Genomic DNA, 72,089 nt, shown 5'->3' on the forward strand with positions numbered 1-72,089 from the left:
AAATTCACCTCTGCCGCCCAAAGGACGCAAGGTCTCATTGGATGAGAAAATGAATGTGAGCATCCCGCTCTCCGATGAGGACTTGCCTCTCTCTAGATTAGGTTCCATTTCCTCGGCCTCCTGCGGGGCTGGAGGACGGCCTAAGGACACTGAAAAAGAAAACCATCCCACGGATTGGGGCACCAAAAGACACATAAACTACATTTCAAAATTTTTGTATAACACGCTTATTGAAGCGTTTCCTTTATTGAAGATAAATGTCTTTCTTCCTTCAAGTGGAACTGCAGTGGCCTCCTGCCTAACTACGATGATGTGAGCTATCTTTTAGAGGATTACCGGCCCATTGCATGTTGCCTACAGGAAACGCACCTAAAGACCACGCACACTAATATTTTAAAACACTTCCAGGTGTTTCGTAGGAACCGTACACATGCAGCTCACGCAGCTGGAGGTTTGCGGTGGTTGTGCAACGTTCAGGTCCTTCTAACGAGGTAGCCCTGCAGACTTCACTGGAGGCAGTGGCTACACGCATTTTGTTAGATCGAATAATTACAGTCTGTTCTTTGTATTACCTCCCAATTATCAGTTACATATGGAGGAGCTACAAGACCTTGTTCATCAACTTCCTTCACCTTTTTTACTTTTAGGAGATTTTAATGCACACAATCCCCTGTGGGGTAGTGACAAACGGGATTCTAGAGGGGCCCATATTGAACATTTTTTGCTTTCTGCGGGATTGTGCCTGCAAAACACAAATGAATTTACATATTTTAGCTCAGCAACTCACACTTTCACTTCCATTGACCTATCTATTTGTCAACCATCATTATTCCCATTGCTTTCATGGAAGGTCATCCCGAATTCTCACGGAAGTGACCACTTTCCCACCATCTTAGAATTTAACCATCTTCCCATGACAGTCCTCTCCTCGTTGGAAATTCGAAAATGCCAACTGGCCTGCTTTCAAAGAATCATCACTTTTTGCCTGCACATCACTTGACGACCTCGATATCAATAGAGCCAGTGAACATATCACTCAGCACATTTCACAAGCTGCCATTCTCTCCATCCCCATGACGTCCTCGCATCTACCCAGGAGACCAAAGCTCTGGTGGAACAAAGATTGCCGTTTGGCCATAAAAGAACAAAATCGAGCGTGGGGTATATTTAGGCGCTACCCTACAACACGCAATCTTATTGAATTTAAAAGAAAAAGGACCCAGGCAAGGTGGATTCGAAGGCAGGCCAAGAAAAAAACGTTTTAGAGGATATGCTTCTTCAATTAACAACATTATATCTGCGAAGAAAGTCTGGGATCGCGTACATAAAATTGACGGCTCTTACCGGGCATTCACTGTCCCGCTCTTGAGTTGGAATGAGGTTGTCCTGCAAGCCTTGAGGAACAGGCCAACATCCTCGGTGAGCACTTCTAGTATGTCTCCAGTCCGAACATTACACCCAAAACATTCCAGCGACACAAGATCAATGCAGAAAAAAAAGCTGTTAACACATCAGGCGGTACGCACGAACCCTATAATACTCTATTTACATTATACGAACTTCACATGGCACTTCTTTGCTCCAAACAAACTGCCCCTGGACCAGATTGTATTCATTATAAAATGCTCGAACATCTCCATCCATCCACTATGGAGCTAATTTTGTACCTTTTTAATTGAGTTTGGCTCGAGGGCCACTTTCCATCCTCCCGGAAGATCGCTGTGGTTGTACCAGTGCTGAAGCCCGGCAAAGATCCCTCTTGTGCATCTAGCTACAGACAAATAGCTCTAACTGGCTGTCTTTCCAAGATATTAGAAAGGATGATTAACAAGAGACTTATGTTTTTTCTAGAACAAAACAACTGCCTTGATAAGTTCTAGTGTGGCTTTCGTTCAGCGCGGTCCACTGTCGATCATCTCGTCCGCTTTGAGACCTTCGTATGTGAGGCGTTTGTCAACAGGCAACAGTGTCTCTCCATCTTCTTTGATTTGGAAAAGACATACGACACGGTCTTGCGTTACTGCATACTGCAAGATTTATTCGATCTTGGTTTCTGTGGCCGAATGTTGAGTGCTATACAGAGTTACCTGCAGCACCGTACTTTCCGCGTGAGGCTGGGGAAAACTCTTTCTAGGGATTTTTTACACGAGAATCGGGTCCCTCAGGGGGGTGTACTGAGTGTCACTCTTTTTATTGTCAAACTTAATTCCATTGGCCGTGTAATTCCTCCTTCGGTGCAATATTCTTTATACGGTGATGATCTCCAGATCTCCGTTCCATCTTGTATTCCCTCAATTTGTGAACGTCGCGTCCAACTTGCGGTCAATAATTTGGTAAGGTGGGCCGATACGAATGGTTTTAAATTTTCTCCCGAAAAAACAGCTTGTGTCAGCTTTTCCCGTCGACGTGGTGCTCTTCAGGAACCATCTTTGAACATGTATGGTTCTCCTATTGTTGTAAAAAATGAACACAAGTTTTTGGGCCTTGTGTTCGATTCCAAGTTGACTTTCGTTCCACACATTAAGAGCTTAAAACTCAAGTGCCTTAAATCTCTGAACATCCTTAAGGTCTTGTCACATGTATCATGGTGCTCTGACCGACTGTGTCTGTTGCGTATCTATCGCTCAGTCATTCGCTCTCAGCATGATTATGGCTGTATTGTCTATAACTCTGCTCGCGCATCAGTTCTAAAGATGTTAGATCCTATTCATCATCAAGGACTGCGATTGGCTACAGGTGCATTTCGTACCTCCCCAGTGCTTAGCCTTTACGCGGAAGCAAATGAACTGTCCCTTGAGTATAGGAGGTTTTTCCTGGGTTTTATGTACAGTTTCAGGGTGCGCTCGGTCGCGGAGCATCCCGTTCGAGATAGTATTGAGACCATCAAGTTCCAACGCACATTCGAAAACAAACCGTCCATAGTTCCCCCTTTTTTTATGAGGAATAATACTGCAGCACAATCTGTTGGGATGGATGCAAAGCCTCAGTTAGTCCAATACCCACCAGATATAGCTCCATGGAACAACTGCCACATACATTGCGACCTTACACTGACCAAGTATAACAAAAAAGATGTTCCACAGGAAGTCATACGGCAGGACTTCTTTGAGCTTCAGACCAGATATCACGAGTATGCCATTTTTTATACAGACGGAACAAAAAAAGACTCGGTAGCAGGTTGTGCTATGGTGGGACCATCGGCAAATCAGGTGAAGAGAATAAATTCAAAAGCCTCTATACTAGCAGCAGAGCTTTGTGGTTTGATGCTGACTGTTGATTACATAATCAAAAAACGCCTTTCTCACGCTGTAATCTACACCGACTTTTTAAGCTCTCTGAAGGCAGTCGCATCAATGAAACGTGTAAAAACTCTACTGGTTTCCGAGTTAAAATACAAGATTATCCTGGCTGCAAAGAAAAATCTTGACATAGTCTTATGCTGGGTTCCTAGCCATGTTGGCATTCCTGGAAATGAAGCAGCTGATTGTGCAGCCAGCTCTGCTAATGATAGAGAAATTGACACACACCAAATACCCTACAAAGATCACCAGAACTCTCTGAAACGTTGCATCAAGGCAAAGTGGCAGCTGCAGTGGAACAGCGAAACCGGCAACAAACTACACGCAATCAAACCTTTTCTAGGCGAGTGGGAGAGTGCCTGACATCGGGAGCGCTTTTATGAAGTCCTACTCTGTAGGCTCGAATTGGTCATACTCGTCTCACACATGGACACCTCTTGAGCGGGGAGGATGCCCCTGAATGTGAGCACTGTAAGCTACCTCTAAGTATTATGCACATATCATTGAATGCCCTATGTACATGACCAATGCCGGTATAAACACTTCTCACTGCTTTATAAAGAAAACATTCCACTACACATTGCCCTACTACTAGGTGACGAACCGCTCATTCCATACAGTTGTGTTTTTAATTTCCTCACAGATATCGGCGTTCTACACCGACTGTGATTTTACTTTCTATCCTGAATTCATTGTCATAATGTTTACACTTATACACATTCATGTTCATGGTTTTATCATATATTCCGCTACTATAGCTCTTTCCTCCTAAACCCGAATTGCAATAGTCTAAGCTTGGCGCAATATAGCCTTAAATGCTGATGCGCCATAAACCCCCAATCAATCATTCAATCAATTTTCTCCGGTGAGCTTTTCTCCGGGAACATGAATCTGCGTTGCGCTGGCGTCGATGTCAACCTTGCCGAAGGTATCGATTAGTGTCTTTCTGTGGTCCTCGTAGATTGGTCACGCCCAGAAGGCATGCTCTAGGTCCACGGGTTGATTGCACGAGGTCTGATAACCTTTCTTTACCGTATGATGTACATTAGCGACGAAAACCAAGCACGTAAAAGCTCACTGGACTTCGTGAGAAAGCGATTAGGCATGACCGGGGTGAAGACATTTTTAGGAACATGGCGAAGTACGCGAGGTAGATTAAAACAACGCGAAGCAGGATATATCCTTCATAAGAAGTAAATGGTACCGCCAGGAATCTTCTGGGCCCCCCAACGAACAACGCTCCGCATCTGCACAAATAAGAAAACAAGCTTGCACATTAAAAATCCATAACGGTGTCTTAGCTGAAGAAATATGACTGCAAGCCTTCACGCAGAAAGGCCCAACATAACTAAACGGTTTATGCCGCGCCGACCACTTTGCGTCTTTCAAAGTAAATCAAACGAGGTGTGTGCTCGGTGCTAGGAGAAAACCCCTTCTCTGTGCGACGAGCACATCGTTGAGATTAATTTAAATGATTCAAGTCATAGAACGGAGCTGCTTAGTGGTGCATCTGCCGAGCTTCCATAATATAAAACGGCCTTAAAATAATAATAAAACAAAGGCACAATTCAGACCCTTGGAGCACTTTTAGTGAGGACTGTTTATTATCTGAGTTGAGATATATGGTGTGAATAGGAAACTACAATTGAAATACTCCATTTTATGTAGAAATGTGATTTGGGCGCGTGACAGCGTGGTCTTCAGTGCAATATTATAAGTCACGAGACTCTTGTTGATGTGGGACAACGCACCTTCCACTGTGTTACCGGTGGGCTTCTGACTTATCAGCATGGCCGGCGTTTTTTGCAAGCCATTTATAGAAATTTTCCTTGCACTTATCTAATCACGCATTAGCTTATGTTGTCAACTTTGCCGACGCGAACCAGAGAAAAAAAAAGCATATAGAGCTTGTTCCTTTTCTTTTTAGCTCTAGTGCATGCTGACTCATTTTAAATAGTAGCTGGACCTCAAGATTGGTCTCAAATTATAGGACTAAAGAAGGGCAGCAAAAACACCATGAATCCTTCCCAGGGTCTCTCGTTTTCGGGTAAAACCCGATATCTTCGATTTTTGCACCCGCAACGAGTTTTATAAAAACCGGATAAAACCCGACCGCTCCCCGAAAACCCACTTTCCTTCGTGCCGAAAATCAGCGGAAAGTCTGGAATTTCGGATACATTCTAGGATCACTTTTACATGTGTACCCAAGTTGTTAGTTTGAAGATCACCAATATTTTCTTGCTCGCGAGACCGCCGACGCATATTCGCTTCCAAACAAGCTTAAATGGTACCTGGAGGCTCGAAGCAAGTCCATGAAAGCCGGTGTTGGCGGTAACCGGTTACAAGTAACAGCGCCTTTCTTTTTTCGGTAACGCCTTTGTTTTTTCGGTAACGTAGTAACGTACTCGTTACTTTTAGAGCGCAGCTCTTAGGCTCCCGTTTCGGGCTTGAGCGGCGTCGCCGTTGCCGTCTGCGTAACCGCGCGTTGCATTATTGGGCGTTTCCCATAATGAAGTCACACGTGACTTTACGTGTGACGTCACGGTCACTCGTGAAGGTCACGACATTCCCAGTGAGGGTCACGTGAAGGTCACGACCGTCACGAGGCCTTCATGAGTGACGTCACGGGTGACGTCACGAGGGAGGGGGAGGGAGGGAGGTGTAAGAGGAGGGGAGGAGGAAGAAAGGAGGAGGGGAGGAAAATGACAGGAGGAGAAGGGACGAGGAGGGTGGAGAGGGCGTGAGGGAGGAGGAGGAGGAGATGAGGAGAAGGGGAGGAGGAGAGGGTACGTAGGAGGACGAGGCGCATACCCTCCTCTCCGTACCCTCCCGTCCTCCTCCTTAAGAGCTGCGCTGTAATTCAACATTACAGAGAATCGTAAACGTCTTTCAGTTTTTTTTTGTTTTTTTTTCAACACAGTAACGGGTAACGTACCGAGTACTTATTTCAAGTAACGCGTAACGTAGTAAGTTACGCGTTACTTCTTCCCAGGATTAAAAAAATTACACTTCAATTTTTTTCGTGGTTTTGGGGCAGTCATATGAATATTCCTCTTTTATTTCTTTTCTTTGCGTTTTTTTTTTTGTGAGTATTTAGGTGAAGCCGTAAGAAAGATAAAGTAATTACGTTGAATTTCTGCATGAACATCATGTTTAGTAAAATATGGCGGTGATGCATACGTGTACCGTCAAAACCGTAAAACGTTTAAATTCATCATTTGAAAAGTAACGCAAAAGTATCGTGCTTTACTTTTTATCGGCAACGATTACGGTGACGCGTTTCTTTTAATTTGATGTAACGTATGTCGGTTACGCGTTACTTTTATTTGGAAGTAACGAGTAACCTATTTCGTTACTGTTTTTTCGGTAACGCCCACAACACAGACGAAAGCTATATAGTACTGATCCAGTGATCTTTTGGCATGACACTATTGCGCGATACGCTAGCTATCGGATATCGAGCCGACAATGTTTGAAGTTATAAAGGGAGTTGAGCTACTTCGAGAGTAAATTCAATTATTTTTTTGCTAATGTATCTTAATTGCTCTCCCGCCACATTGACCTCAGGTAATTTGTGGGGAAATGAAGGATATGGAGTACGGTGTGGGTAAAATGCTTAAGCGTTGTGCTGCAGCAGGGCCTTAAGGCATCTATATAGACTTTATGTATAAGTAAAAACAAAAATGTGAGAAGCAAGAAATATGATGTGAGCGCGAACACCATGTTTCTGAGTATTATCTGTACATTGTTTGATTCGCATAATGTAAATAAAATAATTACGCACTGAAATTGACGTGCTATTGTAAGTTGTCTTTTGAAATGACTTATTTATTTCTAAATATAACTCGTCGGGACCCGAATCCCGGAATGACTTTTTGAAATATAAATAAGGGAAGGACATAGAAGACGAGGACGGACAAGACATTTCCCAAACGTATTGTCCGACCTCGTCTTCTATGTCCTTCCCTTATTTATATTTTACCCCTACCAGCACGCTCTTCATTTCAAGCGACTTCTTGAAAAATCCGGTTACTCCCGGATTGTCAGACATAAGAATAGCGTCCGATTTTTACTCCTTGATTTTCCAAAAATATAAAACGCGAAAACCAGGACCCTCAACGTACCCTATAGAAATCTCAGCAAGTAACTGCAGGCTGAATTGCGAAAATGGAGAATGAAAAAAAAAAGCATGCAAAATATGACAAACGTTATAATTCTATAGCATTGACGCGCAAAGCCTATTTAGATATTAAACCATTTTTTAATCTGCGGGGCACGGTATATATATATATATATATATATATATATATATATATATATATATATATATATATTTAAACCATTTGTATTAAAGACAACAAATGATGATTTCTGCGCCTTGATGGTTCAAGAGCGCCGCGGTGCAAGTAAGACAGTAAGAACTCGAGTGGGATCGCACCCGAGACAGCGGAATGCAAGCCCTGCTCAATAACCGCTGCGCCTCACTGCAGACAGCGTGGGCAGCCTAAACCTTGCTTATGAACCTTATGTACGGTCGCTCGGTGCGGCTCGTGTAGGTGTGTCGCGCAAAAGGCGTTCAGGAACTTTTCTAAGTGATACTTCCGTGAATCTACCTGTCTGAAGGAGTCTCGCAGAGTCCCGGCCTCCTTAATCAACGCCTACTTTTTTCAGGGGTCTGTCTGGATGAATTTAATACCGCACAGTTCGTCTTTCTGGCAAGATTTCTCATTTCAGCTGAGCAGAATTTCTATCACATTTGGAACCACCTTCAACTCCTTTTCAGGCAATCTTTTTTTTTTTGTCGAGGCGATGTCAACGCTCATCAAGAACCCATGTCTGGAGGCGTATTTTATGTCGACAAAACTAATTTCCCCATTGAAATGTTTACAGGGTCCCGGCGTCTGGACCATGTCTTTGATTGTTGGGAATGTTAAGTGAGGGAGCAACTCAAACTATGGAGAGTGTGTAATGACGGACGCTTCGTGCGGGTAGGTCCTGCCAGCATTAAAGGGGCACTGACACATCAAAATCATATTTTTTTTTATTATCCGAAACGATTGAAAACGATGCCGGGACATTACCCTCAAAATTTGAGATTTGGGAATTCAGTATTCGTGAGGTAAAAAAACAATTTCCAAATGCCGAATTCGAAGTTCCCGCGCGATCGGCGCCGGTGCCTTGACGTCAAAAATTGAGGAGACCTGAGAGTCCACTTTCCTGTCACCACTCCCTGCTGTTGCCATGGCGACCCAAAGCGAGGAGGATAGGAGCGAGCGCCGGCTAGCGCCGGCGTTGCGGCGGACCGGTTTTGAGCGGTGTCGCCTGTTTTCCGTTGGAGGATACAAATCCAGGAGACGGCACCACAACGAACTCCCGATTTTTGGTATTTCAAAAAGAAGGGCCGTAGTGCGTTCGCAATTGCGTTAAAAAACAGGTTTTAAGATTGCCGTAATTAAATGTTATAGAGATGTCGCCTACAAACCTTCTAAATTTCCTGATTTTTGACGTCACCGATCAAAAGAAGCGAGGAGGCGAGAGGCGGGAAAATCAAACGCCAAAAATAAAAAGGCGCGCGCGCGCGCGGGAAAATTTTTTTTTCGCGATGCGGTTTTTTTTGCGTGTCTATGACTACAACTTGCATCGTTTTAGACAATAAAAATAAATACGACCTTTGGGGTGTCAGTGCCCCTTTAAGCTTTTACAGCGCGGACAAGGATAAGCAAGGACCAGGTCACGTTAGAGCTTTTTCGGTGTTTGCGCGGTGAGCGCGTGTAGGTAGAAACATCGACTAGCAGAGTACGCTTTCGTCTGTCATTGACAGAAAATTGCAGATTGGTTTTGGGCGCACACTGCGCCGGAGGACGAAGTGACGTGAGCATCACGGTCGTACTCCTCAACAATCCCACGCGACAGTTTTATGTGCCATTAGTTTTCTTATTCTGCTCTTTTGTGCGCCCCGATGCAATCCGTTAATTTTCCAAAAAGCCGAGGCCTCCATGTGGAGAGTCCAATCCTCCCAGCCTGGCTGACCGCACGAACGAGTCGAGAAACGAGCTGGGCTGTCTTCCATGATTTCCTTTCCCTCGCTCTCTTCGCTAGCGTCTTGTGTCACTGTGCTAAAAGCGCATAGGCCATTGCATCGCCCTTCTTCCACTCTAGCTTTCTCTTTGACGGAACGGGAGAAATCTAACGAGTAATTTCAGTAATTCCTTAGTGAAAAAGCAATGGAATTACATTAAAAAAAAAAACAATTAGATTTTCAGTGAAGTAAAGGATTATTTACTAAATTACAAAAAGATCAGTGGATAATAAGCAGGGGTCCGTGTTTTCGGAGTTTGTTTTTCCTCAGATTGGGGTGTGTGTGTGTGTGTGTGTTTTTTTTTTCGGGGTTAATTTTTTCCCACTTATTCGGTGCTTTTCGATGTCAATCATGGTGTCCGACGAAAAATCAGGGATTATCAAGGTTCATGTCTAAGAAAATAGTGCACGGGCATGAAATTCCCCAACCTTCAAACAACGATGCACGTGGGCCGAATACTGAAAAAACGTCCCAGTACCGTTAAGAAAATAGAACAAAATAACGTGTGTGGTTCCAGAGAAAATAGCAGCTTGGAGGACGGTTCATGGAGGTGCTACATGTGTCGCGGGTGAAGTGGAAACAAAGCTGTGCATACAAATTTCTCCCAGCGAAGCTCGAGTTTTTATCCTTCAAGGACAGCTCGTATTTCGGGTTTATCCATTCTTCCCGATTTTGATAATATCGATATCTTTCGAAAGCACGAAACCCTAGGTATAAGCAATTCTGTTACTTGTAACGGATTACTTCAAAGTGTGCAACGAGTTGGCTAACGAAACTCGTCCGCACATGGCAATGAGAAGACGTTCCAAACTAAATACGGGGATCGCTTTTGCTAAAGCTAATTTAATTCAGGCGACACGCCCGAGCGCGACCTCTCCGCGGAGTCCCCAGGGCTTTATCTAATAACCCGTCACTCACTGACTCCTCTATTCCCCTATTTAGTAAATATTTTGATGGGCCGAAATATACGCTTTTTATTGTCGTTTGACTTAAATACGCAATATTCTTGAACAACCTACGATCAAGAAAATAAAAACAAAAATGGAAGTATTCATTGTTTCCATATACCAATCGCTGGCGAGCCCCAGCGGCTCAAGGTGACGCTGCACGTGCACGTCGCACCGAATCCATTTCTTCGCTGACACGGAGCGCCATTATGTGATTATTGCGTGGGTTGTTGATGTGATCAGTGTGGTACGCAATCGTCAGTTCGAGGAAAACTTAGTCATCAGTGCCTGCGATTCGCCTGGCACCTTCTTATAGTCATATAAAACTTTCTGTAGCAGGGCACAAGCTGTCTCATCCTGACGTCATGTTATCTACTACTATAGTCGGTAACATGTCAAGAAGGAAGTGAAAGCTCCTCCCACCTTTTTCCACTTTAGCAGAGCGAACACTGGAGAGGAGGTCGCCTTCTCTCCAGCGTTCGCTCTGCTATAGTGGAAAGAGGTGGGAGGAGCTTCCACTTCCTTCTTGACATGTCACCGACTATAATCCTGCACCACGTGGCGTATTACGTCACGTCTGCTCATCACGTATGCAAATCGTCGGAACACTCGCGAAGTGTACACTCGAAAAGGGAGCCACCAGAATAATACGTTGAAGATGACGAGGACTTTTTTCTTAGAAGCTTTAACAGTCAACATGGTCGCAACAGACCTGCAGTGGAGTGCAACGGCCGAGATTGAGGGTCAACCATGACTTGCAAGTTGGACACGGGAGCAAACTGTTTCGTCATATTAAGACACGACGTTGCTATACTTCGTTTCAGCTACGGTCCGAGCGCGGCCGATGTTATGAGCCGAAGGGCCAATCAAACAGCGCAAAAAGCGCACCGTCATGGCGTGCTCTCTGCGCTTGATAAGACTAGCCGGCGGAGGAGCGCGCGCAGAGAGACGGCGAATACCGGCTGGTCCTATCAACTGCAGAGAGCACCCCATGACGCTGTGCCTCTTTCGCTGTTTGATTGGCCCTTCGGCTCATAACATCGGCCGCGCTCGGACCGAAGCTGAAACGAAGTATAGTCTTCCGGGAAAGCCCCAGCAAGCCTGTCAGGTCATGCTCGCAGCTTTCTTTGGCCACAAAACCCCTTGAAAAGCCAGGATAAGACTGGTGCTCTTCCCGAATAACAGGACGCATGAAGGAGCCTTTTATGTTGTAGACAACGATGTGCCGATGACGTTGAGTAGAACAGTAGCCGAACATCTTGGGTTTATTTGCCGTGTGCAGAACGTCCACCTCGAGCAATTGTACACGCCAGCACAACCCTTTGTAGAGGTATTCAAGAGACTCAGTCAGCTGAAAGATGTCGAGTATGCAACGAAGCTCAAGCCTCACAGCGTGGGGCTTCTCATGCCGGCAGGGAGAGTAGCCGTGGCTCTCCAAGACAAGGTGCAGGCAGAGCTACGGCTCATTGAAAATCAAGGCGTCAACATTAAGCTTAATTAAGCCCACTCAATGGTCTAGCTACATGGCACGGTTGCAAAAAAGGATAAAATACGCGTGTCGATCATACAGCTCTCAAAAAAGCATTGTTAAGCGAGAACTATCTCATACTAACTCTAGAGGACGTCGCTTCACGGCTCTCTGAGGCTAAGTTCTTTTCCACTCTAGATGCGTCATCAGGATTTCGGCAGATCAGTCTCACAGACGCCAGTTCAAAGCTCTCCACACTGAGCACACCATTCGGACGTTACCGCTTCCTTTGCATGCCATTTGAAATCGCATCTGTGCCCGCAGTCTTTCAAGCAACAATGCTCCGCTTGTTGAAAGGTATGCCTTGTGTTGCTGCTTTAATGGTTGACATACTACTATGGGATAAAACAAAAGAAGAGAACGAATATAACCTGACACTTTTGCTGACGCGGTGCCGAGAGCACGATCTTAGACTGAATATCAAGGAGTGCACATTTTTGCAGCCACATGCAGGCCCGCTATTCGGGACGCGTCTGCACTACGCAGGGCCTGCGCCTCAACCCGGATTGATTACAAGACATCTTAAAAATGTCGCAGCCAGAAATCAGTAAGGAGCTTCAAGTTTTTCTTCGTCCGATGAATTTTGTTCATTGTTTTATTCCCAACATGTCTGACTTGATCGCGCCACATTGAACTTTGCTCTGCAAACACACCGCATGAACCTGGACAAAAAAACAAAAAAAAAAAACAAGAAGGCTTTGAAGCATTAAAACAGGCATTGATAAAAGCGCCAGTTCTATCCTACTTTGACCTAAAGAAGCCAGTCACTCTTTCCGTCGATGCCAGCCAATCGGGAGTCGGCGCCGTTCTTGTCCAAGACGGCCACCCTATCGCCTTGTCGTCCATATCGCTCATCAATTCTCAAGAACGCTACTCACAAATCCAAAAGAAAACACTGCCAATATTGCATGGCTGCACAAACATTTTTGCACTGGCAGAAGTGACTATAGAGACGGATCACCGTCCCTTTTTACCCAATTTTGAAAAACTGCTGTATGTATGCCCACAGCGCATGCAACGCATATGCAATTGATCTTGCAACGCTATCACATCAAGTTGCAATACAAGCCGGGCAAAGAACTGTTCCTAGCAGATACTTCGTCACTGCTCCCTAGTAAAGTCTCAATGCAAAAGAAACCGAGCAGTTTCAGCCTCAGAATGACGCTGGAATGATCTTCTAGTGGTTAGCAAAAAAAGATACCACACTCGTTAAGCTCTGTGACTATACAAAGACGACTCGTCCGGTTGACAAGCAAGGTGTTCCAGAGGAGATTCGGCCATACTGGACGTATCGGAAAGAGGTACACACTCAAGACGGCCTGGTGCTTCGCAGCAACAAGGCAATCGTACCCAGCTCGAAGAAGGTTGAGGTTATGTGTCTTCATGCGGCTCATGCAGGAGCAGAGAAAATGAAAACCCGAGCAAGAACTGTAGTTTTTTTGGCCCAACATGTCTACTGACATAGAGCAGTTATAAAAGTAATGCAAGGTCTGTCAAGCATACCAGCCGCGAAACGCAAAAATGCCCCTTTTGAGCCGTGACGTCCCTGCGCTGCCGTGGGAAGCTGTAGGCCTAGACTTGTTCTCATTTCGCGGTCGCGCGAGTTCTCCATTATTGTGGACTTTTATATTTTCTTCTTTGAAACTCGAGAATTTTTTCACAGCACTATGGACGCAGTGATATCTTCGTGTGCTGAAGTTTCTTACTGTTCATGGCCTACCTTTGAAACTGTGCGGTGACAACAGCCCACCATCCACCAGCAGCGAGTTCAGAAATTTTCTAAAGGAACTCGACATTACCCACACCACCTCAAGTCCATATCATCCGCGCTCTAATGTTATGACAGGAGAAGCAGTTCGGGAGGCAAAAAAGATATTAAAAAAGTGCTTCCTCAAGGTTCTGGACCTTCATATAGCCTTGCTAAAGTGGCGAAATACTCCCCGGGACGCTGTTTTTAAATCCCCTGTGCAGAGATTCATGGAACAGCGGGCGCGAACCGGTTGCCTGTTCCTGCCAGCTACCTCGACCAGAAACTATACCAACCAAAGACGTCCACAACCGCCTTTAGGAGATCAGCCTGGGCAAAAGGTCACGGCGTACAACACCCGCCCGTGAACATGGGTTCTTGCGATTGTTCTGGGACCAACTAAGACACCACGGTCTACATTTCTGGAGACAGAAAATGGCCAGCGAATCCGACGCACTCGAGAGCACCTAGGAGAGGTAGCCTCCACCTCGACGCATGGCCCTCCACACCTGGGACTCCAGAAACCTCTGAAGCTCAAGACGTCGAGCAGCCCGCCTAAGGACTTCGCAGGTGCGCCACAGAACGTCGCGAACCTTGTCAATACCTGTTGCCACAAAGACACGTGTGTAAATAATAACTCCCCCTAAGAAAGGGGAAATGTAGCAGGGTACAAACTGTGTCATCCTGGCGTCATGTTATCTGTTGCTAAGCCTGTAACGCGTGGTGTGTGACGTCACGTCCTGTTCGCGCTTATATAACTTCTTTCTTTCCACAATAAACGAGGTTCATCTCTCGACTGCTGGCCCGCTTACAATTTTAATCGTATTCGGTGTGTCTTTAAGCTATTGTGTGCGATTGGGTATTGGCCTGCAGTGTTTTAAATGTATCTCGTAGGAGTAGGTAGTGGAGGCAGATAGTGTTACTAAATTGGCGCTTCTTGAGTTCGGCATAGTTGTCGAAAGGGACAAAAAACGCCTACGTGTCGTCGAAAAAAAATTATTTTAACAAATTCCGCGCAACGAAATTGACACGACAAAAATACAAATTGTCCGCCGTCGAGAGCAGCCGGGTTTTTATATTCATCGGTCATTTCGTGCACACCGTCTTTGGTATCGAAGGAACGCATTTTCAACAACCATAGTCGTTTTTTATTAAATTAGTCCGATCCTAGTTGCGCCCAATGCAGCGAATGTTGATCCAGAGCTATATTGTGCCACGTATAATGAATGGACTGAGTTTCCAAGCAATTTGCCCTTCTACTCTCCCTTTTGTGGCGTGGGATTGAAGCGACCTTGAAGGAAAAGTCCGCCGTTGAGACCTACTTTGTCTTTCCTCTGTCAAATCCGACTCTTAGCGGCAGATCTGAGAGTCCAGTAAACACCGGGAACGCGCAGCCCCAGTCGCGTAAACAATCGATGAAGCGACGACGAGTCATAGCCGGGTCGTATTGATTCGGCGAACGTGGTTAGTGTTCCCCGTTTTAATTCTTCGACCGACCTTGGTCGGTGTCTGGATACCGGCTGAGTGATTGTAGAGCGGTCGATGTTTCCTCCCCGCGCATTGATTGCGGGGTCCCGGCTAAAGCTTCCCATTTTCTGGCCATCTTCCCGCCTCATCCCGGTCGCATTCACCTTTGTTCACGGAGATGACTTTTCTTGGGCTCCACTCCCCACCTGATCTCCCATCCCCTTTGTTTGACCCCTCTTTGTCGAGATAATCTTCATAAACTCAGGCTGTCTTTCTGTTGTTGTTTTTGTTTGTTTGTTTTTTCAGCCTAATTGCTTGTATTTTGTGCTCTTTCGTTACCTTGGGTCACAAATTAAGAGAAATCGCGCTACAATATAACTATGTTGTTAGATGGCGAAAAAATGTAAAGAAACACCGAATGCGAAAAAAAAAGAGCTACTCTCTATTTCGCGGCTCTCGTTGGTTGGAGAGATGATTGGCATGTGAAATGTTCGTGGTAAAATTGTTTGTTCGTGCCGCGGTCTCGCACATTTTTTTTTTAATGTGTGAGAAGTAAACTGTATATATCGTCATTATTGCTTTAAAAAAAAATATCACGAGATCGACTACTCCGGTTTGGTTTCCAACGAAAACATGCAAACATGGCTGCCTGCGTTTGGGGCGAGCGGTTTCACACACGTTCGATTCGTTTCGCGTTCACCGGGGTGTTTAGCGGAAGGTGTCTTCAACAATGTAGTTTTCCCCAAAACAACTTTCGCAATTACACGCTTTCGGAAGCGCTAACTTCCCACGTCAAATAATTTGCTTGATCGGACTTGACTTGTTCATTTACGCGTTTCGATGCTGAATAAATGTGTCGCTTCCCGTGAAAACTGCACCATTTTTCTGAAAATCGTGAAATTCTCCTGATTGCGACCATGGTTTGTGGGGACTTTGGACACTGAGAACTTTGTCGGCGAAGTGGAGGACGCGTGCGGAGCGAGCGCGGGGCCAAAGCAAGGGCGCAAGGTGCGTGACTGGGAAAACAGTCCCACGCCTCGCGTGACCGTTTTTCCAGACACGCGAGGACTGTGAGAAGCGGGGATGGAAGCGTTATCACTGGAGTTTACTTTGTTTTAAAGCGATAATGCCGGCGGCTCTGTTTGTTCTCCATTTTCCCCCGAGCTATACTCTGTTTCACTTTATGATGTACCGCAGGAAAGGCTATAAGCGCGAGCTCCTTGCTCTAAGGCACATTTTGGCGCCACAAGCTCTCGTGCGTTAAGGGCAGCTGCCAACGCTGTGAGCTCGCGCTTCAAGCCTTCGCTGCGGTACAACATAAGGTGAAACGGAGTATAGTTGTGGTGCAAGCTGGAAGGCTTTTTTAAGTTAAGAGGCATTAGTAATGGTCCTCAGCTAGGGGCAGACCGGTAGGAAAGCAGACAAATCGTTCGTTATTGTCACTTTTTGCGTTAAGTTTATGTCAGTGTTTATTTGAAAACAAATGGGCCTGCTTTGATTTGCTTTATCTCCTTTCACTCAAGTTAATCGGGACGTGAGCTGGAGGACTTTTTAAAGTTAAGCGGAGCTATTGATTACGCTCGGTGGGAGAGAGAGAGCGGTGGGAAAGCAGACAAATACTTTATAATTGGCTACATAAGGATAAAAACTTTTGTGAGGTGTTCTCCCCCGCGAAGTGAGCAGTGCCTGCTGATTTTGTGGAACATAAGCAATCCAGAAAGCCAGGGGGGAGGGGGGAGATGGGGGGATTTTCGACACTGAGAACTGAGGTGCCAAAGCACGGGGCGCAAGACTGGAAGAACAGGACAGTTCAGCCATTGTGGCGTATAAGCTGCCGACCACCGGGCTCGAAGATTAAGAATGTCTCCATCATGAATTGGTCCCTTTCTCCAGGCAAGCGGTGAGCGAAATTACCACAGTTTTAGTACTGAGAGGCATGTAACAATTTGCGAGCCACTTGGCTGGAAGAAATCGGGTGTCCTCCTCGCATCAGGTTTGTCCCGATAGCCACTCTAAGAAAATTGCTTTTGTACTTACAACCCCGGGGTTGTGGCTTCTCCGATATAATACACCAGAAGTGAGTATATGTGCACCCGAAGAAAGGGTGCATGCGTACACCCTCCCTACAGACACTTGAAACATGTGCCAGATTGAGCCGTTATTACCGACCTTCTGTTTATGTGTGACCGAGATTCCGGGCTACTGAAGCGGGCGTTGACGAGCCTCCACAAAGGCTTACGCTGGGGAGAAGGACACAGTAGTACCTAAAATGGCAATAACCTACCTGTTCTGATAATGATGAAGTGAAGCGAACGGAATAAGTGGAAACAAAAACTGGAGGTCGGTTATGGCGGCGCCCATACCAGCTGCCTGAAAGCGTCTATACCCTCGGATGTCTACACCCTTTGCGTGCTCCAAGATTTTGCGTAAACTATTCTAAACAGGGTAGCCAGTTCCGCTTATTATAAGCGGATTTAGGCTTCTTTTTTCACTGAGTCGCTGGTAGATTTTTCCAGTCGCTTGTCGCGTTTTCTGGGCTTATTCGCGTTTTCCCTGCATATATTGTTATTTTAGTGCTCGTCGTGCTCAATGACAGCGCGTTTGTCGTCAAAAACGCGAAAAACAGCATGACCGTTTGGCGCAGCGGTTAGGTGGCGCAAGCTACCGTCCGTCACAAAGTACAAATCTATTACTATCCATTCACCAATGTTCTGGCACCTTGCCCGTCTTGCCAATCGGCAGTTGCGGTCGTCGTGTCTAGTTGCCATTGATTTTGCGCAAAATGGCTTCGAAGTGGTCGAAGTATAGCAAAAGATATTGTACTCGAGTTCAAGCTGGCATGTTACTCAGCATGCCGTGCCACTATCCGCTCTGTGGATAGTGGCATGGCACGCTGAGTATTCGCCTTCGTATTTGAGCCAGTTCTCTTTTTCATTTTATTGTTAATAAACTATTTTCAAGAATGTGTACATTTATTGAACTTCCGCTTGTTTTGGGCTCCTTCACGAAGGTCACGCCGCTTTTTTTGGGCTTAGTTGGGGGCGATTATCTGCTTGTTCGCTCGGCCGCATCTGGCCACCCTGATTCTAAAGCATGCTGCTAGATAGTTTTAGTGTAGCGTGCCTGGCTCTTACGTACGAAAACGCAATAGTATAGCGTACGCTAAACACTACCTCCTCGTACCGATTTCTTTTTTTGCGTTTGACTATGACCGACTGAGACAAGACCGGCTTTTAATCCTCTTGGGATGGCTTAGGACCTGCTGTGTTCCTGCAGAGCCGATCGTAGACCATCACGAAAGGCTTAAAAACGGTTTTTAGCTAACTTGGAGGTAATCCGTTACGAGTAACGGGATCACTTGAAATTAATTACTTTTCTTGTAATTTAGTAATTAATCTGTTACGTTTTTGAGAATGCAATATGTAATGTAATCTCATTACTTCTTCAGTTGCGAGTTACTGAAATTACTCGTTGCGCTTATTTAGTTCCGTCAAAGGGACAGATTGAGTGGAAGAAAGGAGAGGGAATGGCGTTGGCGCTTTTCGCATGGTACCACAACGCGGGGGTTCGCCGGCGAAGCCCCGCGGGGGGCACCTGCTGTAGCAGGTGCTTTGTGAGTGGCGTCACCAGGGACCCCGAGCGCATGTGGGTTGGACCCACGCACGTCCGGCTCTGTGTGGCACCACCGTGTCCGGGGAAAAGGGCATCCTGGTGGTTGAGCTGAGCCCGGGTAGGTTTGGACCCTTCGGGGTTTCCCGGGCGAGGCAATATACCACTTTGGCGCAAGCTTCTCGTAGATGGGTGTCCTGGTAAGGCTCGACCAGGATGATTCAGTCAGTCGGCTCTTTTACCCTCTTCTTCCTTCTTTTACTTTTACAGCGAAGCTGTTTATGGCTGGGGTTACATGAATTTTTGGTGTGCAGTGACTAAAAACTTTACGCTCGCACCGTCGCACGCGCCGCACGCGCATGCAATGACTTCCTTACACACCCCCTAGGGGGGTATACACCCCCCTTGTTTTTCTGAACGCACCCCCTAATTCGCAACGACCCCTCTAATCTCGATGCCCCTCCTCCCCCCCCCCCCCCTAACCCACCCCCTAAAAATTTGAACACCCCCCCTAATTTCACTTCCTGCAGAAACCTCTGCCCGCATGCCTTTCCGTGTAAAATATTCGAAGTAAATAATTAAAACAAAGCGTTGACGAACGCGCGTGCAAGGTGCCAGTTGTTTTAGGCTTTTACTTTAGAACAGTTACTGCCAGGCACGTAACCAGGATTTTGTTTCGGCGGGGGGGGGGGGGGGGGGGGCGCCCATGACAAAACGCTGTGTGAGGGGGAGTGGGGAGAGGAGGCCCCAGCAAAATGGAAGATTTCGGGGGAGGGGGGGGGGGGGCGGGCTTATGCCCCCCCCCCCTGGATACGTGCCTGGTTACTGCTGTAGACACCGGCACGTGTGGCGCGTGGAACACCATTCCCTGCATTCTCCTTGATGCTTGGGTAATTTAGCAATAGGTCTATTCAGTATATTAGTTACCAATAGGCACCATTTTCACTATCAGTAGTCTGTGGTAGATAATAAAGGTTTCTCAAAGATTTGCCGCTGTGCGACCCGTGTCGGTCATGTCTAGGCTCGCACCGCTCCCTCTTTGTCGTCGCTCCAAGCGCTTGCGTGCCTAGTTTCCTTTCCTTCCGCACTCCCGGGGTGGCGGTCCTGTCGCCCCGTGTCTATTTTCCGCCGGGTTGCGGGCCCGTCGCGCGGGTCTAGTCTCCTCCGGTTTTTCGGGGCGGGTCTGCGTCGTGTGCTAAACAGCTTTGCTCGTCATCCACCTTCACAGAGTGGAATGACTCATGATGTTTTTCCTCCCCCCCCCTTTTTTTTTTACTGCACTCTCTTCCTTCCCTTTTCTTCTTCTTAGGCGGCAAGAGCCAACCTTGGGTTGAAACAGGACCTTCCCCTGCATCCACACTTGAGTATCGTGTCCCTGTAGCACTGGTAGTGTGCTGTTGTCAGCAAAGTCATTTTCGTTATGCCACAGTACCTTCCCCCAAGTTGGGCTCCGGGGTTGGTGGTGCGCCAGGGGCACTGAAGCTTCCTCCCATCTATTATGGGTTCTTGTACTAAAACATTCCTCGATTGGTTCCTGAAAATTGGCCGCACCGAAGCTCCAGTCAGAGAAAATACGCCATCTACCCCTGCTAGGTTTCGAAAGCTTTTGGTTCTCAAGGAGAAAAAAATGCCTTCTGACGACCTACTTGTTTAATTCGAACCAAACCAGCAGAGTGCTGCACTCCTTGCTTTGAGTTCCACATAATACCACAAAGTTACAATTCCACCGCACCACTCCCTAAATACCATCCAGGGGGTTATTTCTGAGGATGACCTGCTTGACTCCTCAGACAATGTATGGTTGAGGGACACCAAGGCGTCGTAGCTGTAATACGTATCTCCTTGCATGGCGACAGCCAAGAGCGGAAAACAAAACATACATTTGAGTCTACTACACTGCCTGAGGCTGTGAAGGCTGGGTATCTCCCCTGTAGAGTTCGCCCTTTTGTACAAATCCTCGCAGGTGTTTAAACTGCCAGAGATTTTGTCTTGAATCCCGAAACTGCCACGACAGAGCCACCTGTGCGAAGTGCGGTCAGACTGACCATCAAACAGATACGCGGCCTAGCCACGGCAACTGTGTTGAACTGTAGCAATCCCATCCTGCATTTTTCCGATCTTGTAAGACATGGACAGAAGAAAAATACATTCTTATCTTGAAAGTGAAAGAAAATCTCTCTTACCCAGAGACACGCCGTCGCTTTGCGTTCTTGCAAAAAGGCAACTTTGCGGAGGTGGTGCAGTGGGGGCCTGCACAACTGCAAGTAACAATAATGACCCAGTCGTTTTTTGTTGTTGTTGTTTTTTTCAGACAATGGGAAGCCACTAAAGTCCCCCACGCCCAAGCTGAAATTCAGTCTCTGGGGCATGATCATTACGGTTTTTTGACCACTCCAGCCAGAGTGTTAACTGCCGTGCACATTCAGGGCAGTAGCGTCTCCGCTCTTGTGGGGGAAGTTCACAGGCTGCAACCCCCTTCTCAGGATGGGCCGACAGATGCAGCTGTCGTACCTGTCCGTACTCACCTGTCCCCTTCCAGGCAGAGGAGTCGACACTCTCGTCCGCACTTGTCGGAGAGAGCGCCGTCATCCAAGGAGCGGCATGGCTTTCGTGTCGCTTCTACAGCACCAAAGGGGCAGGAGCGGGTGGACTCGGGCAGTGTGCCCGGCCCAGCACACCAGCTGCCCCTTCTGCTGGGACAGGTCGTGTCGGGGTCTGCAGCCCCGTGGCCCGAGCCTACCCAAAGCCTCACCCGAATTCCCGTGGCGAAGGCAATGGATGAGGGCAGTGAAGTGTCTGCTCCTGTGTCTGATCAGGACGACATGGACTGACAGATGCCTAAACCTAAACAAAAGAAGAAAAAACGAGTAACCCCTCCAAAATGACGTTGTAGATGCCCTATTGTCATGCGCGGCAGAGTCAAGGTTTTTCACATGTTCTTTATCATTTTTAATTCTTTGCTAACCTTTTAACTTCGTGTTAGGATAATGGCTAAATTTCATTTGATGCAGTGGAACTACCGCGGTACTTTACGTAATATTGATGACGTTAGTTCTTTTTATGGAGGAGTTCCGGCCGAGTTCCGTCAGTGGAGTTCCGTGCTCTCGGGTTCCTTCTTGCACACCTCTCGAGGCTGTGGACGTGCGCCTCCTTCTGGACCGCCTCATCAGATTGTAATGCTCACCACCCCTTTTGGGATAGTCTTCCTCAGGACTCAAGGTGTGGGGTCCTTGAGATGTCTTTATTATAATCTTGGCTGTGCCTTATGAACGGGAGAGAGCCCACGTTTTAGTGAAACTCACAACTCATTTACATTTATCGAACTTTCCATCTCATGTCCTTCACTGCTTCTTTTTTTATTGACGTGGAAAGTATTGGATAACCATTTTGGGAGTGATCACTTTCCTGTCATTCTGGATAGTGTGGCTTCTGTTCCAATCCTAATAAAAGGTACTTGTTGTTGGAAACTTGAAAAGGCATACTGGGGTCTTTGTAGCCTAAGTGTAAAGTTTAAAACTTCCATTTTCTTGTCATTAACACATAATGAAGCCACTACATACAATTCACAACAGATCATTAATGCCGCCAAGTGGAAAGTTGGGCCAGTTGGTTCATGGTTTTTTAGATAATTAAAAGTGCCGAAAAAGACAAGGACAAAGAAGTGGAAAGACAATGCCGCTTTTCGCTCCATCCCTCCGACTTCCTCTAGCATCCCCAAAAATCGTAAGCCATTGTGGAATGATGATGGTTCCCCTACTAAGAAAAAACAGAATAAGGCATGGCATATATTTTGCAGATATCCGACGTTCGTGAATTTGATAGTGTGTCAGCGAAATAGGGCCCAAGCTCGTTGTATAAGGAAGCCGGCCAGTAGGACGTCTTGGAGAGGATATATATGTCCTCTATCATCAGCCACGTCACAGCGAAAGAAGTGTGGGACAGACTGCACAAGGTCGAAGGCAAATACTGCTGCTTTAAAGTTCCTCTCTTTCCCTCTGTGGGCTCGCTACATGACCAGGAAAATAAGTTAGGCGCACATTTTGCAGCCGTTTCTCACTCCTCTCATTCTTCTGCAGCGTGTTTGAAGTATAAATCAGATGCCAAAAGAACGAAGGTCAGCTTGGCAGGACGAGTATCTGCACCCTAAAATCAGCCGTTTACAGCGGTTGAGCTTCAAATGGCTCTCAAATTCCGGAAGCGTTCATCTCCCGGTCCTGGTCGAATATATTATGAGATGATCCGGCATTTATCGGTGGAATCATTAACAACCCTGCTCACATATTTCAATGGCCCGTGAAACGAACCACACTTCCCTGCCGAATGGATGCAGGCAGGCGTGCTTCCGTTGCTGAAGACTGGAAAAGACCCTTCATTCCTGCAAGTTACACGCCAGTGGCACTGACGAGTTGCTTGGAGAAAACGTTTGACAGGTTGATTAATAAGAACCTTGAGGCAACAATAGTTTTGTATATAAATCAGTGTGGCTATCGACAGGACATTCAACGATAGACCGTTTAGTTAGGCTGGAGAGTGTTGACCGTGAGTCATTTGTGAATAGTCAGCATAGAGTATCTGTCTTCTTTTTTATATTAGAGAAGCTTACGATATCACGTGGAGACATTGCTTCCTGCATGACCCGTTTATGCATGGAGTACACGGCAGAAGTTTCCCCATTGCATAAAAAAAAAAAGATTTTTAGTGTACGTTTTTAGCGTGTGCGGTTAGCCAGGTCATTATCAAATTGCTTGGTTCAAAATAACTGTGTTCCTCAGGGGGGAGTCATGATCAGAGTGTCAAACCGAAATTGTTATCGGTTCGGTTCGGGTTCGGGTTTACAGATTTCGGCCCAGTTCCGGGGAGCAAAAATAACGCTTTAGCAATTTAGCGGTTTGAAACGCTAAATTGAGAATATGTTTTCCACGTTGTTTTGGCAATAGGCGCTATTTCCATCGTAAAGCGGGCAACTATATAGTATTTTTATCGCTCGTACAATCCTCTTTTATATTGAGGTACCAAAAATAAAAATTACGTTATTTAATTTCCACGCAGCAGTGAAATAAAATCTAGATTAATGGCAACACGCCGTGTTTTGCGACTCAACATCCGTATCTTTAGCTCAATCACATATATTTTACCTGAATCGAAACATTGTCACGAAGTGTGGTAGGTCGCCTAAAATACTCATGATTGGTAGAACTTTGCGTCGTAGCATTAAGTGTTGAATTGTATTTGTGCTCTTGAACTAAGCGATTTATTACAGTGCATAAAATCAGCGCAATGGACGAACACAGAAAGAAGGAAAAGACAGAACAGAGCGCTTATTCTTCTTCCCTCTTCCTGTGTTCGTCCATTGCGCTAATTGTTTGTACTATGATTAACGCAACTATGAGACCAAATTATTTTGGTGCATAAAATCATGAAATGGGCACCTCGATACCATATATATTGTAAAATAAGGTTTACGAATTACCTTTTAAAATATATATGACCAAGACGCAATTCAGCTAAAAGCAATGTTATAAATGTTCAAAATGCCAGGAAGATTTTAGGACAAGCCCTTTCGGTCTACCTTTCATAGAAACACTGAGCGGCGATCACGGGGCTTGTTTTCCTAACCAACATTGTCTACACTCTGCACCGTAACATAGGTGTAAAATCAGGCAGAAAAAGGTGGTCAGAATTGTACACTCTAATATATACGCACTTTTGTATTCAGATCCAATCGGGCCTATACTAGCGCGTACCTAAGTGAGTATTTTCTTATAGGATAAGCGGGCATAGCCTCGCTGTTAAGGTTTGTTCCTGGCAAGATGCCGGTCAATTCAATTTGCGAATAAGCATCAGCCTTGGTAATTGGTTATTGTTTGCTAAATAGAACAACGTAGTACTTTATGCTCCACTCGACATGGCAGTTTCTTCGGTGGCCACTTTCTCACGCGGTCTAGTGCGTAATGGTCATTGTTATGCCACGCGCTGATGTGTACTTTGTATATGTCGAGGCCAGAAACACACTTAATTGCTGTTCATGGCATAAAAGAGGCAATGACAGACTTCTATATGTTTGAGAAGTTTTATCTCTATCAGGAACGCATAGTTATTTTATTGAGCTTAAAATTCGAAAATTTCTTTAAGGCTCTCTCACATCACTTCACGTGCTTATCGACGATAAAAACGCCGGAAATGATTTGCAGATCATATTTCAGATAATTTGGCGGTGCGTTTACTTACGGTGTATATCTTTAAGTTCATCGGCTCTTCATTTATGTTGTCAGATCTTCAGTCAGTAATGAAACATATCTATATTGTCATCAATTTATATGAATCTATGAAATTTTAAATAACCGCTTGACACCGAAACGGAAGGACGAAGGACGACGCCAACCATAGAGCCGATCTGGGGAAACGTGCTTTTTTGTTCGCTGCTTGGCAGTGTTAAACACCAGGTCTTGGGGTATGGAAAAAAGAGGCTTTCTACTCGCATTGTACATCGAAAAAAAAATTCACAAAGTGTGAAAAAAAAAGAGAGACAATAAATGACATCCTTATAAATAGCCCATACACAACGCCTTACTCAAGAAAAGTTATATATGAAGTGTAATGATATTCCTCATTACACATAAATAGCGCGAAGGATACACGAAGATTGTTACTATCCTTAAATAAATCACATTTGTGCATCGACTTGCACGAGCTCGATAATTCGCGATATACCTATATACTGCCTCGGGAGGCTATTGTCATATTCGGGTTTACGTGCACATATTTTGGGGATTCACGTCACAACTCTGTGATTAAGCAGTCATACGCTCTAATATATTATTAGGCTGTAGCATATCATCGTGGTACGGCTAGATATACTGCCCAACTTTGCAATTTGGACATCTGCTTTTGCTAGTGTCGCGAACATCACATTTCACCAAAACACTGAATTGTTTAACATGTTTGCACGTGCCGTTATCGCTCTATATGCTGGTGGTAATTGCGATTTGTTCTTGTTGAAAATATCAAGTCCGGTGGGTCAAAATGCACACTGCAGAAGGTTCGCGCTCAGTGCAAGCCATGTATTTGAGAGACACAAATTATTCCTGTTTGGTGCAGCCTCGTGAGGCATGGGCAAATTTAAGGGGGAGGGACTGCCGCTTCTTCCTTTTTTCTAGGCTTCCGAAGGTCAGCTTATTTTAATGAGAAAAAAAATGATTACACCAGCCAAAAGTTTAGTTTTTGGTGACATAGGAAATATTGGATCAACAAAATAGAACTCGGCAACGTTTCGGCCGTTACGTCATCGTATATTCAATTACTTTTTTGGGGTAACGGGCGCAAGTTTGGTTTTTAGCCTCTCCGGTCCTAAGAAGTCGCAAATCTGTGAACGGGCGTTTAAACGCTGCCGAGTGAACATCTCACGTGATGATTCAATTTGCCAGAGCCGTAGAATTCCGCGTGCTTACAGCATCACCATGACCCTCAAAATAAATGTTGAAAACTAAACGAACGTTTACAATTATTTGATTTCAAATTAAGCCAAGCCAGAGCTGCATCGTCAATCGGGCTTTCCTGCGTGGTACCGAGGCGCTACGAGTGCGTAGCCAAATTCGATCACGGAGCCTCCGTCAATCGCCCGTAGAAGCAACAGCTTTTCCTAATGCTATCGCGGGGGGAAGAGATTCCTACTGATATCCAGTGCACAGCGACAACTTGGGCGATATTTCGAAGAGTCGTTCGTCCGTCGACGATGAACTGCGCGAAGAGGCTTAGTGCTGAGCAGATAGCAGCGTTCACGCGCATTGCAAGCGTGAACATTTTCATTTTGCACTCCTCTGCACGGCGATCTGACTCGACTGCAGTAGGTCTGGGAAAGAATTACCGAGCTGAACACCACGTACTTTTACGTAACAGTGAACCGTCTGAACTTCGCGAACACCACGTCGCCCATGCTGCGCCAGTCGAGGTAACCGCCATCTTGAAACTGGTGCTCTCGCTGTGCCCGAGATCTCTCGAGAGCTTCCCGCAAAGCCCGCAACGCAAAAATCCCCAGCGTGGCGTTCGTACGCAATACGCAAGCCCCGCTAGCCCTTTTACTGCGTTCTGCCCATGCGGACTCTCGAGCAGCAATTTATTTGCGTGCGCAAACCTTCAGCTTACGGTCAACTAAACCTGTTTACTCTTAAACTGTCTTTGGCAGTTTCTTACGCGGGAGTCCCCAACCTTCGTGTTAAAAATCATGTAAATGAAATGAATTAAATACATAAATATTCAAGAAATTATTCAATCCCTCGAAAGAATGCCGACGTGGGATGAAGCACGGTATAGTTTCGTAAAGGTTATAAATAAACCGATGGAGTGAATGTTTATATGGCAAAAACGATTTAGAACGTCAAATACAAGTAGGTGTGGCATTATGAACAAACAAATCGCCCGATGTTGGCGTATTATTATACTTAGCAGCAGAAAAACTGCGAGTCAAACGTTCGTTGCTTACCTCCTCCGCAAGTTCTCTCACATATTCAACAAAAACTGTTTTTGGTCTATGACGATTGAACAAAGCGACACACAGTCTCCTTTTGCAGACTATTCTCCTTCCGACCCTAAATGGGCGATCATAAATATACGTGCTTGTTATCGAGAATGTTCCGCCACTATTAGTAAACGAACCTGAGGAGTAAACAAACTTAAAGAGAGTATACGAGACGAGAGCGTGCGGGGATCTCGAACACCGGGCTCTGATTGGAGCGATTAAAGAATAGACGTAAAGCCAGTTGCCTTTGTCGCCACCACACCCATCGAACGCGTTAGAACCTGAAACGCCGGTGTCCGGCGTTTGGATTTCGCATTCGAGGCCCTTCGACGAGTGCAACGGGGACAAAGGCAACTGGCTTTAGGTGTACCCCCTAATCGCTCCAATCAGAGTTCGGCGTTCTGACGAACCCGCGCGCTCTCGTTTCCTCCTCTCATCTACATAAGAAATGTGGGACAGTGCTAAAGCCGATTTCTGTGCCTTATCCTCGCACGGATTCGATACGCCAACGGCGAAAATGGTCAAATCGTGCTACAAAATTACCTACAGAAGTTGTGCACATTGTGATGTAAGGCAATTAGGTAGCAGATATCGGACTACGCTTTACGGGGTAGGGCAAGAAACCGCAGTGAAACGCAACGAGAAACGTGAATACAACGCATCCGCCAAGGCGCCGGAGGCCATAGAGCGGGACGACGGATTGAAGGAACCTAATGGCGGCCAAGTTACTTGACTTCAAGGTGGCAGCGCCCATGCGTTGGAGGATGGAAAAGTCTATATAGCGTGAAGTCCCGACGTTGTCTAGTGGCCTTATTTTGGTCCAGTTGCGTATACGCTTTCCTTTCGTATGAGCCTCATATTTCCGCACTGTTTTCGCGGATCAGAGAGCCCACTTTTCCATATTTCAAAAGAGTATTATGCACTGACAAACACAGCGAAACAAGATCACTTAAATGAAACATCTGAGGGCATTTGTTTGTACGGGGCCAAAGGAAATTGGATCTTCTTTTGTGTCAACATGGAGTTTTCCCTCGACAAAGTATGAACGTTGCAGCTCTAAAACCAACAGAAAATGTGAAAAATCCCAACCGCTTCGAAACGGCCATGCGTTTCCTCTTCAGTAGCGTGTGGTATAAATATTTCGATACCCCTATAGTGCGCATGGTTAAGATTGTGCACAAATAGAAAGGAACAGGGGAGAGAGAACAGATGAGCGCAAACTCACAACTCGATGTATTGAAGGAAGAAAAAAGAACAGCCCGCAGTACCAGCTTGGGCCGAGGCCACACTGGCAAGGGGGCACCCGAGCACGCGGAGGGCACACCACATCAACCGCACTCATACGATTGCAGAAAGGCGATTTCCTTCTCGGTTAATGCTAGAGAAGGTTGGCTGACACAACGCTCGTCTAGGCGGAATATACGAAAAGCGTCAAAGATTGCCCTAGTGTGTTTTTCGTTGAATCTGCCAATTATCGAGGTTTTTTTGTAAAGAAGGTGTACGCTTACACGCTTGACAATGCAGGGGTAGGTGACCCCCCCCCCCCCCCCCCCCCCCCCCGTGAAATTGAGAGAAAGATTGTGTTCCCTTAACCGGTCATTAACACGCCGTCCTGCTTGTCCTGCTTAGGATCTACCTCATGAAATGGGGGTGTTATAAATCACACTGGTTGAACAGGGCGCATAAGGCTGGACGCGTTTTGTGCTGTACCTGTGTTTTGTAATATTTTCTACTTTTCCTTGAACTTTAGAACACATTTGACCCATTTTTGGGGGGCTGACGTCACTATGGAAACTCCGTACCTATTGGCTACCTGTCTTCAATTGTTGGAAATTTTGTGTATTAACGGAACCGCCACCACTCTTCTTTTGTCGCCAACACGTGCAGGTTTTACACATCCTTTTACTTTTTTTCAGGGTTCCTACTACCTCAGTTATCACCTGCTTTGGAAACCCAGACGATGTAAGCCTGTCAATTTGAGCATTTAAACTGCCTTTGATTGTGTGGAAACATGACTTTTTTAAGGCTGAAGTAAGGCGGGAAAGAGCTATGCCTCTTTTTACGACTTTTGATGCCGAGGACGTATGATACTGCGGGCTGTTCTTTCTTTTTTTTTCTTCCTTCAATACATCGAGTTGTGAGTTTGCGCTCATCTCTTCTCTCTCCTCTGTTTTAACCATGTTCTGTCATTAGCAACTCGCCCAGCTAACCACCTTTCTACCGTAGAGTGCACATCCCCGAAAATACGGGCCATCGTATCCTTGCGCCACCTCTTAGCGGGTTACGGCAGCGCTCCCATAATAAAAGAGCGTTATTTAATAATTAAACAAGAATTGACAATAACCATGAAACATTACGTTTAGAACAATTCGCCGTGCTACCGCACCATTTTATCATATACCACTATCCTTTCGCCACAACTTTAATATGATGACGTGTAAACTGCAGATTCCTCGGTTCAATCATTTGTTTAATGTATTGCTACCATGGATAGCATCCAAGTTAATCCAGTTATGCAACTAGACGAGCAAAAAACCGGGAGTAACGAAGCCGACCAAACGGAAATTACATCAAATCCCTATACTTTGGGGTCTTGTCTCACGTTATCGGCGCGATTAAATGCAATTTGCTAGTGTGGACTTTAGCCCTTATCCTTCCAAGATGCGCCCGCATTCGTTTGTGACACCTCTATCTATTTATTTGTATTTATTATCTGTTTTTGACTAGTATCAACTCTCTCAGGACAGGCTGATAAACTTGTGACGAACAAAATAAACTTAAAAAGGGCACAAATTTGTCTGCAACAATACTTACAAAAAACAAGCTAGCTTGTGGTGATTCATGGTAATAGAACCCGAGACTGAGGAACACAGAAAGGTACGAACAGAACACAACGTCTCAAACACAACTGAGGGCTTATTTGTCAGACACTCGTTTAAAAAGGCGAGCCCCCCGTGCCCCAATTTCCAAGTCTAAATGTATCACTTCTAAAAAGCACACAAACGAGACAAAAGGAAAGAAACAGGTAAGCTTTCAGCTACTTTTTTTATATCTGGGAAACAGGCGTTTTAATGATAATGCAAAATGATGGACGTTAGAGGATTTTTGTAGGCGCTTGATGGCGAAAAGCGTCTAGTTGCAGACTAGAAAAACCCGGGTCGGCCGTGTGCCACTGTCGTGTGCTGAGCTTCCGCGCCCTCGGGCGGCGGACGGCCGAGGAAGACAGCGAGCTGAAAAGCGGTGACGCTGCAACAGAGCGGCAAGCCGCAGAGATTAGTGGAGATCGCTAATTGGATGAGTCCCCGCTGATTGGATTAAGGGTCGGGCTTCCGGACCTTCCCACGGCTTCGCTCGCTCGAGTTGGTCTCTCTAGCGTTGGTATTACTTTTATTAGTAGTCGCGGTTATTCTTACCATTGTCTGCTCCAATGGCGGCTTGAATGCAGATCGCAAGTTCGTCTGCTTCTTGCGGACGGGTTACGATGATCTCAGAACGACGCCGAGCTCTTATTGGCTGATCGAAAAAACAATAGTGGGCAGACCTGAAGGCGTCTAGCATTGAGGCCTACCCACTATTTTTTCTTTCGATTAGCCAATAAGAGCTCGGCGTCGATCTGACGTCACCGCAACTCCTGCACAAGAAGCAGACGACTTGCTCTCCGCATTGTCTCTTTGGGGTCGAATCGGTGTTCCCGACAGTAGAAACATCTTGAGTCCGGTTCACTCGAGGCGGGTTCAGAGATTTACGTTTGACCTAGGGAGCCTTCATGTGCGCTTTGCTAGGGTGATGCCACCCTTTGTAATACCGCTCGCCGACAAACCAGCAGCCATTTTGGTTCTCGGCCATAATCCGTGGGGTTTATAACCCTCCCGGAAGCAAGCACCTTATCTCACAAGTTCGGAGCAGCGTTGTGGAACCCACGGAGGGAGGATTAGCATTTTCCCCCTCGGATGGGAGGACCGATGGAAACAAAGGCCACTTTCCGGCGCACGGGGAAACAATGAGAGTAACAAAATGGCGGTGGAAGAGGGTGTGGGAAAGGGAAACAGGCAGTTGGCATCACTCTATGCGAAGCGCACATGAAGGCACCCTAGTTTGACCGACTGTGTTCCGACTCTGCGTCCCGCTGCGACGGGTTGCCATGGCAACAATGTCGTCGCAAGTTGTCATGAACAGTCATAATGCAGTAGATAACACTCAAACGCAAATGTCTTAACCAGTCTCGACCGAGTGCGTTGTGACCGTTTATGACGGTTACTGTCGAGATGGTTGCTACAGTAACCGAGTCCCGCGCAACGCAGCGAGGTAGAGGGGCTTAGAGCGATAAAGTGGCATCCCGTTCACCAGGCAAAAGTGACCCCCTATTAGCTGCCGCCATGTTGCACAATTTCGACCACTAGAGACGTGACCGTACCAAATCCTGAGGCCTTTACGCAAAGCTGAGCCGAGATTTGTATTGCGATGCCCGTAAAAATACACGATAAACTATTTTTTCGATACTGTTAGCCCCAGAGATCAGTGTCTAGCTCCGATAAAAAGCCAAAATGCAGCACCGTGGCTGACGGCATCTATTCGCGTCTCCAGCTCGACGCTCGCCCTCCCGCGGCGGAAACGGGAAGCACTCTAGTGAGGGTCCCCCGATTCTCCTGCTCAGCGGGCATGGCGGAACTGCTCGCGATCATGGCTCGCGAAATGTCGTTTCCGAATGCAAACAACACTCTTCACAGTCCCAACGTATAGTGCTGCAGCCGGTATGGGATTGTACCTTACTGGAGAGTTTTAGTATTGCGCATAGAAGCAAACGCAAGCGGTGTGCGTTTGCGTTCGAGCTGCGTGCCCCACGTTTTGCGTGCGCCTCATCGCCATGCGCCATCGAAGACCGCAATTTCGGGCTCCGCGCACGCGCAGTCTGGAACACGCAAAGCTAACGCAAACGCTAACGGAGGGTTTCCGTCTCAACGACTATGAAACTAAAGCACTGCATGTCACAGTGGGTGTAATTGATCCTATTACAGCGACAGGCTTCACCCGGCTCGTTGATGTGTTCTCGTAAACTTACGTGACAAAAAAAAAAAAAAAAAACACAAAAACAATGTTTAATGTTGAATATTGCCACGCGCGTCTCCGAGCAAGCGCGCCCGTAACCCAATGAAGGAAAAAAAAAGCGTCCGTGGCCGTACGGTTATCGTCCTTGCCATTCGCGTAAAGGGCCGAGGTTCGATTCCTGGGAGCGTACGTACCTTTTTTGTTATTTCTGTAGATGTCGCGTTCTGGTAAATTTGAAAACCCTGTCGCTTGTTCGAGGTCTGAATGTTCTACGCCGATTGTTCCTGAAGCCCAGGCGTGTTCATAAGGGCCTCCGCGTGTTCGGCCGAGATCAGTGTTTCGCCTGCGCTTGATCCTGCCGCGACTCCGTCATCAACGCCTGCAACGCCTCTTATTCGCCGTTCATTCTTTTCTGGCCTTGGCGCGAGTTCGCCACATTAAACGTTTAGTTTCTCCAGTTATTCGCAGCCCCATCATTTGTCATTCGTGACAGTTTGGTGGAGGTATTAACGTGCAGGCGCCATTAAACGCTATAAAGAAGAAAGGGTGAGTTTTCCCCCCTCTACATTTTTCTCGGGGCTATTGTTTTGTCAGTTGCATTTTATATGCACGAAATACATCTAAAGCTAAAAAATTAATCAAGAAATTGAATTAAAAAGACCACTTTAGAGACATCAATTGCGTAACTATCAGGCACGTAGCCAGGGGGGGGGGGGGGCATGGGGCCCGGCCACCCCCCCCCCCCCCGAAATCTTCCATTTTTCTGGGACATCCTCTCCCCCCTCCCCCTCATACAGCATTTTGTCATGGGCGCCCCCCCCCCCCCCCCCCCCCCCCCCCGAAACAAAATCCTGGCTACGTGCCTGGTAGCTATACTACCTGCGAAAAAGTAACGAATTAAATTATTCATTACCGTCGAGAGTGGCTACACTTTCCTAACTACATTGAAGTAGCTTCGTTACTGCCACCCCCGCAAACATTCGCGATTAATATAAGCCCTCTGAGATATTTATATTCGAGAGCTAGCGGGCAAGGAATTGTGCCCGAACTCCATGTAACCTAAACGAAAACCTCACTGTCCTCGTATTTTAAGCAATTAGTAAGAGGAGATACTTAGAGGACGACACAGACGGGACAAAGAAAGTCCGGTCTGTGTCGCCTCCTATGTGTCTTCTCTTTCTAATTGTTTAAAAGCCATCAACACGCCCAAATAGTACGAGTCCCGTATTAGAGTTAATGAGCACATTTTTTTTTCATTTTTAATTTAGATTGTTTATTTATAGTTTCTAAAGAACTAAATCAACACGAAGTCTATCTGCCATGAAAGTTATTACAACCGCATTCACTTTTCACTCGAGACGACCAACCAACCACGCTGACTGCAGAGTCGTTTTCGCTTCTTTCTTATTTGCGCGGCATGTGACGGTAAAATCGTGCTCGGTTTGTCTCTTTCTTAAGGAATTTTAGTAAACCGTTTCCTCAACACGCTAATTACCCGCATAGCTGCCGTACTCCGCCACGAGATTTTCAACTATGCAGACAAGGCTGGCGGCGCGCATGCGAGGCTGCGGCGTTTCCTTGACGGGGAGGAAAACGATCTGGTAAAACTGCCTATTACCAGCAGGCACGTAGCCAGGGGGAGGGGCTCATGGGGCCCGGCCCCCCCCCCCCCCCCCCGAAATCTTCAATTTTTGCTGGGGCCTTCTCTCCCCTCCCCCTCATACAGCATTTTGTCATAGGCGCCCCCTCCCCCCCCCCCCCCCTCAAAAAAAAAAAAAAAATCCTGGCTACATGCCTGACAGGTGTACGGTCGTACGGTAACTCGCTCATCTCAACCCGCGCATTTTCGCTTCGAAGATGAGGCGATTTTCGAGCGTGTTTGCACGCCCGCCGGATGATTGGTCTACTTGTACGGAGCAGAACGCGAGATGAGGGTAGCAAAGCACGCGCCAAGGCACGCGGTGCGTCTTGTTCAGGAGGAAGGGGCGAACGGCGGGCCGCGTGGCTCCGATAAGGTACCAACGGGGCCCTTATCTGGACGCCGCCAGGCAGGACGCTCGCGCTCTCCCGCAACCCTTCTTCCCGTCGGCCTGATAGGGCCTCCGCCGACACACTCGACTCGAACGGCGCATGGAACCTCGGCTCGAATGCGGACGGAGAAACGGAATGGGAAAGAGCCGAGGGGTGCGTGGCTGTAGGCAGCTTCTCACTTGTCGTGTGAGCGCTGTTCGCAGCGGTGGGCTTCTTACACCGAGTGCCGCGCTTCCACGCGCCTTCGGGCGGCTCGGGGGAAAAGCTGTGTGGCTCCCAGTACTGCGGGGGCATTCTGTACCGGCAGGCGTAGCGCGGATTGAGCGTACAGACAACCGAAAAAAAAAATAAAAAGCTCACGAGGCCTCTGACCTGACTGTCTCCAGTAGTTATATACTTGTTTTCTCCCCAAAAACCGTAAAAAAAAAAAAAAAAAAAAAAAAATCGACATTTGGTTTTTTGTAGTACTTTATGAAATTCCCTGTTTATGTTGAGAATTACGATATATACGGCTCTGTATTACAGCGTGTGACTCGTCGCAACTTTAATGGCAGACCAACTATACGCTGTATAAATATCCCCACAACCCCAATTATTACGGCTCTGTTCAGAAAAGCTCATGCACGCGAGTGCGGACGTATTTTTTTGTTTTTGTTATTTGTTTTATAAGTTACTTATGGAGCATGTGTGGGGAACGTAATAAAAAAAAAATATTGTGCGAAAAATAATGCTTAAAGAGAAACAAAAATTAAGTGCTCTAGAATGGTATATTCAATTTTTGAAGTTTTCGTTTATCTCGTGTTTGGTGACGCCTACTACGTAAACTACAAATATCAGAAATTTAAAATATTTTGCACTTATAATAGATCCCAGAAACTATATACAGAGATGTACAGAGTTGTGGAGGTTATAAATTTCGCGTCAAAAATGCATAAACATGACTCCTTCGGTATTTGGTCGCTAGATTTCTGCGCCGTTATCTAAACAAATTGATTAGCTACATCATCAAAAGCTACGACATGTATTCTTATTAAAACGTTCTTTCGAGTGATTTATAAATAATTGCTTTATCTCTAAAATTCAATTGTTTATGGCGCTCCAAACTTGTCCCAAAGTACAAAAATATCACACTTCGAAGCTTGACAAAGTAAACACCGAGCTGTTTGTCAAACGAGCAGTAACAATGCCCCCCCCCCCCCCCCCCCTACAGCTTTGTCTCCGCATCAATAAACTTACCTTGCCTTTATTCCATGGTAAACTAATACTGGCACATCTTGGGGGAAAGATGCACAAGCAGATCATCGAACGTTTCCAGTTCATACGTTTTGAACTTCCTGGCCAGCTGCAACATGTCTCTTAGAAGGGGCTTCGCAGCTACTATACCTGCGAACTTCTCTAGTGTCTTGGATTCTAAATAAAATGTGCAAAAACGTCCTTTTTAATACAAAAGGCGTTTGAGGACTGGTTCCCAAATTTAAAGCGTCACAAAAAGTTGTTACAAACCCATGATAACACGGCTATAGTGGGCCAGTAGTGGAAGTTGTTATAGTCGGGAGCATTGTGCACCGTGAGCATTATGCACAAAGAGCCGACAGCAGCGCCAGCTGTGCGGAAGGTACGGACGCTGCGAACCTTATTGTAAATTCCACTTGTAGACTTCGAGCGCTTCAAAAGCGCCCCTTTTGGAGCCTATAGATCTTCATCGGGCAGATCCGGCTCAAGTTGGTCATCTTCCACACGTCGATTTGGAGCGGGTCCCACGGAGCGGAATTTCGCCTTCCTCGCGGATTTTGTAAAGCGCTCCGTATCTGCCATTGGAATTCACCTTTAGACTGCGGACGCCGGCTGGAATATGGAGCCGGTAAGAGGGGCGACAGTGTGCGATGGAGAGTAGCTCGCAATTTGGAAAGAGGGAGTAGTGGTGGTGGCGCTGCCGTCTGCTATTTGGGAATATTGGACAATGAGCGACAGAAACAGTGGACCACACTTGCTCGCTGGCCAAAACATCTGACCGTCATACCTCCCACTTCCAGCCGACCATAATGCGGCAAAATCTTCCTTGGCACCCCGCCAGTATCTTGAAAGAAAGCGATGTTCCTTGTCAGAAAATCGAACCCAGCCGTTTGCTCCATAGCATCTCGATCTACCCCTCGCAGGCAAAGCAGCTTGAAGGAGTGTTGTTAAGAACTACTCCACATACATGTGTTCCCTCAATATTATCCTGATACTATTCATAACGTTGAATGAAACAGGATGTGTTGTGTATCTGTGTTGACATCCCTGAACGATTAGTCCAAAAGCCAATTGGGCAAAGCAGATTGAAACAGGTTGATGCAAACACACAACCTGTTCTGCCTCAGTTGTGTGAGAGGTATCAATGTCAGTTTTTTCTTTATCAGAAGGTGGCGCCACCAACTATATATCTTGCCAAGCAAACTTATAATTATGTTTATATTGTGCTGCATTTTAATGTGGGTGTATGTGCGTATAACATTTCATGAAAAAAAAAAAAGAAACGCAAAAGAAGAAGTGGTCGCACTCGCGCGGGATTGGGGCCAACACATCCATCGTGCCATTACATCCATCGAGCCAATACGTCCAATTTCGTGCCATTACATCCATCGTGCCTATACATCCATAATAATGCCAGCACATCCATCGTGCCATTACATCCATTTTTAGCCAGTTCATCCAACGTGCCATTACATCCGTCATGCCGTTACATCCATCGTGCCATTACATTCACTCGCGCTTGACTTCTTAGACTTTCCCCTTAGTAAGCCTCCTTTCTAGATGTTCTGAATCCCCCCCCCCCCCCCCCCAAACAAGGTTGACCCTCTCCTCCCCCCTTCTCGGAGGGCAATTTAGACGTCGTGTAGTCGAGCAGGGACTGTAAGATTCGGACTCGTGTTTCTGAGTCACCATGCAGGTCTGATTCGCTCTTCGTAGGAGCTAGGAGTGTCTTGGCCCAGTCGGGCCCAAGCGTCGCTCCTGTGTTTGGCTAGAGCTTCACATCCCTAATCAGGTGGTAAGGTTTTGGGAGTGTGCCGTCTCCTTTGCTTATTTGACATATTTGGTCGGGGGATTCGTAGTGAGGGTTCAGCTTTCTTTTCTTGATGGTCTCAAATGTTTGAGTCATGTATGGCGTTGTTGCGCCACCCGTACAAATTCGTCGTAGTATCACCATTTCTTTGCGTTGGAAGTGGTTCGGCGAAATGGGATTTCGTTCGGGGTTCCAGGATTCCTTCAGTCGGTGCCCTATTCCATTCTTTTTTGTGCATCCGCATAGCTTCAACCGGGTCGTACGTTGTATCGGCAGTTTTACTGTTACTCGATGAGGGGTCGGATTCCCTAGTGCTACGCGAGGGGTGAGGTCTGTATAGCTCCCTCGCGGCCGCGTCGTGTGCCGCCTCGTTGCCGTGGATGCCAGTGTGTCCCGGAATCCATCGGATGCAGACCTTTGTTTCGTGTGCACGGGATAGGTGCAGACCCGTGTGGAAAATGCGTTTGATGGTTCTGCACGTCGTGGCTCCGTGTCTTTTGCATTGTCGAATGACGTGCTTCGAGTCCGGAAATGTGTATATACTTCGTTTCAGCTTCCGTCCGAGCGCAGCCAAAGGCTGAGGGACGGTTCGCAACTTCGAGAAGAGCATTCCTACGCACCACAAAGTAGTTCACAAAAGTAATTTATTTTAAAATAACTGCTTTGTGCGTAAAAACTGCACAATGTTCCAGATGTGTACTGCTGAGAATGATTTGCAACTAAAGGAATCAAATCTTTGAAGTTTATATTTCTATTAATATACGTAAACGCATGTGGTTTGGTGAAAACATGTATATCCGCTGGCAACACGGCTGCAGCGCTCGGTTTTTCTGCGTGATTTCGTTCCCGTAATCGCCGAATCATGTGCTTCGCTGCTTTCCTCACCGAGTCGCTTCAAAACGTCCTTTCGCAAAGGCACCTTTGGGCGTCAGGCGCGAGAAGTCGTGATGAATGTCTACTTTCAAATTCGGCAGGAGACTCCGGCCGCGTCGTACCGACGCGTTGTAAACAAGCAAAACGTCCGGGCCACTGCAATTCAGATACGCGGCGAAATCAGGGAACCCCTTTACCTGCCGATCACATTGAACGCCGAGAAGCTGGTGGAAAGGACTGCGCCTCGAGCCCTGGTATATCCAAACAATACAAGGAAACATCGACGGCCGGGTCATCGGGGATCTTGCAACGTGTACTTACAACTCGAAACTACGCCGAACAGGTGGAAAGCTCGGACACAGATGCCAGCGGCCAGCCTACGTACTTACATCCCCTGTGACTAAGTTTCAGAACGTGAAAAGGCACTTTTTAGACCTGTAGCAGACGATATCGTTGATACACCCGTAGCAGACGAAATACTCGGCGAGCGCGGGCGGCGCAGCCGACCGGCGGCGCAGCGGAGTGATACAAAAGTGCAGGCGAGATCGCGTGACCTATTGCCGGCATGTGATTGGCTCCGGCCGCACGTAGCTTTGGCTGCGCTCGGACGGAAGCTGAAACGAAGTATAGTTGATTTGCGTCATGCTGTCTTTGTTTCTCCTCTAAGCGCCTCCAGTGGCTCTCTATCGCGAAGAGCACTGCCATGGCTTCGGCGAGTCCGGAAGAGTAAGGATCGGCTCCTCGTGGTTGGTTCGTGGTCCCCGTTGGGTTGTCTTTAGAATAAAAGATGGCGGCGGCTCTGGATCGTGGCAGTCTCTGGACCGGCGATTTTCATCGCCACGTCTGTGTATACACGCGACAGTAATGGGCGGGTCCGCCAGAAACGTTCGAACTTCGACAACGTGGTTTAGGACGCAGCGTTCCCCCTTTTAGCGCGTTTCTGCGCGTTCATGTTGCGCGCGATTGGCTGGGACTGTGTGAAGTCGATGAGGTCCCTTGGGGGTGCGCGTGGTGGGATGCCCCCTGCGTCATTCTGGCGCTCTAGGTGAGAAGTTTGGCTATCATTCTGCCGTGCCCCGTGTGTTTTGGGTCGGGCGTTGTGCGTGGTGACTTGTTTCTCGAAATGTGCTCTCCAATCGGTGAGCTGTACGCGTTGCTTAGTTATTTCAACGTTGGCAAACCTTGGCAGTCCAAGTATGGCTCGTTGTGCATCGTTGAATAACGAGCCAAGCTTTTTCTTGTGTCGGTGCGTGAGCTTGTAGAACCGAACACCGTACATTATCTTAACTAAGAGGACTGATTGTACGAACGCCTTTACGGTTTCTCCCCCGCCCCACCCATTCTGTGGGATATGCGCCGGATAAGCTGCAGGACTTGTTTCTACGTTCGTCTGATAGTGTTTAGCCAATTGTTTGCCACGTGCTCGCCGTTTCCAAAGTGCACGCCAAGTAGCTTGACTTCCGCTTCCGTGTCGATCCGTTGTCCGCCAAATGCGAGGCCTACGTCAATGCTGTAATAGTAGTTTCCAAAAATTGTGTTGTTGTTGTTTTTTCTGGTGACGGCGCTAGCCCGACCTTCTTCAGGTAGTCGCAGATGGTGTCAAGTCCCTTCGGTATTGTTTTTTTTTTTTTTTTTTCGTTGGTCCTCCTTTGTTTGTCCATACGGTGATGTCGTCCGCATATATTGTTGCCTTCAGCTGTGGTATAACTTCCACAGCAGTGTGGCCATTACGATATTAAATAGCGTTGGCGATAATACCGCTCCTTGCGGGACGCCTATATCATCGGGTTTCGTTTGACTTTCTTCATCGTCCCTGACTGCCTTAATTGTAAATCGCCGGTTTTGCAAGAAGGATTTCACGTAATTTAGTGGTTTGCCACACATACTTTGGTTCCTCATCGCGTCGGTCACTGCCCCGTGCGGAACCGTTTCGAAAGCCTTTCATACGTCCACCGTCACGAGGACTCGCATTTGTTTGCGACGCGGGTGGCAGTCGGTGACACCTTTGTGGAGGAACGCTAGACTGTCGTGTGTCTCCTGCAGGTTTTCTCGGAAACCGGTTTTTACGGGGTGAAAATTTTCTTTCATCTCGGCAAGTCGCTGAATGTGAGCTAGGACTAGTTGCTCCATCAGCTTGCCCATTCTAGACGTAAGTGAGATAGGTCTCACGTTCTCTACGTCTGTCGGTGGCTTACCCGCTTTCGGGATGGGTGAGACACAAGAGATATTCCATTCGTCCGGGATTTCAGGTGTTCTTTTTGCACTAAAGGCTCTTTCTCCCTTCAGGCTGTGCAGACTTCCTCCCCGTGGGCACAAGGCTTGTTAGTACCAGCGTATTTCTACCCGAAGCAAGTAACACACATTCTTAATTGAATGGCGGGGCAGACGTGGAAACATTATGGGGTTTCTGGGGTTCGCTGCACATTTTGTGCGCCCATGGCGCCACAATATCAGTCATAAGAATTCCCCATGTTTTCAACTGGCTTTAAACAACAAGGTAAAGTAGCAGCAATATAACATACCCCTGTATGATGTCATCGGGGGGTTGTTGTCGTCGTCGTCGTCTTCTTTATCATAGTCTTCTTCAAGTGAGGCTTCATCATCGCTGAGGTCGTCCCTGTTGCTCTCCTGACAAGCTTGTATAGGCGCGTTGACCTGAGTTGGCATCTTGACCTTCGTGACTTTATCAACCAAGAAGCTCGCAGCTGGGATACATTAAAAAAAAATAACATTAGGCTAGATGTACAACATCAATTTTAGTTATTATAAACGAGTCAACATGATTAACTTCATTCAAAATATACAAACTCTATTTTTAAATTCAAGTATGACCAAAAAAAAAAAAACTACCATAAAATACTGAGAAAGCACCCACACAAAAGTTGTAGATAATCACAAAAAGTGGGTATGGGTGCCTGCTAGGGAAGAAGCAGAAGGTGCAGAAGGTTAGGGCGCAAACGAGCTGGTGGTTGTAGAACATAGTAAAAACACCCGGCCAAGACAGGGAGAAAGAAAGGATAGACAAATAGAGGTCTCAAACAAAGCTGAATTTATTTGGCAACAATGGGTGTTTATATAGCCTTCATGAACCCATACAAGTATGGAAAAACGATGAAACAAAAATCTCTTTCCACAGAAACGCAAAAGGACAGTGACCACCGATAGAAAACACAGAAAATGAATGATCTCTTCCTGAACTCTCTTCCTTCGTAAAAACGTAGAAAAAGAAAAATGCACACAAAAAAAAAAAAAAAAGAAGGTGCACGTTTTGATGAAAATAATCCCTGGAGGACGGTAAAAGTGGGAGAAGGACAAACACAAATATAAAAAAAAAACGCCTGGTCCTGGAATGGAACAAGGGAGCTCTCCATTTCCAGTGGAGCGCTCTACCAACTGAGCTAACCAGGAGCAAACGGACAAGAATTACGAAAATAATTCCTGGAGAAGGTGAACAAGGGGGACAGAGGAGATTTGTGTTTGTCCTTTGTTCCCCTTGTTCCCCTTCTCCATGGATTATTTTCGTCATTCTCGTCCAGCTCGCTTGCACCTTTGCAATAATTGTATTATCATTGCGTAAATTTCGTTTGTTTGTTTATTTTATTTGTGACACAGTTGTCAAGAGGGTTGGGACAAAAGACGAATCAAATCACCTGACTAGGTCCCAACCCCTGTTACATGACTGAACAGCAGGGCGCAAAATGAGAAAATAAATATAAAACCATCTCGCACCGAAAAACAGTATTTCTCAGAAACAAACAAACGAACAATTTACAAAAAAAAAAAAAAAAAAAAAAAACTTACTAGGTATATGCGCTGTAAACTTTAAAGTAACCTCTGAGATATTTTTTAAATAAAAGATGAAAAGAATTTCTTGGGCTAGCTCATATACTCAATGGTGTTTGTTTAAAAGGTCTGTTAACTGATGGGACAACTTTTGGGTACTGTAATTAGTACTAATTTTATGCTTTGGAAGCTTCTGACGTCTTAAATTGTGAATTTTTTGCATAGGTAAATTAGTGTCGTTAAAGGTGATAGGAGTAGCGTTAATTTGAGTATGCAATAAAATAGCTACCCTTGGGCAGAAAAGGTTATCAATTGTTAGTATTTTATGTTTAATGAAACTAGCCTTAGGTCGAATTGAACCGTGCTAGGTTATCAATTAATCGAACCGCGCGTTTGTGCTATGCAAGTGATTGGGGAGAAGACATCCTAATTTAAAAATGAAACAAATTGATCTATATATATCTCGTTGGAGATCATTCACCTGTGCAGTCCAATATGTATATTGTCATAAAAACTAACACCAAGAAATGTAAAAGGTACCACGCGTTCAATATCGGAGTTGTGAAGGGATATATGAATTGTGCTAATATTAGGTTTAATTTTTGCTCTAAAAATTATATACTTTTTCTTGGACGTTTCTAGTTTTAACTGGTTAGCTCCTAACCATAAGTGAAGTTGGTCCAGCCAAGTATTTGTCTTTCTCTCTCTAGAGTATCCAAGTAATTTTTGGTGAGAAAAAACATTCGTATCACTGCATATAAAGTTATATCAGGTGTTTGCGGAATTTTTACTATATCGTTAATGTAGAGCAGGAAGAGTAGTGGCCCGAGAATTGATCCCTGCGGCACAATACAGGGGATTTTTGCTAGGGAGGGCCGAGGAACGCGCATCATTAAGGACGGTATACCGTATATTGAAAACGAGATGTTAAGTAAATGCGAACCAAGCTGAATGCGGTACCTAAAATTACATAAAGGGGTAATTTCTCAAGTAGGATGTCGTGTGTTATAGAGTCAAAAACTTTTGTAAAAAAAAAAAAAAAAGAAGAGAAACGTAGTGTATAACATTGGTTTTCGATGTTATCTAATATCTTAGTTTTTACATTTAGCGATGCCATTTCGGTTGATTTCTCTTTTTGGAATCCATATTGGTTGCCTGTAGTAATGTTATGCGAATTACAAAATTCACTCAGCCGTTTGTAAAAAAGTCAAATTTGTGGGTTTTACGTGCCAAACCTACGACAAGCATCTGGCACGCCCCAGCGGAGGACTGAGGATTAATTTCGCCCACCTGGGGATCTTTTGACGTGCAACCGAAAGCTCGGTTACACGGCGCCTTCTCCGCAATAAGCCTCCGTCATATTGCGGGCACCTCGGCCGGGATTCGAACCCGCCAAATTAGCCGTTTGTAAATAACGCGTTCAACTATTTTTGAGAAACCGGAAGTGCCGCTATTGGTCTATAATTCTTCATATTATTCTTGGAACCGCCTTTATGCATTACACGGACTTTTCCTATTTTCATTTCTTCTGGAAAACAACCAGTGCTTAAAATAATGTTGCAAATGTGTGCAAGGTGAGTACATATTAAAGGGAAAACTTCTTTGGTTGGCTTAGAACATATTACGTCTCCACCACAAGCAGCGCTGTTCCCTGGGGAGTTAATAATTGTATTTACTTCTTTTTCACTAGTGGGTGCTAACGATATTATGTTATATATAGGACCACTAACATAAGACTCACGCATAGTCTTGCTCGTGGAGGGCAGAGTTCAAGAACCCGATAGTATGGTCCCTGGAACGCGTCTCCGACTGGTGTGTTTACCGCGCCCAAAAAAGTGGTTTGTCGATTTCCGCCTGATGACGTCATAGGAGTGTCATGCTGTCGCTGGTCGCGACCCTGGTGGCGTCTCAGCAGCTGTGGTGAATATGGCAGACACCTGTTCTGCTGCTGGTCGCTCTCCACTGTGACAGTCCACGGAAGCTACAGCAGCCGAAAGTTGGGACGCTCTGAGAACAGCGACACTCGCGTTCGCTCGCGCTTTTCGCCAGCATTTCTACGGCCAACCGCCAGGATCGCGAAAGTCAACAGCATGACACTCCGGCTTTTGCGACGTCATTTGTTGCCACTTGGGGACCACTTTTGATGTATGGGCAGCATAGGACGCTAGACACATCAGTCGGAGACGCGTTCCAGGCACCATATCGATAGTAAGAAATGAGAGTTAAATTTATCTGCAAGAGGTTGACCGGAGTAAGTAACCTGCTCAATAGACCGATGCACCAAGCTAACTGCGCAGGCGCGCGCATTCCGGTATTGGTACCGCCGCCATGATACTTGTAATCATCCATTTCCAGCTTCCCGGCTACATAGACTTTCTCGGTGAGCAATAGTTTTGTAAGAGTTGTTTCTTCTGGTCGACAACCTGTGCGACTGGGTACAGATGAACTGCGGGAGAAGCCTGCACACAAAGGAGAAATGATCTACAGAAAGGTCATGCCTGACGCGCCATAACAATTGGCATCTGTCAAAAAGAAGCAACCAAGCGAGATACCTGAAAGCTTGGGGTGGAGATGATTTTTCGTGTGCAGCTTCTGTTCAGTTTTATTTTGTTGGCGCAAGCTACGAATGCTAACAGTCACCCGACAAAGGCAGCTTTTTTTTTTCTTTTTTTTTGCTGTTTTGATTGGTGTTAACGCAGAATGGATCAGTAACGTCAAACTAAAAGACTAGCACGAAATGGAAGAGGTTTGTTTGTTACATTTTCGCGGTAAGTGTTGCACTTCTAAATTGCATTATGTAGTAATTTCACGTTTGAATGAAAAAAAAAAAAAATGAAGACTGCTTTCAAAAAAACGTTTTATCTCAAGTGATGCATATCGGGAATCGCGGCTTTTTTTTAGTGAATGTCCTGATTTCTTAAAGAACAGTTGTGCTTGAAACATGTCGTCGCAACAGTTATAACCACCAAAATACATCGAGTAAAAAGTACCTTAAAAACGGCCTCCGCAAAGCAGTGCGGAGGTCCTATTTGAGATCAACCAACAGATAGACCTCTACGGAGCGAATGCTTAGAGAGATTCCAGCGTACGGAACACTTCGGCACGCTCTGTCTCGTGCCCTGTAATTTTACCCATTTTAGCTGACGTGCAATAGGATGGATATAAATTATGAAGCAAATCGCGAAACAAATCGTAAAACGATATTTTTCTTGTCGCTCTGTCCGGCTCTTGCCATGCTTCTTTCTTTCGGGAAGACATAATATCCGGGGCCTCTTTGCCTGCTGCTGTTGTTATAGCTCCCTGGCATACAACCGGTGAAGTCACTCATTGAAAACAATGAGTAAAAAGCCGGCTAAAAGTCTCGTGCTAACCAGAAAATTTCCAAATGCCGGGCGTACTATGCACATTGACGCGGCCGGAAAACGGGTGAGAACGAGAAGTCCCAGAATGCACCGCGGCAGCGGTGGCGTCCCGCAACTCCTGGTGAGATCGTAAGTTCTTTTAAAGCAAGAACACGGCGTTTATAGGTAAGTTCATTTATATCTTGCCACACGTTTATTGAATTATTATATACCGTACTAAAATTGTTTTTGCAGTCAAGGGCTTTTGCTTTTTTTTGGAAATCCGTGTTACGTTCATTCATCACTTTCCTAAATTCTTGCAATATATAGATATATCTTGTTTTGATGAACTTATCATATAATTTGTTACATTCCCTTATGCGCTTATATAACGTACATGAGATCCATGGTTTTCTTGATTACTTGCATTTTTTGTACTCTTGCCATGGAAATGACAGCTCATAGCAATTTTGTAGAAGGTCTAGAAATACACTATATGATTTATTTAGTTCTGTTTCAGTTAGTACCGGCTCACAGTTTATGTTCGACACCAAGAAGAGAAAACAAAGAGCTCAGTCGAACTATTATAAATTTCCATAAATATAGTGAGTCTTATTAGAATTTAACTTCAATTTTACTGGAAGAAGAGTAAACCTGAATATTGGCAAGTGGTCTTTTAAATCACAAGATAAGACACCAGCAGCCTCTGCATGACAATTTTTAATGCATAGATTAATTAGTGTTTCCGCCTCTGACATTATTCTAGTTAAGCAGATCACATCCATATGACTTTACAATATCAAGTACTTAAAAAGATTCACTCACAGGCAAGGTCACATCCATATTTAAGTCACCTCTTAAGACTAAAGTCAGTTTAAATGATGTAGAATATTCCATAATATTCTCAACAAATAAAAAAAAAAAAGAACTTCGTCAATGACCCGCGGGGGGTCTGTAAAGAGCCACTGCTATAAGGAACGACATTTGGCAACAAGTTCTCCGTATTCAAAACTGACTTTGGATAATGGTAGTATATAGCCTTGATTGATCTGACAGAATGACATAGGCTCAGTACAGGGGTTTGGCGAAACTCCTAATGTTTAAAGTGTCGCTCTCATTGAGCCTGCTGAGTGACGGAGCCCTCACGCCAAGTATTTCCGCTTTGCACAGATGCATGCCTGTAAAGCTTCACTGCTTTGCACCGGCTTTTCGGATAAGCAACTGATGCAGAAGGGCACATTGGTTGACTCGGCGGGTGTGTACGTTTGCTGGGATGAGTGCTGTTATGTTCTTTGCCTGTAACCTAAATGTTTCAAAATCAGGTGGTGGACACTCACTGTGACTTGGGTGCATGCTCAGTATTTTTCGTGTGTTCCACTCATCACTACATGGCGGCACGCACTTGAATAACTGCAAAAGAAGCATTCTAAACAGGGACAAACACACCTATAGAGAAACTTTGGGGTTTGGTTTAAGGTGACCGTGACGTCATGCTTATGTTTAGAACCACTTGTGAAGCCCGGGAGCGTTTTGCTGGCCGGACCATCACTTGAAGAGACTTGTCGGCAGTTTCGGGACTACCACGGGTTGTTCCCTAGACTACAAAAGCATACGTCGACGTTAAATCAGCTAGAGTGAGGTCTTGATTTACTGAAGCTGCTGAGACAGCAGCGGTGTTGAGAGGTCTATCTAGAGACTGCAGCAATCTGAAAAACAAATTATGCCCACCACTTTTAGCATATGCCCAAGAAAGAGGAATACGCTTCAGCATAAATAAAACATGGTGTCCGTTATTCTGTATACATAGCACCAAAATTTGCCTCTGAAGCAGCAAAGACAAGTCGGGACGCAATTTGCAAAACCTTGAACTTAACTTGGCAGTAGGCCGCTGCTACGGGGAGGCAATCGGAAGGATGAAACAAAGCTGTAACAATGGCTCTCCACACGAGGAGTTCGCTTCGACGGTGTGTCGTTACATGTTTCACTTCGATACTTCGATTGGTTTATCAGTGTTGTAGTGTTCGCCGGTTTCCGAGTTATTGTTAAATAAAATATGGTAGGCGAATGGAAATAAAACCTTTGTCTAATGATTGGCCAAGAAACTTATCACTATGGTCAAGGTCTAATAAACTGCAACTTAACACTGGTAAAACAAGATATATTATTTTTAAACCAAAAAGCAAACCCGTTAGTTACGACATGAGTATCACGTTTGAAGGGACGATTATCGAAAATGTAAGCGCACATTAATTTCTGGGTGTATGGTTCGATGAAATCTTGAAAGGAAAAATATGACGAATAATTTACGGCATGAGATATAGAATCAGGAGAGAATTCGCACCAATTGCTGGTCAGAGAAGTTGGGATTTTTGATTCCGGAGTATTTTAACAAGTTTTCAGAAGTTTCAGATATTATTAATTCCCGTTTATGTTTGCAGCTTTAAAAAGAAGACACGGGAGTATATTTTAATGTTCGAAGGTTAAATATTTAGGCCAGTGCGAGCTGAATTAAAATTAAGAAGGAAAAAAAAAAAACGAGATGGAAAACAGGTCGAGCGCTTTGCTCTGCTTGGACGCTTGGTCTTGATGAACCATCGCAATATTCGAACTTCTGGGGTCCTGGGGTATTTCCGTTCTCCCTCACTCACTCGCAATCCTTCCATTCCTCGATTTTCTTAGTTTTTTTTTTGTTTTTTTTTTCCTCCGAGCGCCAACGCGCGCGAACGAGAAATGGAGAGAAAATAGGCCTCTCTCTCTCTCTTTATCGCTTTCTCTATTTTTCTTTCCTAACCGTCCCGTCAGTGGCTCGCCCTGGCGGCCGGCGGGAGCGATGCCAAAAGCCAAACTCTCGTTCCCGCGCACGCACCACTGTCTTCTCTCTCTCCCCTTCTCCCGTTGGTTCGGGCATCAAGTGCGTACTCTCTCCCCTCGTGTCTCTCTTATAGGCCACTCCTCTTTTGTCTCGTGTTTTTTGTTTCTCGTCGCGGCGGTGGCGCCCCGCGGTGGCTACCGAGCGAAGCCGTCGCGCGGGTGGCGGCCGGTCGCGGCACTTTTGCGTGTGGCTTTGGCGCAGCAAGCAGTCGGTGCACGTCGCGCGCGTACTGCTGACGCTCGTAGTGTTTTTGTGGAGACAGGGCTTGTGTGCGCGCGCTCCGCTCCGCAAAATTTAGTTCGCAATCCGCAAGCAGCAGCAGCAGCAGCAACGGCAACGGCACTTTGCAACCACCATCACCGAAAGTGCGCGAGTGTGTGTGTTTTGTGTGCGCGAACATCGGCGGCGGCGTCTGCGAGAGGATAGTGGGCCGATGCGAGGCTGACCCGTCGTCGTCTGCTTTCCGAAAAGGGCCTGCTGGGAACAAGAAAAACCGGTGCGACATTCGGATTTAGCGAGAGAAACAAAAAAGATCTCTAGGAAGTTACTGGATCTCTTACCGGTGTGTTGGGATTAATCTGCGCGCTGTCCAGAAGAACCCAGGGACGAGCCAGACTGCTATGAAGTAGGCCACGCGCTCGCACGAAACTGAGGGTGAGTGAAATTCGGTGTTCGTTTTCAGCGAGCGCTGCTGCTTCCTCGTTCGCCGAGGCCCCTTTTGCGTGTGTTTGCGAGTCTCCTCCGACGCTCTCTCCTCCTTTCGGAGGAGAGGCTCGGGGGCTTTGCTTTTACTCTCTTCCGGCGTGTTTCGTAAAACGGGCGCTGGCTTCGAGAGTTTCCGAAACGTCGCCTGTCGTAGTCGGGGTTTGCGGTGTGTGTGTGTGTTTGGTGCCAGCGCTTTTCCGCCGTTCCACGGGGATATTCGGCTGACCCGTACGGACCGACTGCCCCAGTTTCTGCCCGTCTCGATCCGTGAGTACTTGTTCGGTTTAGTGCGGACTGCTGTCGTGTCTGGCGCGGCCTGGTTTTCCTCGGATTCGTTCCGGGCCCGCAGTTCGGACTCCCCACCGTGTTGCGGGGTCCGAGAGCACGTGGTCTGACGGGCAGATTGAGCGGCCCAGCAAGCACCGGATGTGAGGGTGGGCTTAATCTCTCGGCTCGCCGACTCTAGAAGATACGTGGACGGGCGGTCTGGTTAGCCTGATACGAGTTCGTGCGAGAAAGAGCGAGGTCTCGAACGCGTCCGTCCGTCCGGCCGTCGTATCGTGCCTGCGTGTTGCCGTGGTATCAGTCGAGCGCGCCCACTGGCTTCGGTCTTGGGTGCGGTCCGCCGCTCGCGTGTTGCGAAGCGGGCGACGTTGGGGAAAGGCCCGCTTTTAGCGCCGCGCATCGCGCCACAGGGTTGACGCAAGCACGACGGGGTTGCTTTTTCGCCGGAGTCCATCGCCGTGAAAGGAGCACGCGATCGCTCGTTCGTACTGACGCGCTACGTGGCATCTCGACATCTTGGCCTTGTTTGTGAGAAATACGATAAGATACCAAGGCGAACGCTCGAGTGAAATTGCCCTCGGATAATGTAGAAACATCTCCCGTTGACTCGAGCGAGGTGCTGACGTTATGGAGTTTTCGATGGTCCTATTCAGCCGCCCGCCTATCGAAAAAGTAGCCCCGCGCGGCTCGCGCCATTAGGTGGGTTGTCCGCGAGGGTCGCTTTCTCGTTTCCACTGGTCGATCGGCAACCGTGGTCGGTTGGCGAGGGCAGACGGCGCGGGTAGCTCGGGCGTCAAAACAACCTTTCGACTCGGCCGATAGGATCTCGCTTGCTCGGGTAGCGCTCACTTCCTTCGCGTCATACCTGCTGAACAGGCAGACTCTGAAAAGGGTCCATCGCGGCCTGCTCCCGATTGGCGCGGCCGACCCAGAGAGCCGACCGAGCCCACCGCTTTCCTGGGGCCGATGGCGCTTTTGAATCGGTTCCGTCGGGCGCCTGGACCGCGCCGTCGTCCGAGTCCGTCTGGCCCGCTGATTTGGGCCGATTGGCCTTACAATGCAGCGGACCCATCGGGCCACCCGAGCGCTGTGAACATGTGCCTACGCCGTGCGCCTCCCGCAAGTCAATTTACGGTCGGACGGATTGCCGATCCGTGCAGACAGGGGAGGCAGTTTTAGAATAGCGTACGCAAAGAAGAGCGCCACTGCGCATGCGTCAAACGCTCGGCAAGAGAGGTCTCGCGTACTGACCTTCGCACATCGTACCTTCGCCGAGAACTGTTCGCGCGTCGCAAGCATCAAGTTGCCGGTGATCGTTGCCGAACCGAGTACGTCGTCCCGTATTGAAAATCGCAGTCGCGAGGGTGCCGGCAAAGCGGCCGCAGACATGGTACTGGGAGCCGCCATTTTTGTAAATGCGCTCGTCCTGACTTTACCAAACTCCTCCCCTCGTCACAAATCCTCCTTGGAGGAGCGCAAAGATTGTTTACGTACGCGCGCAATTTCCCAAAAATAGCGTACTCTACAATCGCGCACGCAAAGCGCAAAACGTGGTTAGCGTTCGGCGCACGCGCAGTGGTGACGACGCTATTTTTTTGTGTACGCAAAACTTTTGCGTGCGGTATTCTAAAACTCACTGTTGTGTGGGAACGCAGAGTCCTTGCGCTCCTCAAATGAGGATTCGTGAAGCCGAGACGAGCACAGTTAAAAATGGCGGCTGCGGCAGCTCGCACTAATTGCACTCCTACAGAAGGTTCACGCCACAGATGGTTACGAAGACCCCCCAGACAGGTGGGCAACGATCGCCGGCAAGTTGATACAAGCGAGGCGCCAACATTTCTCGGCGAAGGTCCATACACGAGACCCCTTTTGCCGAGGCAACGCAAGCGGACATGATTGCTCGGACACTCCCGTCGCACTCTCGTATTTAAAACTAAAAAATGTCTCTGGACTAAAAATATTTCTTTTTTCTTCATGTTACAGCATTCTTTGTGAAAGAAAAGGTTGTTACTGTATCTTGATGGCGTTGCAAGCGCGAGTTGCTTTCGCGTCTCGGCGGGGGAACGCTATTCCCAGGCCCTCGCGTTAGCGTACGCTCACGCAAGCGCTACATGTAGCGCTAGAACGGCGTGCCTTATTCGAAAGCTGTGTATCGGCTGTCCCCCTTAGGCAGCGTTTTGTGAGCCGGGTATTCCGCGTGGATCCAGCTGGTCTTCCAGGCGGCTTCGGCGAATCTCGCGCGCGGCTGTCGCATTGGCAGCTGTACCGGCACCAGGCAGGGCGGACCGGGCTGCGAAGCGGAAGCAGCAGTTCTCGTCTGGGTACGTGTGCCCCGCGGGACCGCGATGTTAGTCTGGCCATTTTCGAAAGATCAATCACGGAGGATCTACGTTGGGCAAAGACCAGGAAAAAGGCGCAAACGAGACGCAGGATTAGAGGAGGCGGATGAAATGCTGACTTTGAATGCTGTTTTGTGGGCCTTCGTCTTGTCAGTTTTCTTTTAGTTTGGAAAGCTTTCTCCTAACTTGGTATTGTTTCTGTCTCAATGTAATGTCCATTGACGGGGACGCCTGTGTTGATATGAGTTCCGTGCACCAGTTTTCGATAATCGTATACGCCTCTGCACATGCGCTCTTAGAAATAGGGGTACACCCCTTGTCCCATATGTAACACCCCAAAACTACATTTGGACGTTCAGGCCACTGACGTCGAGCTAGCGATACCAACTTTGACGAGCGGCTTGATAACTGTTGGATGTAACGTACTAAATAGCTAATGTGTGAATCAAAGGCTGAAAGAAAAAAACACAGAGGCTTTGTAGCAAAGCCAAAAAACAACTTTCATTGGCTTACTGTAGCCTATAAAACGTACATTAGCTAGTTTAATAAGTTGTATCGGTTGTTTTGGGGGAATTAAATATGGGGGTTAAGGGGGTGTACCCCTATGCATCCCCATATTTCCCAGAGCGATCGTATCGTTCTCCAATAGATCATTTACGGAGCTATCAGAACGATCTCCTAAAACTCTCGAAATACTCGTTAAATTCGGGAACAGTCGCGAATTCCACCTTCATGGAACGCGGGGCGAAGCTGTGAGTGGAGAATAGAACCGTCGAGAGAAGGCTCCGGTGTTCGATGCACGCAGCCTTGTACAGAGGCCCTTTCCGCTAAAGGCCCTCGATGTGTTTTCGTTTTTCTCGTAAGTAGCGTAAAATGCGTCAGTGCACGAGGCCTGTGGCTCTAGCGGCAATCGGGAGCGAATGGCGGCGGAACACCCGCTCGTGGCACGTGTCTGGCGCGTTTCCACGGCAATGGTTGGAGGTGCTCGGAGAACCTCGCCTTCATCTCGAGGGGTTTTACTTCCCGCAAATGTTCGGCGCCGTCTATCGGCAAATGACGAAGCGTTTTTGATGAGCTTTTAAAGCACTTTAGCCATTTGGTATTAGCGTTGAATGCGACAGTGGGATATAAGCATAACTCCAACATGAAAAGAAGACCACCGAAAGGGTCGTGTTCTCGATCTGGCTTCTATTAGCGGTACTCGTAGCTTTCGCCCCGCCGTGGCACGCAGTCTTTGCCGCCGAGGCCCTACCGCGTTGTTTTTTTTTCTCTTTGGAGGGTGTCACCAGAGCCGTGTATTGAGAGAATTTGGTCAATGGGACGTGCGGGCAGAACCAGGGCGTGCGGCAGACTCGGAAAGAGGGCTTGGCATGCTCTCTTGACCAACCAGAAACCGAAAAGAATCCCCTAGCGGTAGTAGCGAGAAACAGTTCTGATCAAATGTATATGTTCGTATATGGTTTTAATAAGCGCGTAAGAGGGAAGTGCAGTAACTCTTTGTGGTTGAAAATAGGGTGCACGTGTTGTTTTGATCATGATCATACAGAAAGATGTAAGAAACGAATGCGCCGCTCAACTTTGTTTTGCTCGGACAGAGTGTGACCGCTTGAACGGCAGATTCCCGGCCCTCGGTGCGATTATGTCGATCGTTCCGCTAGTCGCACTCTTCCCCCATCATTTTGGATGAGCGTGATTGAAACATCACGTGTTCCATATTTTCAGTCACCGAGAGTTACTCCAATGCAGTTATCAGGTTTGTTTTCCGCGACCACCGCCAGGGTATTATTTCCGGCTTCTGGTTGGTCACATTCGAATTTCTGAAGACGCTCTGGAACACGCCCAGCCCGCTTCCGGCCAATGGCGCCTCCTCATTTGTCTCCTATACTTCCCAACGAATGGCCAAACTCTCTACATATACGGCTCTGGGTGTCACTTTTGTTGCTTTGAGCGAGTTGCGTTCGGTCTGGAAGGGCTGCCCCAGCCACTGGGCGTGGCCAGTCCTCAAGTTTTACATCGCCCCGTCACGGACTCTTCTACTCTGGTGTGGCTTACGAGTTCACCCAGAACATTGTCCGTACTCTCTTCAGAAAATGCCTGGCAAGGAAGTTTTCGCAGATCTTTTCCGGCGCAACGCAGCCCGCTACGAAGATGCGGATTTCTTGAGCCGAGGCTCGCTGCGCGCAGGCGCGGTACCGGTCTCCTCGTCGCGGATAGCTTAGCGGAGGGAGGAACGCTCGCAGCCGGTGACTGTAAGTGGGCCCTTGAGAAACGCGTCTTAATTCCATGACGGCCGATCAGAAGAATCGTGACTCTTGTCCGCCCTCTGTCTGCGTCAGCTGACCAAGCTTTGCGCGAACGCCCTGCTCGCTGAATGCATGCGAGCCGCTGGGGCATAAACGAGGCAGTTAGAGTTAGCCATAGAGACATATGGGCACAGTCCTTGGCAAAGACTAAACGGACACTGATCTGCATCGTTTTCTCAAACGCGAAAGTATCTTTTTGAATATATTGTTGCGTATACTTTGAACGCTTTGGTTTAGTGGTGCGGTGAGCAGACATGGGAACTTCGTGCCGCTCGGGTGTACGCGCATGTTTTGATGTACTCCGGGTGTCCCAATTCTATTTGCGCCTTTTATAGAAGTGTTATTGTTTTTTTGCCTCGGACCGTTCGGTGGCATTCCTGCAAATTAATCTGAAGTTGGAAAGCCACGTGGCGAGTCCTTAGTTTTTGTCTGGTCTCGAGAAGGCCGTGCGCGACGTGGACGCGGCGAGCAGCCCGCCCTCGGTGCTGCCGAATTGGACCCCATGAGTGCGGCTGCCGCGTGGCGGTTGGGCGCGCCGTTCGTTCGTCGGTCCGCGTTGACCGCTCCGTCTCTGCTAGCGTCGGTGCGGTATCGTTGTTCGGCGCGCCGTTCGTTCGTCGGTCCGCGTTGACCGCGCCGTCTCTGCTAGCGTCGGTGCGGTATCGTTGTTCGGCGCGACAAGACCGAGTTGGGTGGCGATCGTTGGAACCGACAGTCTGGGGCTACCGAGAGGGCTCGCCGGGGATTCGCGTTGGGATCGGAGAATGCGAGATTCCATCACGCTTCTGCGTCATGCTCGTTCAGAGAGTCGCTCTTACCGGGCAGCTGCATCGGCTCCGAAGAGAACCGGTTTTTACCCCGTTTGGTTGGAGCCGATGCAGCTGTTGCCATAGCAACCCGTACTGTTGCCGTAGCAACCCGTACGTCGCAAGCCGTTGCAGTTGCACTCGGTTAAGGCCCGTTCACACACTTGCAACCGAGTACGACCGAGAGAGACGAGACCTGTTGAAACCTCTTTATATTTTTTTAGGACGAGAGAAGACACTGGCACGCTGGCGCCATCTATGCGGTGACGCTCGAACTGCGTTTCACAAGAGCGAAGGTTTTGCGGGAATTCCGAGGTCAAATGTGCGTAATACCTACGAGAAAAGCTCGTTTATGAAGTTTACAAAAGTTTTTCGAGCCAAGAAAGAAAGGGTAATGCGCGAGAGAAAGGAAATATGCCGGACCGTCAAGTTTACACTGCTACCCAATAGATGGCACCAGTGCGTCATCTCGACGTAAGAGATTTCAAGCGGTTCCAAGGCACCCAGTTCTAAGAGGTCGCAAATGTGTGAACGGGCCTTTACCACCACGCTATCTGATCATCACTCGGCAACCAATGAGATTAATATCAGCCGATAAGAGAGAACCAAACGAGGAACGTAAGAGCGTGGAGTCCTCGCAAAACCTCCATTTTTGGTTCAGATACCCTCTGACGCAGCTAGGATTGCTGCGCTATGTCTACATTTCTCGTCTACTGCGTGTGTCGCATTTTCACACTGTCTCAACACTCGCGTCCATCTTGAGTTTTGCACGTAAATAACTAAAATTTCTTCTGCAGATGTTATAGACGCTTTGCACACGCGCCAAATTACAGCCGCCATTGCTGACCTTCTCTTGTCTTACCGAGGTACCGAGCAACTGAAACGGCAGTTGACGATCCTCTACAAAGGCCGATGCTTTAGAAAATGTCACAGTTGAATCTAATATGGCAATAGCCTGGCCTGCTATGGTAATGATGAAGTGAAATTAACGGAATAAGAGGAAACAAAAACTGAAGGTCAGTTATGGCGGCGTCCATGCACAGCTGCTGCAAAGCGTCTATACAAAAGTGCTCTCCGGCCGCCTCCATTTTGAACCTGTCGCGCCAAAAATCTCTGACACTCATTCGCCTGTGCTGTGCAAACGCGGCCAGCGCGACCCCGACTTTCGCCGTCTTTTCTCTTTCGCTTTTACTTTTCCTACTCGGGATACTTTTGTGTCCTCGTCTGCTGTGAGAACCAGGGAATAGTCCAGGGCTCGTAGCCTGCTCGACCTTCGCAAAAAACGAACAAAAAAAAAAAAAAAAAAAAAAAAAAAAAAAAAAAAAAAAAAAAAAAAAAAAGCGACGGACGCTCAACGCCCGTCGACGTTCGATCTCCTTCGAGGATTATCTTCGCAAAGATAATCTCCACAAAGCCTTCGAGAAAAAATAGCTGATGGGGTGCGGGGTAACATCCGGATTTCGTCCGATCTCGCCCTCGAGGGACTGTCGTCGACAACACTGTGGATTGGCTGTGTTATTTGATGTCGTTGTTCGATTGTTCCAACGAAGATCGCCGTACGTTGTTTGTGCCACCGGATGTCGTGCTACGCAGGAGAGTTTGTGAAAGAATCGTGTTCGTCAAACTCGCTTCGGCCAGTAAAGTGGCGATCCTGCTAGCATAAAAAGGACGGCTGGAGATGGATGCGAAGCGAATTGCCAGTGCCGAGGAAGACCGTGTAAAAGAAAATATAATGGGAAAATTCGCGCCCGCCAGTCGGTGGAAATACAGCAATGCTACGTCCTTTAGCTAACGCTGAGAAATAAACGGCCCATAAAGGGAGGTGCTCGAGTGCTTACTTACAGGACTATTTTATAATGCTTAACTTTGTTTTATTTTTAATTTACAATCAGGTTCCACAACTAATGGGAGCCACTGTGGGACGAGCAGCCTGCTTGGGTTGGAACGAGGGAGGATTTGGAAACCGTAGTTGTGCCGCGATCACGCGATGTAGGGGCGTACAATTAATTCGAGACCGCCAGTAAATTGCTCCGTCTTATTGTCACTCCCAATGATTTATTTGACGGTTAAGTAAGCTTGTATGCCTTTTTAACCTTGTTACATAGCTATTACTATGTTCGTTTGCTCATGCCACCGAAGAATGTCGCGCAAACGCTTTGCGGAAGAAAAATTTAAAGGTTTATACCATACAGACGCCATATATGAGCCGTAATAATTGAAATTTGTGGAACAATGAGTATAAGAAAATGCAGATCCATCCAGCAGGTGTATTTTCTTTTTACTGCCTCTCTAAAGGGGCGGTGCAACGAGTTTTGTACTTTTCGCAAAATACCGCTTAGAGTAAATCCCTGACGTTTTTATAGCCCATGAAACACGCGTTCGTTTTCACGTGGCAGAAAAAAAACTCAAGAAAATAAGGGCAGCGTTTCCTTTCTCAAGTTGCAGCCAGAGCAAGCTGATCTGGAGCCGATTGTGTTCCATCAGTGTTAATCCTAGCCCCGCCCGGGGTGCCAGACAGTAGGGGCTAGCCACTGCGCATGCGCCAAACCCAAGCCACGTCTTGGGTTCCCCACTACATTTCGCCGGACCCCAAAGGCAAACAAACATATGGCGGCGTCCTGCATCGCGTTCGCTTCCCGACAAAACTCGTAATGGTCGCTGCACCATTGAGCATCGGCAATGAATGGTGCAGCTCGCTTAAATTATGTCATCACGCCATCGTCTTAAAGGAGCACTCGCACCCCAAAGTTCGTAATTTTTAGTTGTGTAAAGCAATAAATTCGCTAAAACCACACACACACAAAAAAAGAAAAAAAAAAAAACGAGATGATGTTTTTTTACGCGTACGCGCTTCTATTTATTTTTGGGCGGCTTTCTCCCTCTTCTCACCTCCTCGCTTCTTTTTATTTGTGACGTCAAAAATTATGAAATTTGGAAGCTTCGTAGCGACAATTCTATAATTTTGATTAACAAATATCGTAAGACATTTTTTTTCTCTTCTTTTTTACGCTGTTGGGAATGCATTACATCGAAAATCAGAGTTCGGAAGTAATGTCACCTTCTGGCTTTTTAATTTTTTCCACGCAAAACATGGTGGCGCTCGGCAGCGCCATTATTTTTCGTGCTGGGCTGAGGACTCGTAAAATATTAGAGCTCCAAGTCGCTGCTTCGAAGCGTTCAGGACGAGAGCTAGCTGTAGCAATACGTGTCTCAGAGCCAGAAGCGCGGGCTAGCTCGCGCTTGTATACTTTGACTGTACTCTCAGTTTAAATGTGGATGGAGTATAGACCTTTCCAATTTTTACAAAAAGTCACCGTCTACACGTGCTAAATCAGAGTCCAGCCATCGCTCGCTCGCAGTTGCGGCCAGCCAGGAAGTGCTCGGGCATAACGCACACACAGCAATGAAGGCGCCCTGCCTTTATGGAAATGTGTGTGCAGTTTGACGATCGCTGGTTCTGCAGATTGTAGCGGCGACAAATTTTGTCCAAGGTTGCAAGATGTATTTGAGCTACTGAGAACAACATAGTGCGAAATGTAATTAAGATAAACTAGGAAATAGTCTAAACGAAATGTATTTGCGAAATACCAAAATACTACCAAAACTTTCTTAAATGCACCAGCTTGAGCAGAGTATTTGAGAAAAGGCACAAGTCTGGTGCTGATGAGTTATACGGTCAGGCTCACATAATATGGGAGGCGAATGGCTATAATAAGTTGGATAATTAATTAAGGTTAATGAACTTTCTAATGACTAAAATAATCGTATGGTTCCAGTTAAAACTTGCCGTGCGTCATCGAAAACCACTGAGTCGGTAAATGTTGTATAACTCACCCGCACAGAGCTTATTTGTGTAGTTTGGACGGCGTTTCGAAGACCGGTCTGTAACGCTCAGAGAAATGAGACAAGTAATGGCACAGGCCTCGACCATTCTGACAAAGACCAGGGAGCATAGAATGGTGTCCTGCACAAGCGCTTCTTGCTAGATTGTTCAGTCCTTATGATCTCTTCTTATTAATTTTTCATTTGTTTTAACGTTATTTTCATCTAGTATATTTATATAGTTATATTATTGATTTTCTTGTTTTTTTGCTATTTATTATATGTCTATATATATTTAATATATTTTTATTTGGCGATATTTATTTCATTATTTGCATCCCAACTCTGCCGCGCTAGTTGGCACGCTTGCATTCAAACAATTTGCCCTTCCGCACCAGCTCTGCTGGTCGCTGGGTGGCCACACCCAGCGACGACACCAAGGGCTGCCATCTGCACCTGTGGCGGTCCACCGGCCTACCAAGCAGCAGATAAAAGACGACGACGTTACTCGTCGATACGAGCCCGGTGGCACGAGAGAATAAACAGAACGTTTTCACCTAAGCTCGGAGTCGGTCGCACCATCTATTCCGTCCTCAAGATCGAACGCGCTACAAAATGGTGACCCGGACGTGATGATCGGCTCCGAGCACCTGCCATCCAGGGGAACGTTCTCCGCGGCACGGGACACGGCAGCGGCTTGGGATTTGGACGATTATGCGGGAACACATCTCCCTCGGCCCCCGCATCCGGATCCTCCGACACTGCCTCCGCCCCGTCGCGTCTGCCGCCGGCATCTCCCAGCAACGGGCTGCGACCACCTCGCTCACCCCGCCGGCACGGCAAGTCTACGTTCTTTGGCATTTCCACCACTGCCGCAGCCCCTGGTGTCGCCCCGGCAGTCGTGCCCATCTGCGTGGTGTGGTGCTGGCATGGCACGGTCGCGTGCTGCCACAACATGTGGGGCGTGCCGCACCGCGCCACGCTGGGGCATGGCAAGTCACGGCGGACCATACTGTTCTTGACAAGACACTTCGCTAACCGACCAGGGCCTCTTTATCGCTGGTCATGCATTTCCCTCCGCTCGGTGCGTCACCTCCAGGGATGACGCTGTATCGGTCCCACAGCTGACCGCCATGTCCCTTGGAGCCCGAGCTGCGACGGAGCCCACTCCACATTGGCTGCACAGCACGAACGCATCGCTGTGCCCTTTCTCTGCTGCCGCATTGCTCCAATAAGCCTGACTTCAGCGTCAAGTCCCTGCGTGGTTTGCGCAGGCTGTCTTCTGCACCACTCTCTGCCACGTCGTCCGGCTCGTATCACTAGCCAACTGCAACAGCCCAACTCACTTGCTGCTGCCGCTACCACTCAATCGCTCCGTCCCCTACAGGCTGCATAGCTGCAGGCGACGGCTCTGGGGGGGGGGGGGAGCTCTGTGGCGGTCCACCGGCCTACCAAGCAGCAGATAAAAGACGACGACGTTACTCGTCGATACGAGCCCGGTGGCACGAGAGAATAAACAGAACGTTTTCACCTAAGGTCGGAGTCGGTCGCACCATCTATTCCGTCCTCAAGATCGAACGCGCTACAGCACCGAACGAGGTTCGAGCTCTGCCGGGGTGCGAACTTTAGCTATTCACTTCATACATAACCTTAACGTCACGCCTCCTCTCCAGCGTTCCCTTCGGTAAAGTTGAAAGTGGAGCTTTCCCCTTGGGGAGCATTCACGAGGCATTCGCCATTGCCGTGGGTAACGTTGGCTCATGCGTTTCAACAGGGAGTTTTCGTAGACCGCGTTTCCCTCTCCGCTAAGCCCTCCGCAACAACGAAGCCGCTACCGCGCCTGCGCACCGATAGCCTTGGCTGTACAGTTCCGGGCATCGTAGCGGGTCGCGGAGAGCATTGCGGGACGGCGAAAACGATCTACGAAAACTCCCCATTGCGTGTGGCGTGCGTACGGAATCGTGCGGAGGAGCCTTTTTACCCGCCCTTCTTGGCGCGTGTCATGGGCTGTTTTCGCGCTTGAGCTACTTGTGCTCGTTTTCTCTTAATGATATATTTTTTCTTTTTTTTGTGTGTGTGTGTGTTATTAAGAGACCTTCACTCCGAGAAGGGTGGGCATCCGCTGGGAAGAGAGTGTGCGCTACTCTCCAACTGCCTATTGAGCAGGGTTAGTTGCGCGGCGCCAAACGAGCGAGCCCAGCTCGGGGCGTCGTTGCCGGCGGAGCGTGGGCGCGGGATCCGGCTCGCACCGGGAAGCCGTCGGCCCGCTTTCGATGGCGTCGGACGGGCCACGACGACGCAGCGGGTTGCTTGGCGGAGGGAGAGGGGCCGGGGTGGCCTCGACTTTTACTCTCTCTCTCACTCGTTGCCGGCGGCTTGCGTGACTTCCGAGAGAGGGTGACGCCGCGGGACGGATAATCGCCCGCCAAGGACACCGCCTGCTGCTTCCTCTCGCTCGCCGCCTCAAGTCGGGGCCGAGTTGAGTCACTCTTCCCGGCTTCTTTTTACTGTTTTCCCGAGGAACTCGCTCGAGCATGTCTGTCGAGAGGGGACGACGCCGTTCGAGGAGGGCCCGATTTCTCGCCTGCCTTCCACGACGGTTGTTGCTCGCCGGGCAGAGTTGCCCCACGTGCCGGCGTGTGGTCCAAACCGACCCGCAAATCGGGAGAGAAGAAGAGTGACGTTGACGGTCACGTGAACGTGACCTTTTGCGACTCCCGCTTTTGGGGTCCAAAGTTGAAAATAGTGAACTTTTTTCCGTTCCCGGAGAGCCCCTCGAACAATCGGGGGAAGGCGACCCACCCTCCTCGATCATTTTGTGAGGGAGGGGAGGAAGGTGCGCTTATAGCTTCTCGGGAACCCTACAAAAGGGCAAAGGGGAGATGCAACCATTTGAAAACTTCGGAAGAATTTTGCACTTTTAAATATTCACATTGTTTATCTTACCAAAACGAATGGAGAAACCGCCTCGTTCTTTCGAAATATCAAGAGGCCGTTGTCTGATAGCGAAGAAAGGAACGGGAATCTTTCGCGATTTGCAGCCGCCGAATGGTGGCGATGGGAACTAAGATGTACGAAGATGTACGGCATCACACACAGCGTCGGTGCTTGGGGGCTCGGAAAAATTATTTTACTCTCTCGAAATACGCGAGAGGGAGCAACATAATTGTAAGAGATCTAGGGAAGTAAGCGTGAGTGACACATTCATTGCATGCACAGTGCCGAAGACGCTCATATTGGCCGAGAAACACTTTCAGTACGATGATGCTCCATAGCAATCTTGGGGCGACTGGTTTTAACGACTCTTTCGAAGATTCGAAAGCGTCCGAAATGGCGATCACCATGGCAACCGACAGCGATGAGCCCATCACTTTGATAGGTTTTGTCGTCTGTATGTTGGTATTTGTTTGTGTCCGGCTGACAGGTGGGAAGGCGATGGCGCCACTTTTCCAGGTAGTTTCATCCAGGCTGCGAAGTGAGAGCCCGTGGCGTCGCAGCCTGCGGGTGCCGAGACGACGGACGCGCTCGACTTTCGCTCCCTCGTTGGGATCGGCTCGCTAGAGCGTCTAGTTGCGCGTCTATTTTCCACGTTCCGCCCCAACGCTATTCGCCGAGATCCGATCACGTGAGGAGCAAAATCCACGTGCCGCGCAGGAAAGCCACCGATACGGCCACTTCGCCGACGTCGCGCCCCGGCCCTTCTCGTTTCCTGTTTTCCGAACGGAGAAGCGCGTTGTCCGCGCGTCGCCAACGCGCGGCGCCGCTATTCGCCGAACTCAGTCACGTGACGAGCAGAATCCCGGGCCGTGCAGGAAAGCCGGCGCTACGGGGATGAACGCCCAACTCTGGCTTCCGTAAGGGGGTGCCTATACAGGAACTCTATAGCCTCGCCGAGATCGTTGCTCCATCTCGCGGAAGTTCCCCGGCACCCAAACTCGGAAACCGCCGCTTTGACGTCGGAAATTTAGTTGGCAGGTTTGACGCGGAAGCGAGGGAAATTTTAGGAATTAAGAGATGCTGCGTGTTTGTTCCACAGAAAAGGATGGCAAAGCCCTTCCTTTTCTGCGGCAAGGATCTACTTAAATAGTGTACGATGGCGATCGAGTAAAACGTCTTCGGCTCATCAGAGTACAACTATACACTCCGTGCGGGAACTATAGGGGGCGCTTTGAAAAACGCGCGCAGCGCCGCTAGCGGAGGAGCTGGCGTTCGACTGTGAGGCGCGTTCAGCAGCCTGCGGCGCCTTTTCGCATGCCAAGCTGTGGCGGCGGAAGCGCGCGCGGACGAAACTTTTGCTTTTTGAGCCGATAAGTTGAGGGTGACGTTGCATGAGTGCTGGGGCAGAAGGGCATTTAGCTGTTCTCCACTTCTTATATATTGAGTTTGAGTCGTTATTAGGGGTAATTTCTCTAGTTGCGGCCGAAAAAGGAGTTGGAGCAATTTTCCGAAAAACAAGACGGCCGCCACCATAATTGCTCTGAGTGGGAAATTTGTTTCGCTCGTCGCTGTAAACCTAGGACTGCTGGAACGATGATATTTGGAGGCGAGTGAGATGTTCACTAAGTTTGTGCACGAAGAGTGCCAAGTTTCTTTGAGACAGCAGGTGTGAAAGTTATGTTTCTAACGAATAAAGAAATAAAGCTCTACGGGATATCCAATATTGGACCCAAAATGTTGTGTTATAGCGGGCTGTGCAAACTGCAGATTTGGGCACACAGGTGCTTGGACTTGACAGTAACATGACACAGCACTTAGTATGCAAAAAGAAAAAGGTGGCATAGGGAAACCAGGTGAAAATTTGGTTTGGGCGGCATAACTCAATGGGAACCGGTTTTGACCATGAATAGGCTGTCAAGAGAATACCACTGATTGTGGGAGGTGGAGACTTTACAGGTAGGAAGGGACTGGTGGGCAGTACTTCCAATTGAAACAACTTTACGGAAGGTGGTTCCAAAGCCGAGAAAACAAAGCTGTCGGCCAACACACGGTTTGGCCGCCAAGGGCTTTTGCGGTCAGCTGTCGTGTAATAACCTGTTCTGCGAGGTGCTGATTTTCGGCGCACAGGTACTTTAACATGACCGTCACTTGGCACAACACTTATTATAACAAAAAGAGTTGGCATAGCGAAACCAGGTGGAAATTTAGTTTGGGCGGCGTAACTAAATGGGAACCAGTTTTGACCGTCAAAGGCTGTCAAGATAATACCACTCATCGTGGGAGGTGCACACTTTACTGGTAAAAAGGGACCAGTGGTCGGTACTTCCAGTTCAAACCACTTTGCGATAGGTGGCTTTAAAGCCAAGAAAAAAAATTGTTGTCTACAAAACTCAGGGTGTCAGCGTTTTCACATCCAAAAGGAGGCTGATCCAGAAAGAAAGCACACCACATAAACTTCCATACTCAAACGTCGATTCTCCAGTGATTCCGAGTTTCATTGTTGTTTTCTTTAGATTTATATTTGTCACTTTTTTTACCGTTCGAATCTTTCTTTATGAAGTACAGATTGCGCGCCATACTTGTCCGGAAATATCAATGACACGTACGATAGGGACGAAACTTCTTTGGAGGGCATTCCTCCAACGAAATTGGCACTTCATAGCCGCGAGTGTGGGATGGCATTTCAGTTCGTCCCATCGGCGCTTACACATGTAGGCGTTACTGGTACGAAAACAAACGCAGAGCGCAAAGCGGCAGAGTAGAATATGTCAGCCGTGATAACACAGTGGCAGACATGATCGGGAGACCAAATTTCTCGCGTCGTACGGCACGGCTCCATCGTTGTCGCTGTCCCAGAAAACATCGGCGAGGTGAAAAACTGTGAAACTTTGTCTCCACAAGATACGACGCATAACTATTGAAGCACTTAATGACGCAGCACAGGCAGCACTTCATGCTGTGAACCCAGCGCAACCGCACCACTCCGACTTCAATGCGTACCAACGTACGCCGACGTGGTTTCGGTTTCGTTTTCTCCGGGGTTCTCACTGCCTACCTTCGCTACCGGCCGCGCGGCGGCGCGCCAGTCGCGTCGCACGGTGTGTATAGGGTGTACCAAAAATGCTGCACTACCCAGGTCTTGGCGAACGTAATAGGACGGGCGCCAGCCATCGCATGCTCGAGCAGACTCGGGCGTTGCTCGACAGCACGTACTACGTGGCGTGGAGCAACGCCGGAGTCAGCTCGGGTGTATGCTGATCAGGACAGCGGGTGACGTCGGACGTCGAGGACGTAACGAGCTGCTTCGGAGATGCGGGCTGAGCCTGTCGGAGGAAGTATGCGGGGAAAACAAACGGCGTCCGTTGCGAGCCGGCCGGAATCCTCCGTGTGGGCGGCGCTCCAAGCTGTCACGAGCACGCGCAGATGGAAAAAAGCATAATAGAAGTGAGAATGGGAAGAAAGGTTATATATTCCGGCACTCGCAGCGTCTGTATCGCGTATTTGCTCGGACGACGCGCGTTGCGTGCTCGTTTCAACGCGGAGTCTCGCCGGCGTTGCTGTTCTTGCGCCAACATCCGTTCTTCTCGTCGGGGCCGGTGTGGGTTCGGGCCGGAGTGGGCGTGGCCGGCTGGGTGCGTCTTCCGAAATGTCAACGGGGGGAGAGTTCTTTTTCGTTGGAGCGCTCGATAAGTGACAGTAAAGAGCGGAGCTTTGTACCGTCGACGAAGCTGGCAAACGAGCGGTAGTAGAAATAACGGGACAGAGAAGGAGCGCCCAAAGCTGTCTTTGTCGGCGAATTGTTATCTGAATCGGCGACGGCTGATCGTACACGACGGCAATGCTGGCGGCTCCGACGGCGTTTCGTGCTCCGACGGCGTTCCAGGAGCGTGTAAACTGGCCGACCTGGTTGCGCAGCACAGCGTTGCGCGGGCTCTCCTCGCGAAAAGGCGGTATCGGGCTTTTTTCCTCGTGGGTTTCCTCCGCGGGCGCTATTTGGAGTGTCGCGCCCGCGATCCCTGACTCCTGCCTCGTCCGGCTCGCTGACTCGCGAGGGGGCGGATGCCGAAATAGTCTCGGTCCCCGTTGTGATCTTTTTAGCTGGTCGAGCTGTTGGCGGCGGCAGCTTCCGACACCCCTTGCGCCGAACCGTGTTTCGACGCTCGTTGTCACTCCTGGCAGCCCTCGCTTTTTCTCGCGTCTTTTCCTCCGCCGTGTTTCTTTTTCGGCTCAACCTTTCTTTGGACCGAAAGGTGCTCTTGGCGAAGTGGAGGGGCCGCATGTGGGTCAGCAGCCCAGAAATCGCGCTCCGGCGTGGCGTGGGCGATCTGCGATGCCCAGCCTAGTTTTCGTTTGTTTATCTGGCCTTGCAGAGTGGTTCGTGCGGTCTGTTCGCTCGATCTTCTCTCCGTTACGTCGGCGAATGAGAAGTGAACGCGGATAGCTCATTGCCCTGCCGAAAACACGACGTGTAGCTCCCCGACTGGTGCCATGATCACGAGTGTTGCGCCTGGGAGCCACCGAAAAGCTAGCGCGTGACCCCCCCTCCCCCCCCCCCCCCCCCCCCCCCCCTCTTCCGTAAACTGAGGGATGTGATGTCCTTTAATATGCGCTTGCCAGGCTGCCGAAATTGAACTTGCTCCGTAAAAACGAAGTTAAAAATTGTCCGAGCATAAAATGCCTTGGATTAGATTCGCACAATTTCGTCCGTGCGTTTGTCCGTTTGTTTTCCGTTAAATTTAGCCGGCAAATTGTCGTCACGTGACCGAACGTCACGGGCTGGCAAGCACGCGCCGCTGGACTGTTTTTTGTCGTATGCTCGACAGTTACATTTTTCTTTTTTTTGGTATACAATTTTCGGAATTAGTTGGCGACAAAGCGGAGTGGCATGGTTTCGGTTTCGATCGAACAGACTCCGCCCGCACGACGAGGCACGCGGAACTGCATGCCTGCCGAAGTTGCCCTCACGTGCATGCGAACATGATTGCACGATAGGGGGACCACCGGGGACGCTTGCAATCCATTGTTTTACGTTTGCTTACTTTTGAAGGAAATCTGTCACGTCGGTAACCAGTAAAACGGTGGCAAGCGATTTTTCGGAATTGCTCCGCAATGCCTACAACAGTGTACACTTGTGGGATGTCTCAGCAGCAAAAACAAACAAGCAGCGAGTTCCGTCACAGCACGTCACTTCAGAACACAACCCAAAGTGCCCTCCGTTTGTAGACACGTTGGAGGTGGGCATTCATTACTTGCCGAAGGCAAAGCGAGGCTTGCAGCAGCCTTGTAGAACAAGCGAAAAGAAAAGCACCCGCTAGTCGTAATGCACATTTTTCTTGTGTACAATTTCGCATTGCACTGCAGTAGTTACGTGTTTCATGAGTCGGTGAGTGCTTCAATTTATTATATTATATAACTAGTGTACCTAATGCTGTGATATTTACAACAAAACTGGTCATTTTCAAATAAATATGAATTGTGCAGTTTGCTTCTTATTTATCTATAGTGGGTTCATATATATGTATAATTTAACTGAAGCATTCCAAAATGTGTCATGTCATTGGCATTTCACTTACATGTTGAAAGACATGTAACTGAAATGCAAAATTGTGGTCTAACTTGACCATAATTTGTTGCGGCGAGCAAAGTGCCCTTCATTTGTCCAGCACCTAAAACGAATATTTTTATTTTATTTGCTCCAAAAGCCACTTTTGCTGCTCCGAAACACTGTTTTGGCTGCTCCGAAAGGTGCTCCAAAATGGCTTAGGTCAATCACATCACTATTACTGGGAAAAAGCTGCATTCCAGTACTGGGTTCCTCTTTTCCGCTCTTACTGCATCGCGGATGAACGAAAGAAGAACGCACCAAGACAGAGGCACGCATTACTGCGCTGTTCTCCCGCTATCAGCCCACCCCCAACACGCTCAATTGGCTCGGAATGGATATTCAATTATCTGCTAGTGCAGAGCTGGAGCGAATGCTGCACTTGCGCCTATATCCCACGTTGCGGGCCTAGCGGGCGCCTCCTCGCACTCGCAAGCGATGGTACGAGCTCCCGCTTGCAGCGCGAAGCTATTGCGTCTCCCAGACGTCCCTAGAACGATTTCTCTTTTCTGTTTGCGCGTCGGCGTGTGCTCCTAACGAAGCCCGCTGGATGCAGCCTTGGCTTTGGTGATGTCAGGCGGCCCTCTCCATTTCGCATCTCCCTCGAGCGGTTACTACATCAGTGTCGGAAGTCGTTTATTTTGGTTTTCGAGCGTCTGGCCGTCTTGCAGCGGCTCGGCTGTCTCCGGGCGTCCCTCGCACGAGGGGTCGCGCCCTCTCCGTCGGCGTTGTCCGCCGAAAAAGTTACGGGCGTCGACTGTCTGCCCCACTGGCACGCCCCCTTGCCCTCCTCCGCCCCGTCGCGATGAGTGCGGCCCGTGATGAGCTCGCAACCTGCTTGCTCAATGGACGACGCTCCTTAGAGCGGCGCCTGCCTCTTCCAGGGGGCACTGCCACCGGCCCGAACAACGCCGCCGATGCCCAAATCATGTCCCAGTTACTGCAAACTCCACCAACCTGATACGTAAACGACACGAGACAAAAAGTTCCCTTCTTTGTATTGCTCTCGGTAGGAAAGGATATAAAACAACAGTCGCGGGTTGTCGAGAGCGAATCGACCTTTTGCCAAATGACCCGAGCATGGAAGGGAATGCCGGGAACGTGGGTACTCGCGCTACGCGTGCTGGCGTCTGTAACTGCTCGAAAGCGAAAACCTGAAATGAAAGTCGATGTCAAATTTGGGGGTTTTACGTGTCAAAGCAACGACGGGCATCTGGCACGCCCCAGCGGAGGACTGAGGATTCATTTCGACCTCCTGGCGATCTCTTGACGTGCAACCGCAAGCTCGGTTACGCGGCGTCTTCTCCGCAATAAGCCTCCGTCAGACTGCGGGCACCTCGGCCGGGATTCGAACCCGCCCCCTGAGGATCCGTACGCCGGCGCTTTGCTTCGACACCAACAAAAACAGCAACAACAACAAAAAACGAAAAAAAGAAAAGAATTGCATTTTACACGCGCGTTCCACAAGCGCTTTATTTTCGTTAGTTTACCAAATCTTATGTATACGAAGGCGACCGCGCGTGTACTTACGTTCCCAACGTTCTTTTTGACGCTTGGCTAATTTGGTGAAGGTTTCATTCTCATAAGGTCACTCAGATCGGGGGACGACTAATATTGGAATAATAATAATAATAATAAAAATGCTTTTTTCGGAGTTCTAGTCTCGGCTGATGTAACTGCTGGTGGTTTAAAGCCACCTCACGGGGCTCCTACAGCCGTACGCTAATCGGAGAGGGAGAAACAAAAATAAGGAAGCGACATGAAAGCAAAAGGTTTTAACAGCTCATCACAGAACATTGGCGGACGTTCGACACCAGTCATACAATGTCCTGCTAAAATAACTGAACAACAATGCAATAGAGTCACGCATCGCTGACTGGATGAGAACTCAACTCTACGCAATATTTATCGTGCACTAAAGAAGCAAAATCAGACATACAATAATCGGAACGGGATGCTGAACGGACGAGGGTTGCTTCCAAGAATTGCGTGAAGCTCCTGACGAACTTGTACAGAGTAAGAGTAGGAGGCACCTGCCACAGAAGTTAAAACAAGTACTTGGAGTTACAATGAATTAAGGGAGAATGCGCGTTGCCCAAGTCGGTGTTGCGGGAGAACGTAGTGACGTACTTGTAGTTCTCCCGATATGCCAGTTTGAAAGACGGCCGTCTTGACAGTCTCTCTACTTCTCTCTGTCGAGCTCTTTCGAAATCGCTAAGCCGCCATAAATAGGTTTCTAAGCACAAAAATGAGTTTTTTTTTTTTTTTTTATGTTGCTCGGTGAATTTTTAGCTTGTTTCCAATTTTTTTGACGGGGACGGAGGGCAGAGTGAAATCTATTGTTCTCTTGTCAGTGACAGGCACCCAGCGCGTAATGAGCCCGCTTTGAGTGCTGCCCAGGGCGTCGTCTGCTCCGCAGCATGGCAATCATTGCGAGTTCCTCGCGAGCGGGACGTTGCTTAGCGGCGATTTTCTACCGCGTGTCGTCAAACACAACGGGGACACTCGTCATGGGCACCACGTCTCGCGTACGAATAAATATTGAAGTCGTGATTCAATAGTCATCCGTCATTTCTTAAAAGGTACTTGAAAAGCGGGCGGAGTCGGATGAGCCGGCACGGCGTTACTGAGCATCTCGCGCTAAAGAGCGCTCTATACAGAAAGGTTAGCTCTCGACGCCGTGGCATCTAGCGCCGCCATGTGCAGAGTGGCCCTCCTGGGAGCGTCGGCGCGGGGATAGTGACTCGCGACTCGCGACGACAGCCACGGCTTTGCTCTCCCTGGTAGAGGGGAAGAGATAAAAGTCAAGCAGGAACTGGGCGAGCAGCCGGGCGACACTCCTGGCTCGCAGCTCTCGTCGCCTCTCCTTATCGCCGCTTGCATTGCACGCCGACGGTCGGGGCTTCGCCATTTTTTTTTTATTATCTATCCTTACTCGCTTCTCTTTTTGCTTTGTGTTCCACACCCGAGATTGGGCGCCACTTTGCGTTGTAGCGGCGGAACGATAAAATAGCAATAGGAGGAAAAGCAGAGGCGGGCGGCAGGAACAGCTGCAGTAGGCACGAGTTGCTCGCAACGCCGGGCGAGCCCCGATAGCGGTCGGGGGTTGCCTGAGTGTTTCGTGGCGGCTTGCTCGGCCGCGCCGTGCGGCCACGAGGGCCAGAAAGGGGAGGAGGCATGTGGCAGCCCTTTATTTAGTCCCGGCGGTCCCATCTGGTCACTTTTTGGACGCGCTTTCTTTCGTTTTAAGGCAGAGTGTGTTTCAAATGCGATCCATTTATATCGATAATGCGAAAACACGAAAATTCGATCGTTATATCATTGTATCTAGACTAAGAACTCTAGAAAGGTATCGTTAAAAACAGTTTGTGGTAATAAGTGGATTGCATTGGCTGACACCTAAGCATTATCCGGCGTCTGCGATGGAAACCGAACACTGAAGAAAACGGCTCACGGCGAAGGAGGCCGAGCGTTCCGACGCACACCCCATCTGAATGAAGTTTGTCCAACCAACCGACGGCCACCGGGGAAGCCAGATCACAGGAACCCCGACAATCGACAGCGGCGGTATTTCGTTACCGGCTGTTCCTTCGATTTTATCGCGCGAGCTGTCGGTATCGGATACTACGAAACATGCGATCACCTAAACAGAGGGACACAGGTACCCTATAGTCCTCGTGCTCCGCCGGCGGCTTGGATGGGGTGAGCGGGGCGCGCTAGTTAACGCCCCACCAAAGGGCGATTGGCGTAATTGCCGAATGGTAATTCGTGGCTGTTGGTGGGCGCGCTTCGCCTCCCACCCCCGCAACGCGAATTTCCGGTCGCGAGCAGCGTAGAGCTCGGCTTGCACGTCGGCCGCTTCGTGGTTCTTTCTTTCGCGTGCGAGAGCCGGGAACGACACCGGCGGCGGGAACGGATTCCGCCCACGGTTGCCGGCAGGGCGGAGGCCGACAAACGGGCAGGGCTGATAGCGGCTCGGGTCACCTTTGATGAAGCGCGCGCTGCTTTTTTCGGGGGATTCGTTCTCTTTCCGAGTCTGCGAAATGGGGTCGCCCTATTTTCGCTGCAAATCAGATTCCACGTAGTCGGAGCAAAGGGCTGTCCTCACTAAACATCGAGGCTTTTTATTGTTTTGTTTTTTTCTTGTTTTTCGGTGGGAAGAAGCGACGTTTTTGATCCACTTCCGGACGTATTGGAACATTTATGAAGGCCGCATCGTGTGGTTCAACTTGGCCGACCCTCCTTATAACTTATGAGCCGCTTCAATGGCAACTCCGAATACTGCAACTTCAATGGCAACTACAAACCGCTCTAACTTGAAATGCCGCGAACCTCGTGACTCGTGAGGTTCGAGTTGGAAGGTTTTTTTCGAAACTTTCGAAACTCTTCGAGGTTCGAATTTGCGAAGGTAGGAAATGTCGAGGTTTTGGGAGGTTCGGGTTGGAAAGTTTCGAATTTATGTACGGATGAACTTGAAAACATTAGAAGATTTCGAATTTTAGTTCGAAGCCTTCGGAACTCGCCGACGGACAGCGAATTTCGCAGTTTGGAATAAAGTTTTCGTGGATTCATCTCGAAAAATTGCGAAATGTGCGACAGATTTCACTAAAAAGACCGCGAATTTCTTTTATTCCGCCAAGATTCCTTCTTTTCTAGTACCGAGGTAGTACGATATACTACGGGTTATATTCTCCTTGTTTATCGGAACTAAAGGGACCCGCGTGAACCTGTTGAATAGTTGAGAACCTCAAGGGGGTCCGGTGGACATTCTTCTACCTGTTTGCAAGTTGACAGCAACCCGATGCTGGCATTAAAAACCAAGGGAGTATAATAGACGACGCGTGCTCACGTTTTCCAAAAATTATTAAATCGGCTCGGTTTTTCTTTTTTTTTTTTTTTTTTCTGGAGGGAGTGGTTGCGGGATTGAGAGAAAACACTGTATACAGGGACGCGCGAACAGCAACCGCCAGGGCTGAAGGTTGAGCAGCACGGAACAAATAATTAGCTCACGACCAGTCGCGCATTTGTCTCGCTACATGGCCGCTTTCTCACACTTCTTGGATAGATGGCAAAGTTGGCCCCTCTCCAAGTCTGGCGGCTGCTAATGATA

This window comes from Ixodes scapularis, unplaced genomic scaffold (genome assembly GCF_016920785.2).
Source record: "Ixodes scapularis isolate PalLabHiFi unplaced genomic scaffold, ASM1692078v2 PGA_scaffold41__6_contigs__length_2269736, whole genome shotgun sequence".
NCBI classification, from domain to species: domain Eukaryota; kingdom Metazoa; phylum Arthropoda; class Arachnida; order Ixodida; family Ixodidae; genus Ixodes; species Ixodes scapularis.